This window comes from Panthera onca, chromosome B3, assembly GCF_046562875.1.
Source record: "Panthera onca isolate mPanOnc1 chromosome B3, mPanOnc1 haplotype 2, whole genome shotgun sequence".
NCBI classification, from domain to species: Eukaryota; Metazoa; Chordata; class Mammalia; order Carnivora; family Felidae; genus Panthera; species Panthera onca.
Genome location: NC_138344.1, coordinates 103,887,322 through 103,959,410, shown reverse-complemented (window position 1 = coordinate 103,959,410; position 72,089 = coordinate 103,887,322). Strand labels below are relative to the sequence as shown.

General features: G+C 37.7%; 1 protein-coding gene and 1 long non-coding RNA gene across 3 annotated transcripts; one reads left to right on the top strand and one right to left on the bottom strand.

Annotated features, from left to right (window-relative positions):
* Positions 1-16,030: 16,030 nt before the first annotated feature.
* On the bottom strand, positions 16,031-37,714 carry NAA30 (N-alpha-acetyltransferase 30, NatC catalytic subunit). The gene is made up of 5 exons (XM_060619919.2): positions 37,599-37,714; positions 36,540-37,314; positions 30,732-30,855; positions 28,892-28,947; positions 16,031-19,484 (listed from the first exon to the last, which is right to left on the bottom strand). The coding sequence occupies exons 2-5, from the start codon at positions 37,311-37,313 to the stop codon at positions 19,347-19,349; spliced, it is 1,092 nt and encodes a 363-aa protein (XP_060475902.1). The 5' UTR covers position 37,314; positions 37,599-37,714; the 3' UTR covers positions 16,031-19,346.
* A 1,519-nt stretch (positions 37,715-39,233) lies between these two features.
* On the top strand, positions 39,234-64,903 carry LOC132669905 (uncharacterized). Of its 2 annotated transcripts, none has more exons than XR_009606276.2 (4): positions 39,234-39,371; positions 41,265-41,374; positions 57,175-57,250; positions 64,688-64,903. It is a non-coding gene; the product is annotated as an uncharacterized LOC132669905 (long non-coding RNA). The 2 variants fall into 2 exon arrangements; XR_009606277.2 differs by having other exon boundaries at positions 39,234-39,586.
* The last annotated feature ends 7,186 nt before the right edge of the window (positions 64,904-72,089 follow it).

Below are 72,089 nucleotides of genomic sequence, written 5' to 3'. Positions count from 1 at the left end.
GAAAAATCACTGATTTCTACCATGGCCTGAGACGGAGCATCTGAGCATGGGAGACGATCACCCACAGTCCCACAGTGAGAGAAAGAGAGAGGCAGAGAGAAAAGAACCGTTGGCTCAGTTGTGAGCATGTGACATTAGGCATCACGTGCTACCAGTTTCGCAAGACATTGCTCGCCTATCAAGTTAAAATTTGTTAGAAATGTTTGCTGTCTTCCAGAACACTGGAACACTCACAGAACAAGTTAGTCGCAATCCAAGGCTTTATTGTATACGAAACTTGATAGAAGGAAAGGTGAGAGAAAGACTTTTCTGCGAGGAATAAATAGGTTTCTTTAGGACAAACAAATGGGTGTTTAGAACAATCGAGAGATAAGAAAGTGATAGTGTTTGTCAATACAGGTATGAATGGTTTTTCTGTCTCCCTCAGGGACACAAAACTCCTGGGTGAAGGAATTTGGGTTAGACTTTATTTATGTTTTCCCTTCTGGGAGTAGATCTTCCCAAAAGAAGGAATTTATTTTACAGAAATTGCCGCTTTTAGTTAGATCAGGAAAGCTCCAAAAACGCTTCTTTCTGCATCTCTTTATTCTCAAATCATCTTGATACCAACTCTGAGGTTCTGAGTGGTTACCTACATTAACAATTGGGAAACCTCTTTTTTTTTTTTTTTTTTTTTTTAGAGAGAGAGAAAGCATGCACAAGCAGGGCAGAGAGAGAGAGAAAGAGAGAGAAAGAATCTTAAGCAGTCTCCACACACAATGTGGAGCCTGCTGAGGGGCTTGATCTCACAACCCTGGGATCACAATGTGAGCCAAAATCAAGATTCGGACTCTCCACCAACTAAGCCACCCAGGTGTCCCAACAATTGGGCTATCTTGATGGACGATATGTAGGAGTCCTTTGTGTTATTATTTGAAAATTTGAAATTATTTCAAAATAAGTTTTTAATGTGTACCCTAACCTCATAAATTGGAAATTTAATTTAAAAAAAAAATATATATATATAGTCATCTTGCTTTATTCAAGTGCCAACCCTGAAGGGAAGATTAAATATAAAAGGAAAGATTTTTTTTTTAATTTTTATTTATTTATTTATTTATTTATTTATTTTTAATATATGAAATTTATTGTCAAATTGGTTTCCATACAACACCCAGTGCTCATCCCAAAAGATGCCCTCTTCAATGCCCATCACCTACCCTCCTCTCCCTCCCACCCCCCATCAACCCTCAGTTTGTTCTCAGTTTTTAAGAGTCTCTTATACTTTGACTCTCTCCCACTCTAACCTCTTTGTTTTTTTCATAAAAGGAAAGATTTAATTTCCATAAATAAGTGAGTAGTAAATGTCTACCCTTGAGGAAGAGAGCCCTGTAAGGAACATTAGTAACTCAATCCAGGAGGAACAAGGTATTGTCCAGGATGCTCAGAGCTCTTCAGGAAGAAATGCAGCCCCACCTGTCAGACAACAGATCTCAGGCTGAGTGTAGGATTACCCCTTAGCTGAAGCCTCTGCTGACAGCTTCCTGGTATATAACCCTTTGCAAAGATGACCTGGGTCCACAGTTTGATTCTCTTGCCCAAATTTCCTTCTTAGAAACTTACATAATATACAGATCTTCACGTTAAAATAACAGGTCCTTGCTTTTTTTACTTTGCGGAATGCAAGTCCCGATATTTTCCACTAATAACAATAATAATACAAGCAATTCACATGTATTAAATACTTACTCTGCGTCAGGCCCTCTGCTAAATATGTTACATGCATTGTTTTATTTAATCATGCCCATTTCCCTGTGAAATAAGGACTATCATTATTCTCTTCCTTTTACAGAAGAGGAAACCAGATGCTCTGAGTGATTAAACTCTCCAGGATCACAAAGCTGTTAAGTGGCTGCATCTGGGTTTGAACCCAGACTTTCTAATATCAAAGCAGATACAATTAACCATGATATAAGATGCTGTGCTATGCCTCAACATTCTCGGGTTCCCTCTAGACTCCAGTTTGTAGTAATAACTCAGGGTCAAAATTCTGTGACATATATACCATCTCAGTTAAGAGAAATCCTGAGGTGCCCAGATGGAAGTCATCTCAACACAAACCCAAGAAAGAGGGGAAGTGCTCTGCAAATAAGAGCTACCTTAGGTCAAAGCCGATTCCCATACTGCCAATGCCTTTGGTTGCTTCATTGCCGTGGCAAACTGGTAAGTGTTAGCTATCTTTAGTTCGCATTGGTTAAAGGGCTGACAGAAGAAGTTGTTTATAAAAGATACTGAAGAATACCCATCTCCAATTTTAATTAATTTTCCTTTATATTCTTAATTAGAGACTCTTGACTCAACATCCTTATTTCCTCACCTGAGTATTACATATGGCAAATAGCTACTCCTGAACGGTATCTACTAAAATAAAATGGGAGTATCAAGGGCCAGGACCCAACTAGAAGAAAATCATGATCCCCAACTCCTAGTTCAGTCCTAGGAGTTCTCAAACTTCTTTTCTGCTTCCATACACAATGGATGATAGTTAAAGTGTGACACACGTCCTTATACGTTTTCTGGAGGAATGCTACCCATTTCTCTTTCATTCAAGAAAGGATATCAGAATCATGTGAACTCAAGTGACATCATTACAGGGATGTCATTAACTCTAATTTATGAAGAAGAACACCTTTTGTAAACTTCTATGTGTTAACTATCATCAAGAGTAAGTCACAAGAAGCTAGGGAAATGATATATGTTATTTGTATATATTCTAGATTAAATTTATTGCTTCCTATTAAGCGCTATTGTATTTTTCCCTCTTTTTTTTTTTTTTTTTTTTTTTTTATTTATTTTTGGGACAGAGAGAGACAGAGCATGAACGGGGGAGGGGCAGAGAGAGAGGGAGACACAGAATCGGAAACAGGCTCCAGGCTCCGAGCCATCAGCCCAGAGCCTGACGCGGGGCTCGAACTCACAGACCGCGAGATCGTGAGATCGTGACCTGGCTGAAGTCGGTCGCTTAACCGACTGCGCCACCCAGGCGCCCCTCCCTCTTCTTTTTCATTACTTCATTTTACCTAGATCACCATCATAGCTGATTTGGGGGAAGCACAGTAGAAGCATGAAGTCTGTTAGAAATTTCTCCTGCCCAAGAATTCATACTTATCAAGTCTGGATCTCTTCATCATCATCTGGGAGACAGGGATGGTGAGGACTGGGATATAGAAAGCAAGGCTAAGAATCTCTCTCATTCTCTCTCTCTCTCTCTCTATCTCACACACACACACACACACACACACACACACACACACACACACACAGATTTATTGAAGTATAATTGACAAATAAAAATGATATGTATTTAATGGGGTGCCTGAGTGGCTCAGTCAGTTATGTGTCCAATCTTGATTTCTGTTCAGGTCATGATCTCATAGTTCGTGACATCAGACCTGCATCAGGCTCTGTTCTGACAGGGCGGATCCTGCTTGGGATTCTCTCTCTCCCTCTCTATGCCCCTTCCCTGCTCACACATGCACTCTGTCTTTCTCTCTCCTAAAATAAATATTTTTTAAAAATTGTATGTATAAGCCGTACCACTTGATGTTTTGATATACATATACATTGTGAAATGATCGCTGCAATCAAGATAAATAACATATCCATCACTTCACATAGTTACTATTTCCTGTTTCCCTTTTTCGTATGTGTGCTGAGAACACTTAAGGTCCATGCTCTTAGCAAGTTTCAAGCATACAATACAAGGTTGTTAACTGTCACTTTGCAGTATGTTAGTTCTCCAAAACTCATTCATCTAGCATAAGTGGAACTTTGTACCCCTTGACCAACATCTTCCCATTCCCCATCCTCCACCCCCAGCTTCTGCCAACCACCATTCTACACACTGCTTCTGTGAGTTTGACTATTTCAGTTTCCTCATATAAGTGAGATCATGCAGTATTTGTCTTTCTATGTCATCCCCACATACAGGACTTCTCTGGTTGTAGACCATTATCATCTAGGCCTTGGTGGCCTGACTTTGGTCACATTTGTCTCAAAGGTGACAGGTTACAGATCAAGGTCCAAAAGGATCAGAGGATGGGTTCTTCAGCCCAGGTGGCAGCCACTAATTGTGTTGTCTTATATTTGGATTCTACCCTTATATTCCCAGACTTCAGAGAGCCATGCAGGTTGATGTCACAGGTACTCCAAGCTCTGTCCTTGGTCTGCCTATGTGACATAGGCTCTGAATACTTCATTATTAAATGATGATGATGTTGATGATGACAAATTTGAGTACATCATGTCATAGCTATTGGTAATGTTTAATCATTGCCACAAATATATGAAGTAATTTTTATTATTTCTATTTTCCAGATGAGAAAAATGAGGTTTGAAGTGTTTAACTCATCTAAAGTCAAACAGAGACTTTATTTATTTATTTATTTATTTATTTAAATTCAAGTTAGTTGACATACGGTGTAGTATGGGTTTCAGGAGTAGAACCCAGTGATTCATCACTTACATATAACATTCAGTGCTCATCCCAACAAGCTCCCTCCTTAATGCCCTGCACCCATCTAACCCATGCCCCCATCTTCCTCCCCTCCAGCAACCCTCAGTTTGTTCTCTGTATTTAAGAGTCTCTTTATGGTTTGCCTCCCCCTCTGGTTTTGTCTTATTTTTCCTTCCTTACACTATGGTCATCTGTTGTGTTTCTTGAATTCCACATATGAGTGAAATCATACGATATTTGTCTTTCTCTGTCTGACTTATTTCACTTAGCATGACACCCTCCTGTTCTATCCACATTTTGCAAATGGCAAGATTTCATTCTTTTTTTATTGCCAAGTAGTATTCCCTTGTATCTATATACAACCTCATCTTTATCCATTCATCAGTTGATGGACATTTGGGCTCTTTCCATAATTTGACTATTGTTGATAACACTGTTATAAACATTGGGGTGCATGTGCTCCTTCAAATCAGCATTTTTATATCTTTTGGATAAATACCTAGTAGTGCAGTTGCTGGGTCATAGGGTAGTTATATTTTTAATTTTTTGAGGAAGCTCCATACTGTTTTCCAGAGTGGCTGCACCAGTTTGCATTCCCACAACAGTGCAAAAAGGTTCCTCTTTCTCCACATCCTTGCTAACATCTGTCGTTGCCTGAGTTGTTAATTTTAGCCATTCTGACAGGTGTGGGGTGGTATCTCATTGTGGTTCTGATTTGTATTTCCCTGATGATGAATGATGAGTATTTTTTCATGTGTCTGTTAACCATCTGGGTGTCTCCTTTGGAAAAGTGTCTATTTATGTATTCCTTCCATTATTCACTGGATTATTTGCTTTTTGGGTGTTGAGTTTGATCATTTCTTTACAGATTTTGGATACTAACCCTTTATCTGATATGTCATTTGCAAGTATCTTCTCCCATTCTGTTGGTTGCCTTTTAGTTTTGCTGATTGTTTCCTTCACTGTGCAGAAGCTTTTTATTTTGATGAGGTCCCAGTAGTTCATCTTTGCTTTTGTTTCCCTTGCCTCGAGAGACATGTGTAGTGAGAAGTTGCTGTGGCCGAGGTCAAAGAGGTTGTTGCCTGTTTTGTCCTCTAGAATTTTTGTGGTTTCCTATCACATGTTTAGGTCTTTCATCCTAAAGACCTTTCATCCATTTTGAGTTTATTTTTGTTTATGGTGTAAGAACATGGACCAGTTTCATTCTTCTGCTTGTCACTGTTCAGTTTTCCCAGCACCACTTGCTGAAGAGACAGTCTTTATTCCATTGGATATTCTTTCCTGTTTTGTCAAAGATTAGTTGGCCATATATTTGTGGGTCCATTTCTGGGTTCTCTATTCTGCTCCACTTATCTATTTGCCTGTTTTGTGCCAGTACTGTACCGTCTTGATGATTACAGGTTTATAATACAGCCTGAAGTCCAGAATTGTGATGCCTCCAGCTTTGGTTTTCTTTTTCAAGATTGCTTTGGCTATTCAGGGTCCTTTCTGGTTCCATACAAATTTTAGGATTGTTTGTTCTAGCTCTGTGAAGAATGCTGGTGTTATTTTGATAGGGATTGCATTGAGTATGTAGATTGCTTTGGGTAGTATCGACATTTTATACTACAGTCTATACATTTTATAGACATTTTAACAATATTTGTTCTTCCAATCCATGAGCATGGAATGTTTTTCCATTTCTTTGTAACACACACATGATTTGAACCCAAATCTCATTGACTCCCAAGCAGTGCTTTTCACCCTGACTTGATTTTGACTGGGTTGATTTTGCCCTTTCAATATCCTTCCCCTAAACCTAGACCCTGGCAGCAGCTCTGGTTTTCCTGCCACAGTCCTCCAATATTCCATCATCCTTGACAGGCAGAAACACAAAGATGGTCAGTCTTGACGCCATTTTCTAAAAGGGCCTCAGTCTCTCCACAAGTCTCTTGAGTCCTCCAAGCATGCCTATGTTGCAAACGGGCTTCCTGGAAAAGCAGACCGTGGGATGGAGGTCAGCATCCTGAAGTTTGTCAGGAAGTACTCTTAGGGAGCAGGATTGAGCAGAGACGGCTGGGCTGGCATGCAGCCCCCATCAAGTCTCAGCCAATCGAAGGGGCGTTCTGGTGCTGGGATGGCTGTTGAGCACAGGGCCACCGGCCTTTCCTGCCCGCATTACTCAGGCTTTGGATATGCGCTGCCCTAGGAAGGCACGGAACATTGAGCACAGCAGATCTCTTTGGCTGAGATAGTTCCTGAGGGAGGCTGACAGCTGAGGATTGTGCGGGCAGCACTCCCAGTAGCAGGGAAGATTAAGGGGGTATTTCCAAGGGAGCTTTGTAGATGACACCTCCTCCAACACACACACACACACACACACACACACACACACATCCACGATACTCACAAATGCCTTTGGAATTTTGTCTTTCAGAGGAAGGACAAAGAGAGGCTCCAAGATGCTGGTTATGACCCGAAAAGAGAAAATTGGGCTGCTGAACAGATCCAGCCAAGTTGCACTACTCGTGTCGCCCAGTTTTCAACTGCTTACAAGTGAGAGGACTTCTCCCTTGTTTCCTAATGACTCTTTCAAAATTTGCCTTCTGGAGCTCTGACTCACCACACATCTGAAAGCTTATTTAAGTGTTCCAAGCTTCCCGTTCGAATATAGGGAGTCTACTGGGAGAATACAAATAACTCTAGGACCCCCTGGCCTTCAGTTAGCCCCTTCTCCTCCCTTCTCTAGACTTCTGCCATCTTGGACCTCATAGACTATGTGATGTGAAAGGAGTGGAGATTTTTCTCTACAGTGCTAGATGCCATGACTGGTACATAGTGGGTGCTCAGTACAGGTCAGCTGCCCAAATGATGTGTTCTAGCTGGGAATTTAAACACCTCTTCTATTTTGGGATGAGCACTGGGTGTTGTATGGAAACCAATTTGACAATCAATTTCATATATTAAAAAAATAAAAAAATAAAATAAAACAAAACAAAATAAAATAAAAACCACACACACACACACACACACACACACACACACACACACACAAAACACCTCTTCTAATCCTTGCAACAATCCACCACTCAGTCCCTCAGTCTTTGTGCTGAATGGTTGCCCACTGTCTGCCCAGTGCAGATTCATTTTCCAGGCTTGGACTTGGTACCAAAAGGATTGAAATTACTTCCCAGGTGTCCCTCTACCTAGGTATCCAAACACATAAGCTAGCTGGTAATTAATTTAGTTAAATCCTTGAGGCCTAAAAAAAATTAAAAAAAATAAAAACCGAGCTCACACATAGCATTCCAAAGAGAATTCAGTACTTCCCAACCAAGTCAAAAATACGGTTGACTCACATACAACACACAGAAAAGTCAATCAGTTTCCCCTTAGTGAAGGCAAACTAAGCAAAAAAGCTACCTATCTTTAGAGGTAGATGCAATGATTTTTGCTAACACTGTATTTTGGAAAGATAATATCCTTACAAGATTTTTAAATGTCTTTTTGTAAGAAATAAAATCATTCTGTGTTAAGACTCAGAACCCTCTCTATATCAATTCACAAAAATCTCTAATATTCTTTCCCTTTCTTCTATTTAAATGACAAGACTCTTGGCCCTTTTGCTTCCATCAATTTTTGTTTTTTGGCCTTCTCCTTGCTGTCAAGAGGCTGATGTGACTGAAAAGATGTGTCCTGTTCTTGGCTCTGCCAGCAGATGGGCTGTATAGCTGATTTGACAAGTTTCTTTGGGTGGGGGAGACAGAAGTGACATATCAGGTGGCCAAGGAATGGGAAAATTTAGGTTATGGGTTAGAAAAACTTGAAAATGTATACTGTAAGTTTTAAAAGCACCATCAGGTTTTTTTTTTTTTTAAGTTTATTTATTTTTGAGAGAGAGAGAAAAAGAGAGAGCAAGCAAGGGAGAGGCAGAGAGAGAGGGAGACAGAATCTGAGGCAGGGTCCACGCTCTGACCTGTCAGCACCAGAGCCCGATGCGTTACTCGAACCCACGAACACAAGATCATGGCCTGAGCCCAAGGCGGATGCTTAACTGACTGAACCACCCAGGTGCCCCAAGCACTGTAAGTTTTAAAGCACTAAAGTTATTCCTCATAACTGAAGTTACGTGCAAATAATTTTAAAACAAAATAAGCGTCCAACTGCATTAGGTTTTATGAAAAGTTATTTCATTTGGGACAAAATATATACATCAGATATCTCAATTTCCATCCAACTTTCTTCTTCAAATTTATAGGTCTCATTCACAACTTAGGGTTAATTGTAATGTGTCTGAGGATTTGAATGTTTGACATGATAAAAAGAATCTTTATGGTCATAAATACAGTAGGCTTTTGCTTGTTTCTCTTTTTAAAAGAGCAGGACAAAAATTCAGAAAGAAAAATATCTGGGATCTTACTGATTCTTCAGAGTTTTTGCCTTCTTAACATCTCTGCAATCATAAAACAAAACAGTTTGGCAATTACCTCTGCATTCCACACAGAGCTTCAGGGTGGCCCGTAAGCCTCACAAAAGCCATTTGACTGGCCCTGTCTTCTTTGTGCTTAATGTGATGGCTGGCCCAGAGCAGGTCCCCAGTAACTGTTTAATAGGTAATGGAATAGAGCTGTTGCCTCATGGCAGGAAATAATCTCTCATGACCTGATGATGTAAAGGTAAAGAACATTGGCAGGAGATGCACACATCCATGAAGAATGTTGGAAAAGGAGAGAAAGGGAGGGAGGGAAATACACAGATTGTCTACCAGTTAACACCTTTGATCCTTTTGATGATGTTAAGTCTGAAAACTTCTGTTGTGCACTTTAAAAAGTAATCTGCATCCATTAATACTTTTAGGTAATAAGCATTTATTTTATGCCTAATATGTTCCAGGCACTGTTCTAGGCAGTGAAAAAATACAGCCATGGACAAATTCCCCACTGTCATGGAGTTATACTTCAGTGGAACCTGTATCACCAACCTGAAAGGCCAATAGTGATAACCCCATTTTTATGAGTAGGGAAATGACACAGGTTTTCTTCCATACTATGCCTGACATGCCTGAACTGTCCGGTGTTATCAAGTGGCACCGTTTCTGTATATTAACATCCAAATGTATTTAAAGGCAGCTTTATAGACAAACCCAATCACTTTACACTGTATAACCAGCAACTGATACTCTAATTCAAGCAAGTTTTTACCACCAGGAAAATGGTCTATTTGAAAAATACATACATACACATACACATATAAATACATACACATACACACATATATACACATATATACACAAATATAATCTAATGTTTGCATTAATGTAGGCTTAGCACTACGAAGAGAATATTAATATGCCCCCAATTTTGCATGGTGTTTTGAACTATTTTTACATACTTTAAGTAGACTTCAAACTTGATTAATAATCAAGGTTGCTTTTCTATGAACTCCATCCTTTCCCTTAAACAGAAGTATTTCCATGGGCTTATTTGACTTTTAACAAAGTGAAAGTTTACTGGAAATATGGCAAGAGTTACATGCTAAAGCAAAACATTTGGAAAATTTAAAATTAAACAAATATATAAATGAGTGTTCAACCTTTACAGAATGAGACAATACGCAAGGAAACGTTTTAAAAAAGAAACCAAATTCAGTCCTCTTGAAAGATACTATAGACCTAATGATTAGACAGCAATTAGATATTAAGAACCACTTGATCCTAAATCCTTCAAAGGATTGTACAAATTGGACCTATTGAACAGTTTGAGCATTTAAATTTTATGCTGAATCCAACAGCTGAATTTAAATAATTTAGTAGAATTCTTTAATGTTTTAATTTTATCCACCAGAATGAAACACATTGGATTCTACTGTCTTTCGGTTTCATCAAACACTGAGTGTGGTGGGAAGAAAACCTGATCAAGGAGACTCAGGAGGCCTGGGTTTGGGTCTCATCACTGTGTATGACCTTAGACAGAAGTGTCATTTAAGCACTTGGAGCATCAGTTTTATCTTTCCATCTCAACAGACCTTTTTAAAGATGGAATTAGGGGTGCCTGGGTGGCTCACTCAGTTAAACATCCAACTCTTGATTTCTGCTCAGGTCATGATCTCAAGCTCCATGGGATCAAGCCCTGTGTCAGGCTCTGCTCTTACAGCACGGAGACTGCTTGGGATTCTCTCTCTCCCTCTCGCTGACCTTTCCCCGCTCCTTCCCGTGCACACTCTCTCTCAATATAAATTCAAAAACTTAAAAAAAAAAAAAAGATGGAGTAAAGGTAGGTGAAACTGCTCTGAAAACTGTAAGAAGGCATCTCATCGCATCCAACTTACTACTACTATTACTCTGCTGTTCTCCCAGCATTGAAGAGAGAACACTAATCACAGGTCTCTCCAACTCCGGGCTGAGGGGGTCACACCCCAGCAGCTACAAGTATCCCGTATCAGGCCAGACCACACTGATCCTCTCCTCAGTTGCACAAAGACGTCTAGGTGTTCTTCTGTGTCTCCAGTCAGTTGTTCTTTTAAACAAAATGAAAACTGGACTCACTGATTTGAGAGAACCAAGATTCTGTATGTAATTCACACTCTATATGCATTTAGTGTAAGCTACACTACCAAAACCTTCACCAAACCTCCTGATTTGGTACATTCCTAGCAACTCTAGCCACGTAGTTTAGGATTTCCTTAGAAGTTCTGATAATTGATCGATGGATGAATGGATAAAGAAAATGTGGTATATATATACAATGGAGTATTACTCGGCAATCAAAAAGAATGAAATCTTGCCATTTGCAACTACGTGGATGGAACTGGAGGGTATTATGCTAAGTGAAATTAGTCAGTCAGAGAAAGACAAAAATCATGACTTCATTCATATGAGGACTTTAAGAGACAAAACAGATGAACATAAGGGAAGGGAAACAAAAATAATATAAAAACAGGGAGGGGGACAAAACAGAAGAGACTCTTAAATATGGAGAACAAACTGAGGGTTGCTGGAGGGGTTGTGGGAGAGGGGATGGGCTAAATGGGTAAGGGGCATTAAGGAATCTACTCCTGAAATCATTGTTGCACTATATGCTAATTTGGATGTAAATTTTTAAAAATAAAAAATAAAGTTAAAAAAAAATGAGTGGGTAGACAAACTGTGGTATTTCCATACAGTGGAACTTTTCAGCAATATAAAGGAATAAACTATTGACTCAAAAAAAAAAAAAAGTTCTGATAATTGCTGTAACAAATTTGTCCTTATTTCTCTGTTGATCCCTTTTTGACCACAGTATTGAGGTGTTTGGATATAGGGTGATCCTTATCCTTTCCCCACCATGTTTTCTTCCAAAAGAAAAACAAAAAACAACAACAAAAAACCCTGCATTCACTTGCGCGTTCATCCCCATTAAAATTTTGTGCCTATTTTACCAACCATATCCTTTCCTGCTCACCCAAGTGCCTTTTCTGCCATGGTTTGTTGATATTTCAAAAGCCCAAGCCCTTCTCTTAATAGTCATTCCTTTGTCACTGTTGGCAATTTTGCCAGATTTATCAATTCCATTTCTTCCCCAATGTTTCTCCATGTTTTCCCACAGGAAAACACTAAGTACTTGGGGTACTAGGTACAGCCCCTGCTTTCACCCTTACTCTGCCTCCCCACTTACTCTTTCCCTTTGTCATGTGTCTGTACCTCCAAATCTACTGTCCTCGTAACAGAAATCTTTCATCCTCTTTGAAAAAAGTAGCCTCCACTCTTAAGTACTGAGAACTAAGGATTGATGGGTATGTGGGGGAGAGGGGAAAGTGGGCAATGGGCATTGGGGAGGGCACCTGTTGGGATGAGCACCGGCTGTTGTATGGAAAGCAATTTGACAATAAAGTATATTCAAAAAAGAAAAGAAAAAAGTAGCCTCCTCTGTTTTCATTTTATTTATCCTCCACTTCTTATACATCTCAATGCTGCCATGAAAAACAATTTCCTAGAAATTGGAGCATTAATACTGGTTGTATGATGACTAAGGATTACTATGTGTAATGGTATTGTGGTTTTGCTTTAAAAATGAGACCTTACCATTTGAGATAAGTACTGAAATGTTTATAGGTAAGATATAATCTCTGGGATTTGTTTTGAAAAGATACGAGAAGGGGTGGTGGGGAATGATAGGGCCAGACTGGCCATGCTGTTGGACCTAGCTGAGAGAAGTACATGAAGAGATCACTATACTCTTCTATTTTAATATTCTCTATAATAAAATGGCAGAAAGTTTTTTCCTCTTCACCTGCTATAGTTTGGGCTACTCTCATAAGATCTAACATAATATTTGGATGACTTTTGCCATTTAAATGTTACTACAAAACCCAATGCCCAAAATACAAAATTACTACATCCTATGGTATATATACTAACATTATGTATACCAATATTAAATACCAATAATACAAATTACCATTTATTCTTTACTATGCACTAAGCTACTAGGCATTGTTAACGTGATTTACATAAATTATCTCAATTTATTCTTCACAATATGCCTATCAGGTAGTAATCACTAAAGGCTCAGAGGAGGTTAAGAAACTTGCCCCATATCATAAGGATGGAAATAAACACTTTAAATAAATGTTCATTACCAGTCCCAAATATGAAGAATATAATTATTCCCACAATAACTCAAACACAATGCTCACATTCATATTGATGTACTTCATTTCCAAATTATCATAAGCTATCAAGTAGACTTGGCCAAAGACAAGGTTGAAATCAATTTACATTTACCTAGTTAATACTTGGTGGACTTAACAAATTTTATTTGCATTCACAATAAAATCAAGTATAACGCTAGCTGACTGTGCAGTCACTGTTTACAACCACAGTTGGAGGGAGGGAGGTAGCAAAGTTTAAAGGCAGCAGGTTTAGCCCCCTTAAAACAATCAATAGCTGTGTGCAACCATGGGAAATCTGGCCCTAAAGATGGTGGTGACCAATCCCCTACATGTTAGGCCACTGAATCCTGAGTAGTTCACATACATACACAAAATTTAGTGATTATATCTTAGATCAGCTTTAAAAAGGTTCATGCAATTGTGGATTTTAATGCAGCACAGTTCCTTAACATTGTCATTACGTCCTTAATGGAACTAATGCATTCCTAAACATATATTTTCACAAATTATTTCTACTGGCTTTAACTAAAAAACTGAAGATATTTTCATCTGGAAAATATCTAAATCCCAGGAAATAAAACTTAAGAATCCCTGTTTAAGGTACAAAATTGTTTTTTCGGTTTGTGCAACCTGCTGGCTTTTTAAAGAGTGTTTCTTTGGCATGAAAGGAAAACATAGGAGACATACAAATCTTTGTTAAGCTGTAAATTAACAAATCAGGGTACACGCTTCCTGAACACAGATCTCACTAAGAATATGTTTACTAAAAAAACAAAAACAAAAACAAAAACAAAAACCCTCAATGGGACCAGAAAAGGCTATAAAACGTTTTTTTAAGAAATTTCAAATCGATTCACTGTTGTAACAAATCCAGTAACAAATGTCTTTATACAATTTCTTTAAAAGCCAGGTCCTTCTCCTAGCATATGGCAAATTCTTTTATTTACAAAAGCGCACATACAGAATCTCAGGAAATTGAGGTATTAGAAAATTGAGATATATTTATACAGCAGAGGTAGTAATGAAAATCCATAACTAAAAATGAGCTTATTTCTTGGCATTATCAAAACCTTACATTATAACCCCTACATTGTTTACATTTTCTTAAGTAGTAGAAGATAGATTTTGGCACTTTGGTGGTCTTTGTTATCCCTAGGTCTTTTAATTTGACGATCAAACACTGATTGCTCACAAACATATGCTTTGAGCTCTTTCTCCAGCAGTGTTAACAAGCTGTACCAAGCCCAGCACTCCCTTTGGCCAGGTGTTTTCCACCCCCCACTCCTGCCCTTTTGATGAATTAAATGAACTAGATGACCGACTAGAATCAAAGGTAACACACAACGTGGCCAGAGAACACAGCAAAATTAATCTTGTTCTCTCAGAACCAAAAAACACTTGCCTTTCCATCAGCATGAATGATCTTCCAGAATTAAAATTTAACTATAAATATGATATACTTTCATATTCGTTTGACCACTGGTAAAATGAGAAATGCCCAACCTCATTTAGGGATGAAATGACCTCAAATTCATATAAACTGAGAAATTATTAGGCTTAACTATGTAAAGTATCTTAACACTGAAAAGACAGGACAGTCTCATCAAAAGCTCATTTTTGGCACTTGAATTTGTGCATCTCTGCAACTCAGAAGACTTCCAAATAAAAACTGAGAGGGCTCTCAGAAGGGCTACATCACAATGGGGGCAGGGAGAGAGGTGGTGTCAAATACCGTATTGATGCAATAGACAGTCAATAGAAACAGTGCAGCTATACTCTTGCTTAGAGATCACTTTTAATCATGACCCTTCCATTTCATAGTTCAATAAATTAGTAGCCTTAAAAGTCCTATTGAAAAAATTCTTTCCTTAGTTACTCTCACTTAAATATTACCTAAAGCTATGCTGTCCAATAGCCACTAACCGCATGCGACTTTAAATTTCAATTAATTAAAATCAAAAATTCTCTTCTTCAATCATAGTTGCTTCTCTTCAAGGGCTCACTAGCGACATGTGACTAGTGGCTACCATACTGGAGAGCACAAAGAACATTTTTATTATTGTAAAAAGTGCTATTGGATAGCACTGATCTGAAGAAAGTGCAGTGTGCTATATGCTCATGAGATTTTTCACTCTTTTTGAAAGCTGTTTAAAAGTATCACTATATCTCTGGGCTACAGATCAACAGTGATCTCTGCTCATAGCTGTCACAGGACGGTGTCAACTTTCCGACCATCACTCAGACAATTTATGAGGTACTCAGGAGTTTCATGTAAGTAAGACTCAAGTAAAACATGAACTCAAGATATTTTCACTATCTGACTATAAAAGAACAAAGTGAAGATTGCATGGATGATGAAAGTAATTCAGCACTCGTATTTAAAACAGATCTCTTTCTTCTACTAATATCCATAAATCTTCAAATATAAAAGCATGCATAACTACCATTTAAAGCTTCTCATGAGAATGGGGCAAATAGCCCAGATATTGCTCTATTTTACTTTGGTGTCTTAGCAAGGGGGCGGAGCTGGGGGGGGGGGGGGGGACATTACTTAAGTACAAACAACAACAACAACAAAATAGTAAATTAAAATAAAAACAGTCTTAGGAATTGCTACCAAACAAGGACAAAAAACCAAGTTTCGGTTTTAGGCATGCAAAAATGCTCTCATTTGTATTGATATCTGATATCTGAGTGGACTAACTTTGAATACTTTTAGGAAAATCAAGTTCATGTTATTTTCAAATTTACTTTGTCAGAACACAAAGTAGATAATAATTATATATCACTTCTTCCAAATAATTCTTGTATGGGAGGCATGAAGTGGGGAGCTGAATAGATTGCTTTTTTTTTTTCTTAGTAGGTAAAAGCAGAACAACTCAATCATAAAATGCACACAGCTGTATCTAAAAGAAAAATGCAAACACAACTTAACCAACTTTATTTGACTGCATCTTATTTAGACAGCTTGCACATTTCAAATCCCATTAAATCTCTCTCTCCAAAAGGATATGGGACAATAGAAGAAAATTATGCAGCAATATCCAGTCATCAAACAGCAGTCCAATATTTTGAAATACACGTGATATTTTATAGATACTCAACTCATATCTGACGTCAATATAATTTATGGTTATGTTTTTACAAACCTGAAAGCCCTGTAACATTATAGCACTCATTTTAGTGATGTCATGGTGCACTGAAAAGTAACTCTGATGCACTACCAATTTGCTTTTATCTATGCTCCTGGAAAGTGATGAACTTCATGATTTTTAGACACCATAATAAATATACACATCCAGTCTTATACATGTCAGCCAATACCATAACACAGGGCAAGGTAAAGTTAAAACATGTGACAAACAAACTCCTTTACACAGATTTGTCAAGCAAGTAGGGAGGGTAATTGACTCAGTAAGTAGGGAGGGTAAAAAAACCAATTTTTTAATAATTTTACTTTTTTAATTTTGTTGGCTTCAACTTCAAAAACTACTGTCTGGTTTCTGATCTGTGGACTCCCCTAGAATAGTTTCATCCTAATGTAAGGGAAATTACAATCAGTCCACACATCAAAAAATGGTAGCATACCCGTTAGCTTCTTCAATACTAACATATATAGCTTCATGGTAGCATGTATAAAATGTTCAGCAGTACGAACTGCCAAACCAGTGTCAGTGGATAGTACAGTCAGTCTTTAAGAGGCAGCACCCCGTTAAAAGAAAGTTGCACCAATCTTGCTCAGTTTTAGCCAAGTGAACTCACGCTATCAATTTTAAATGAGATTGTTTTAAGATTATATAAGAAAGATGAAAGCCCAATATCAAAAAGTAAATGAATGTTTGATGCTGCTTCAACTGGAATGGAGACTTAGTTTTGATGCTGGGTTATCATGCTAGACATTAAAATTTTAGTCTACTTAAGTAAACAATTATTGTATACCCAATTAAAGACATAAGGTAGACATTTCTGTTCAACATACACCAGGCTGAACAATACGGCAACCATCTGACTTTTTAGCCACATGGTTAAGGTCACGTTTACAAACACCCAGTCAGTTCAGCGAAACCTGGTCAATTCTGGGAGAAAAGGTCAGTAGAGATGGTTTCATTGACAACCCACCAAAACATAATGGCTGAAATGAAAATCTAGCATGTATCTATCTACTTTAGAACTGTCCCCATTAGGGAGTCAAGCAAATGTATGTTCATCAGCAATCATTACTAATGAATCAGCAAGTCAAATATAAAGTGGTGAGATAAAATTTGATAACCCTTTTAGTTCAGTTCCCTCCATATCAACAGATATGGCATCACTATGATTGGCATTCCTCTAAATGCTAGAGCCCAAATGACATTTGATCAAAGACATACTCAAAACAGTCAGCTGGAAAGCTGAGTATTGAGTGATCGTTATATTTTAACGCCATCAGTACTCTACCCATTAAACTTTCAAGAGCAATATAAAATGAAAGAAAAAGTTGACTTTAAAAATGAGGAACTATAAATGATCCCACCAGCAGGAAGATTTTATTTTCACCAAATCTGTGTATCTTTATTTTTAAAATACTTGTTACCATGTTCACTTTCAAGACACTGCACTGAGCAAGGAGCAGCTTTCCTTTAAAAAAAAAAAAAAAAGGCAACAAACTTTCCTGAAAGGGGGCTTTTACCAACTGTTAATGGAGGTAGGGTTTTTAAAAATACAGTAATTATAGCCATAAAATAAAATTCAAACCAAATCCTAGAACAGAAGTAAAGCATATCCAAATTAAAGAAAAAACAACATAGATTCCTATAAAACATTTTTCACAGAGAATCAATCTTTTTTTTTTTTATGGGTACCTAGGTTTTCCAGTTAAATTATCCATCACAGGTTTCCTGACTCAGTTGAAAGCAATTAACTTATAAATTTGTTACACTGCACAGATTGACCAAAATACAATGTAACTGAACATGGTGATAACTATTAAGAAAACCCATAAAACTCACTCCAAAAAAATACTCCAATTTTCCCTTTTGTTTTTCTGGAAACTAAGCAAAGCTTCCCCAAGAATTTGCTTAAGTAAGTGAAAAGAAAATAAAATCAGTTTAAAATGGATACAATGAACCTTCAAATTTATTTCCAAGACCAAGAACCAAAAGTGAAACATTTTAAGAAATGGAAGCAATGTGAATCCAAATCAAGTGGGAAAAAAGTTCCAGCTACTTTGTAAAAGCTGTTCTTCACAGCTTAGCAATAATTTTGATTAAATAAAATCATACCGATTTACATTAATTTTCTATTCTTTTCCAAAAATTCCCTCACTCTAAAAAAAAAAAAAAAAAAAAAAAAAAAAAAGTGCATCCAAAACCCAGCAATTCCCGGCTCCATCAACTTTTCTCATCCCTTTTGAGTCATTTCTCAAAGATTTTCCAAGTAGATTCAACTTCTTACTGTAAGGAAAGAAGGGACTTTACAGTAAACCACTCTGTCACTCACCTGGAAAAAAGTATCCAAATTATAAAAATCTGAAATAATTTATTATCAAATTTAGAATTTAAATAAAAACAAAAGTTTGCTTGCAAAGGCCTGAAAGAAAAGGAAAAGAGAGCATGCATTCAAAAACTAGAGATGAAGACAAATATACTTATCTACACAGGCACTGGCAGACGCAATTTAATTGTTATCTTTACTCATTGTAAGACACACCCAACCCTACATAACATTTTTTTTCATTCACTAATCACTGAGGTACCAATATCCAAGAATGGAAAATTTAATATTGAAAAAATAAAACCTAAAATTGAAGCTTTTCCCCCACCCCCTTCAGAAAACTATGGCAGGTTTCATGTGAAATGTTAGTATACTTAGAGATTTTTACAATCTACATTGGCTTTTTTAGGAACAAAAATCATGTTCCACTTACTGGTTCTGTGACAAAATGATCACTGTGTAAATAACATTGTCAGCAGACTTTGCAAATGAACAAACAAATCTTGGCTATCAACTGGCACATCTTGCTGGTACCAAAAGAACTCTTTAAGTTTAAAACAATCTCTTTTAATTCAGAACAAATGCGCCATGCCAAAGTGCAACAAATATTGTGCGACACTCAATGAGACACTGACAGGTAAGAGCTGCATGGAAATTACTAAATCCACCTGCAAAGCAATTCTGTACAAATTGCATTGCATGCAAAGGTCGATTCTGCGTGGTTGGAAAGTTGTTCCTTGGTATCAGTTTCTCAACGCAGCCACAATTTAAGTCGCAGTGCATCAACTCCATTTAAATAGTATCTGAACAGCCTCTTATCTCGAACAAAACCAAGATTTTCATAAAGTTTCAAAGCAGACTTATTCGTTATTTCTGTTTCCAAAACAACCTTCAAAAAAAATATGAGAAAACTAAGTTATAATTTTATATATTTGAAATTAGCTTATAATTTTCTTAAGTCGACAAATCACAAAGTAAACATCAAATATTTAAGAAAAACATTCCATATCGGTTTTAAGATTGATGGTGAAAACAACAAATGTTAATGATGTAAAGAAAGAACCCAGAAAATGGTCATCGTAATAGTAATTTTCTCTTGGGGCAAGAGGAGGTAGGAATGTGGACATTTTCTGTTCTATTGATTTTTGTGATGTTTGGAATTTTTAGCAATGAGAATATACATTTTATACTAAACCAAAGATGAATTATTTCCCCGTGGAGAAAAGTAGTGTGACAAAAAGATGAAGAAAAGAAAAAAAATCAACAATACAAACTTTAAGAAAATACAATTTGACCTCCAACTCCTTACTCCTATATTTTCATTAATGTGTCGTCATTTATCCTGACAACAACTACCCTATTTGTCTAGAATCTAGACCAGAATCTGCAAATTACGGCCCTGGAGCCAAATGTGTCTATTGCTTGTTTCTGTCAATAAAGCTTTATTGGAACACAACCATGGCCATTTGTTTACATGATGTCCATGACTCCTTTTTCAACACAAGGCAGAGTTGAACAGTTGCAACAGAGATCTATAGTCTGCAAAGTCTATAATATTTACCCATTAGGCTCTTTGCAGAGAAAGTTTGCCAATCCTAGACCAAAGATACCCAAACATTAGTTAACTGGATTGCAGACACCCTCCTCTGGAGTTTCTGAGTAGATTTGGGGTGGGGCCCAAGAATTTATATTTAAAAAAAATTGCCAATTGATGCTGATGATGCTAGTTGGAAAACAACAGTCTGAAACCATTGACTATACATTATGGACATCAACACCGAACAGAAGAACACATAAAATATTAACTTCTGAGTTGTTTTTAGTATTACTGAACAATGGCCCTGACAATGAAGAACTGACACTTTTTGAACATTGTGTGATTTTCTTTTGTTATTATTATTAATTTATTTCTACCTTCCTCTACCCAAACATCCTCTATCCCATCCTCCTACCTTTTATATACACAGCTCTATTTGCCTTTCTATTGATTCTCAACCTACCTCATTGAGAATTGTCAACAAAGTGAGCCACAGTTACTGTTGGGATGTCATAACCCTCAGGTGTTTGAAATGAGGGCAAAGTATTTGAAAAAGGGCAAAGTATAATTAAACAAGGGTCCAAGTGAAGCCTATGAGTCACTTTCTATCACAAGCTACCAAAACATTTGACAACTATTCAAGTAGATGTAAATAATAGAGAAGAAAATGTACTTCATCATATCCAAAACTGAACTCATGATCAACTCCTCCTCAATTCCACATATCAGTAACAATGCCTCAAACCTGAAAACCTAGGAGTCACTATTGAGCTTCTTTCCTCTCTACCCACCCCCCCCCATATACATCCAACCACTATTTCTCTTCTCTCTTAAATTTCTCAAATAACCTCTTTTCCTTCTATCCCTACTCATACCACTGTAGTCCAAGCTGGCATCAACTTTCACTGTAATTACAAGATACTCCTAACTCAAAAAGTCTCCCATTTTCTTTAAGTAGAATGATGTTCTTGTTAACCTCTGTTTAGAACCACTTACTGACTCCCTTTTGTCCTCAAGATAAAGTTCACAAATTGTAGATAATCTAGGGGCACCTGGATAGCTCAGTCAGTTAAGCATCCGACTCTTGATTTCAGCTCAAGTCATTATCTCATGGTTTGTGAGACAGAGCCCCGCATCAGGCTCCACACTGACAGCCATGATCAGGCATGTCAGTCATTGACAGTCATGATCATGTGAAATTGTGATTTCACAATTCATGAGACTGAACCCACATCAGGCTCTGTGCTGAGCCTGCTTGGGATTCTTTCTCTCCCCCCCTCTCTTTGCCCCTCCCACACTCTTTCTCTCTTTCAAAATAAATAAACTTAAAAAAAAGTTCAAAAAATAAATAAAGATAATCTAAACAAACTTAAAAGGCCCTCAAATTATGGCATCTACCTACCTCACCAACTTTGCTTTAGGTCTACCCCCTGGTTCTCCATGATCAAGACTAAACTTTCAGTTTCTGGAACCCACCTTGATCTTTCCCACCTTAGATCTTTCACATAAATTGTTTTCTGTCTGGAGGGATGCTCTTCCTGTCCTCTTTGCTTTTGGCCTTAGCTTGTTACTTCCAGACTGGATGGATTATCCCTTTCTTTTTATACTACCCCGCTGACCTCATTCAACATTTGATGAACATGTCATCTCTCCTAGCTGATGAGCCCAACAAGGGCAGGATCATGTATACCTCCTTCACAGCCATTTCCTGTATACCTAACACTGCCTGACAAATAGAAGGCTCTCAGATATGTTAATTATATGCATCCTTAGCACCTTTCATTATATTACACACATTACTTAAATATTAAACAAAAGTATCATTAAACTTTTAAATGACCAAAGGACTTAAAGAGAAAGCATCATCTTAAAGCAACTGAGCAAATCACATGCTAAATCTTGAATTTTAAAAGATCTAAAAACAGGTAATTAATAATTCAGGATAAAGAGAAAATGTTTCTAGGAAGGAACATTTGTCTTATTTCTTTTTAAGTTTATTCTGAAAGAGAGACAGACAGACAGACAGTTCTGTGCACTGTCACCACAGAACCCAATGCAGGGTTGATCTCACAAATTTTGAGATCATGACCTAAGCCAAAATCAAGAGTCAGATGCTTAGCTGACTGAGCCACCTAGGCACCCCCCTAGGAAGAACATTTAAAGAAATGTTGTACAGCAAACAAGCTGGTTTAAGATAAGAATAAACGTCAACAATTTTTCTCTACTCTTAAAAATATGGAAATTTATTTTTTAGTAATGTATACCATCTTCCAGTCTGGGACAGTCCAGTCTGATCAATACAGGTTTTCAATTTTGAACAAATCTCTTGGGTAACTCCTAGAACTCTGTTTTAGGCCACCACCTAATTACAGCTAAAATGTTACATCAAAACAATATGTGAAGCAATAAAAGTACAACTCAAAACTTGGAACTTGATTTCACAGAAAAAGGAGTGACAGGTTTGTTTGTTTGTTTTAAGCTAATATTTACTGATGGCTTACTAAATGCTATGTAAAGCATTTATATGCATTGTCATTTTATATCCATTTGTGATGTTATTTTCATAAATATCCTATGAAATAGATACGATTTTTCTCCAATTAACAAATGAATGAAACTCAAGGCCACCAGTAGTGCAAAAACAGACCAGACTCCATATCTGAACTAGACCTCATAATATCCACTCTTCTGTGCCTCCCCCTGATTGTTTTCCCAGAGTAAACCAAAGTGGCAATGGAGATCTAACCTACTTACGACACAATGAAGGGGACCTAAGTCCATGTTCATTAGTATTTGGCAACTGAAAATATTAAGACACATCTGAGGCTAACTATGGCTACATAAATACACACTTGAGGTGTGGTAAAGAGTTGAATTCGCCTTTGTTGGCATCCTAGCAGATGAGTGAAATACAGCCCAATTACACAGACATGGAATTATACAAAGGGCTGACCTTATTTAAAACCAAAGGATAGTCTCGGTACACTCACATTCTGTCAATAAAGAGATCATCTGACAAAATAGGAAATGTCAGAAAAAAGTAACTTTTTAATACTTAATCACTTAAATTCTCTTAAATTAAAAGAGAATCTGGGTTTACAATGAAAACTCAGGATGAAACTATTCGTTTAGTCCACATCATGGGAGTATTACATAGGAAGCCAAAGGATAATGAGGTTATTTTGGTCCCAAAGAAACTTGGCAAAGTTGAATTCTACTTAACAGAAAAAAAAGATTACAGTGAAGTTCCACGGATTCTCTTAGCAACAAACCACTGTCAGGATAAGCCAAACTATTACAGTTTAGAAAGCCTTTTTTAATATTTTAGGCTGGAACTGCTGGAGGGAGGGCAAGCTGTTCACTGTTAGAACCTAAACACTAGCTTATCATCTGGCACTTCATAGACCTTATACTGACACTGCTGAATAAACTTTATTGTTCTTCATAACATTCCTTTAAGATCAGAATTACTACCACATTGCATACACAAAGAGAAAGACTATAAAAAGTTAAATGACTTGCCTACAATCACACAACTACTAAGTGACAGAAGATGAATCTAGAACCCAGGATTCTCATACCCAGTTCTTTAATTAGGACAGACTACTCGATCAAAAAATCCTTATAGTTTAAATAACTCCATTTTACTCTGTTCTTTACCTAGCAGCCTCTGTTTGATAGCCAAAATAGGTTTCCAGCGAAACTAAAAATGTTCAACATATAATTGTTAAACATAGAAAGCTTAGAAGTCACCTTCGTACATTATCAAAAAATAATAAAAATACCTTATATTTATACATAACTAAATACCATATGTATTTTGTTACTATGTAACAGATTACTGGTTATGCTAAATTAGACCACTGTTGGTAGGAATGTAAATTGGTACAGCCATCATGGAAAACAGTACGGAGGTTCCTCAAAAAATTAAAAATAGAACTACTGTGTGATCCAGCAATCCCACTTCTGGGTATATATCCAAAGGAATCAAAATCAGGACCTCAAATAGGTACTTAGTATCAAATATATACTCCCATGTTTATCACAGCATTATCACAACAGCTAAAATATGGAAATAACCTATATGTCCAATATCTGTCAACAAATGAATGGATAAAGAAAAGGAGCATATACAAACAATGGAATATTTTTCAGCCTTAAAGAAATCCTACCATTGTGGCAACATGGATGAACCTGGAGGACATAATGCTAAGTGAAACATATCAGACATAGACAAATACTGCAGGATATCACTTATATGTAGAAACTAAAATAAACTCATAAAAGCAGAAAGTAGAATGGTGGATCCCAGAAGAAATGGGAAGATGCTGGTCAACTAAAAATGTTTAAAGGTCACATAGAGCACATTTAAACTCAAGAAATGTGGTGTATTCTCATCATATAGGAGTTAATTCTGAGTATTGACATCACAGCAATCATACTTTAAATCTAAAAAAAATTTCTGAAATTTAAATTCCCAGAGATGAAGACTTCAAAAGGACATCTATAGATTAAAGGTAAAGCACTGTTCATCATGCTGACCAATCACCCCATTCTAATTTATTTCAGGAAAAAAGCACATAAAAGTAAACAGTCACTGTGTGGGTTATTTTAGATATACGAATCCTACTTTAAAAATAACATTCTAGGGGTGCCTGAGCGGCTCAGTCGGTTAAGCATCTGTCTGACTGATTTCAGCTCAGGCCACGATCTCAGTGGTGAGAAGGAACCCCACATTGAGGTCTATGCTGGATATGGAGCCTGCTTAGGATTCTCTCTCCCCCTATCCTTCTGCCTCTCCATGCGTGCATGCACTTGCTCTCTAAATAAATAAATAAATAAATAAATAAATAAATAAATAAATAAATAAGACATCCTAGAAAACTCATTCATGCTATTTGTGTGTATTTTTCTTACTATTTCCCCTAATGTAATACACAAAGCCAAGATGCTTGTCCTAGTAGCCACCAGTATGGCAGCAAGAGCATGTGTGGGTGTAACCAAATTCAAGCCAGATCAGTAATATGGGTAATGCATTTCTCATTCATGAAGCAACAAATCCCTTTCTTTTTTTAATGCTATAATTTTTTAGACAGCTCCAAATATACAGAAAATGAAAAACATCTTTTAGTTATGCTGTTTTAACATGTCTAATTCTGACATAAAAAGTTAGGAAAGTCATAGTAAGGCAAAATGAAAATATCTATTAGATCAGGAGAGTCTTTCATTATTATTTGAACAAAAACATGATCTACATTTCAACTCTGTGATTACTAACTTTGGTTTAATACGCTGTGAAATTATTTTAAAAATGACAAGAGCAACCAAGAGCAATATAAACTCAGCTCAAGGTCACAAATTCTACAAATAGAAGAGAAAGTAAAAATTGACTGGATGTGCATGGTAAGGCTTCACAGAGATTTCCAAATATTACTCTCTTTACAAGTGCATAGATTTAAACATTTCTATCTTTATAAGAATAATAATAAAAAAAAAACAGTACAAACTAAGTAGTAGAAAATGTAATTTAAACCCCTTTTCAAATGTATTTCTGATAATTTGTCAAAACTCCTTAACACTTGTAAAGAAAGGAAGGTTGGCCTAACTTAATAAAAGTAAAATTACATGTTGGTTACTTCAAAATTGGTCACTGTATCCTTAGAGAATTAAAATTTCAGTTTTCCTCAGAACAATGAATTATATATGACTGTTTTTATGTGCAATTTTTTTTTTTACCAAAAGGTACTTTAACTGATTAATAATGCTGTAGATACTTTTTTAAAAAATTTTTAATGTTTATTTATTTTTGAGAGAGAGAGAGAAACAGAGTGTGAGTGGGTAAGGGGCAGAGAAAGAGGGAGACACAGAATCCGAAGCAGGCTCGAGGCACTGAGCTGTCAGCACAGAGCCCAATGCGGGGCTTGAACTCATGAACTGTGAGATCATGACCTGAGCCGAAGCCAAACACCAAACTGACTGAGCCACCCAGGCACCCCTCCCTGTAGACACTTCAAAAAATTTTACTATGTACAAAAATAAGATAACTGCTCTTCCCAGAAAGCTTATAGAAAGCTCAAAGAGAAAGACAAGTTAACAATTACGCAAGTCGAAATTCACAAGTACATTAAAAAAAAAAAAAAGAGGTACAGATAAGATGCTGGTGGCACAGAACTAATTGATCAACCATCATATCGCAAATGCCACGCTAAGTACTAAGAATACAGCAGTAAACAAGAAAAGGCATCTCTGCTCTCCACAGTGGCTAAGGCAGACTCTGAACAAGTAAATTTCAGTGAAGTAAATTTTACAAAAAGAAACGTTAAGAAAACCACAGAAACTACACAATTGATTCTGTCCAGAAGGATTAAGGAAAACTTTAAAAAATTGTTATTGTATTGGGTCTTAAACACTCAGAAGTAGTTTAACAAGTAGGAGGGCCAAAAAGCTACTAGGCCTAGCAAACACATCAGTGAGAAAGTAGTTACAATGGATTGGAAGGGGAAGAAACCAAACCAAATGGGTTGAAATTGTAATAAAAGGAAGTGGAACCAACAAACACAAATTAACTACCAAGAATTAGAAGAGAGAGGGGGATAGAATTGTTGCTTATATAGTTTAAAACTCAATGAAAGGGAGATTGAAAGCCTTATAAGAAGTAAACAAAATTCTAACCCTGCATAGAGCAAATCCTTTATCTGAACAATATGGAACACACTAAATTTTGTTTAAAACATGGAAGAGTTAAAAACAAAACAAAACAAAAAACATAGAAGAGTTCTTTAATTCAAAGGCAGAGTAATTCAAACTGCAAAAACGTAAGTTCATGGAACTATCCCCGTTTCAGATTAATATTAAGTAAAACTCATTGCTTCAAAGGAAATTCAGAACAAGATCTTTAGGCCCACAATGAAAAGAGTATTTCTACCATAAAACGTATCACTAATTTAGGACCTTAACTTTGAGACTAAAACAATATAACCCAAATCTCCGTATCATTCCCCAGAACTTTCAAAGAAAAACCAATACCATTTAAACATTTGCTCAGTTAAGGTAAGGCACACACCCTGTCTCGCAGGTAGTGACTAGGATAACTCACAAAACGCATAGCTATAAGGAACATAATACTCCTTGTTCATAACATCCCTGCTCACTGGAAACCACTCTATTCAGGAGCAGTAAAGGATCAAAACATGGTCTTATCAACCCAAAGATTTCTCCAAATTCTTCAGCAACTTTTATGAAGCTTGACTTCTCTTCCTGATGAGCTACACCAGTGTGACTATGGTCCAAACAGATCAACATATGCAGTCCAATCCTCTTCTGCAAATTTTAGTTACATTAAAATGGTCAGGGTCACTGCATCTTTTACTTCTTGGTATTAATAGCTGTGAATTATATGAGATCCTCCACTGTATGTGAATCATCTTATTTGAAATAACACTGAATGCCCTGATATCTTAGGATGACTTCCTCCGTGCTACCCAATGTATCTGTAGGCCTACTCATACAACCATTCTTTAGTGTGGCCTGTCAGAATACAAACTAACGTGAACAAGGAGCATGAGAATAGTCTAGGGTAAATCTCTGTATTCTGACATGGAAACACGTTCACGAGACACTGTTAAATGAAAAAAGTAATTATTGCAGAATAATAATTATGGTTTCGTTTGTATAAAGAAAAACTATTACACAGCTAAGATGTGTGCTTAGAATGTGAGGATACATATTTAAAGATTAACAGTAGCTATAAGTGGAAAGAAGAACAAAGCATTGAAGAGTGTGAGGACAGTGAAAGAAGGGACTTTGCACCCCCAAATATACACATACATATAATGGTTAATGAGTGTGTATAAATTTTGAACAGAAAAAAACCCACCTTAAAAAATTATCAAAACAAGTTACAAACTTTTGAGGAAAAATTACCTAATTTCAAGTATTTTGAGAACTCTCTAAGGCATATTTGCCCTCTAATAACAAAGACAACTGTCCCTTGTAACGTTCATAAAGTTACTAGCATCATACAACTTTGTTCCTTCATAGTCACCATTGCTATATTAAAAACATCTACACTTCTCTAGTTTATACTTATTCTCTTCCACCTGAAGCAGTAAATTGTAACATTCCCAACCATCACCATTAGTTATGGAGCACTCACCATGTGTATGGCACAGTGCTGTAGGATACCAAAAAATTTATACCTGTGGTTAGGCTGTACAAACAAGCTAAACAGAAAAGATGCTCTTAGGTTAAAACATAGACAGGTCTAATTTTAAAAGTGGTTGTCTTTTTTTCTCCTTAGCCTTATCATTAGCTAATGCTGATTTTTTTTTTTCAAACATGAAATGCCTTTCATATGAACTGACAGTTGGCCCATAGATTAAACAAAAAAAAAGTTATTTAGAGACAAACTAAGGCCGATATGTAAGGAAATTACAGTAAGATATGTAATAAGAGACACCTTAAATGACTTAACTGATAACAAATCCTCTGAATACCAATTCCTCTGAATACCAATTATTTACTGAAAATGTCTAAGATTTCACCTTTATGTTTTGACAAAGAACAAATTTTAGCTCCCATTATCATCTTAGAATTTGTTCTAGGTCAAAACTCAAGTGCTTTTCACCACAAGCTACAATGTTATAATAATAGTTTGCAATGAAATTTGCAATACAATTTATTGTGGGATATTTATTTAAAAACCAAACTGATAAAATACAGACTAGGAAAAAAGGTTTTAAACATTTAGAAAGACTTACCTCATCACAGTCTCCTTCAACCATGGCATATATAGCTTTCTTAACCAAGTTAGTACCTAGAATATAGATCTGAGTATTAATGAAGGAAAATTTAGTTGCTTAAGGATACCTAAATTATCGTATTTATAAGCACAGAAATATCAAATGCTGGGTTCTACCTTGAACGCAGACAACAGACTATCTTAAGTGAGAAAAAATTCAGATTCAAACTGAGTGCCCAACAAACCTACATATAGTAATATAAGTTCCCTCTTAAAAGACATAGCTCCTTAGGCATCTCTTTTTCTCAGGTGTAATTATTTGCTCCAAGCAGGAGTTTGTGCTCTTCTGTTTGAAAGTAAGAGAAAAGGGAATAAAGAAAAAGGCAAGATATGGTACGGCCAGAACAGCCCAGGAAATTCTTGAACTAGTCAGAAGCTACAAGACCCTTGGGCCAATCTTGCCAAAGATCACACCAGAAACTGCTGTGGCCCAGAGTGGACCCAAGACACTGGGTTGGTTCCTACAAACCTTCCAGTGAGTCCGGGCATTCCCAAATGATGCCAGTGGTGTCTCTGTAAATGTCTAGCTAAATGTATCCTGGTTTAGGGTCAGATACATGTGGTACATTAAAGGGAAAAAACTGACAAACCTGATTCTCAGAAAACCAAATTGTTAGGAAATCTCTTCATTTTCAAACCATGTACATGAGCAAGAACACATTACATGGGCCAAACAAAATGTCTGAAGGTCAGGATGCAATCCTCAAGCCACCAGTTTCTGCCCTCTGAACTAGACAGATAATTGCCAGTCATTTGCCATGAGCTCTTATCAGCTCTTTTCAATGCATCAATATAACAGGTCCAATTCATTAAAAACCCTAGCAGTAAACTCTAACACTGTAAAAAATAAGTTGGTTAAATCTAATGTATTAAGTCAGCATACTCACAATGATTTCTCATGACCTCTCAGACTGTATGAAACTCTTAAATTGGACAATAATACTCGTATTTGAAACAACAACCACAAACTACAAGTGACAAACTGCTAGTAATTAAATACCGGAATAGGCATCAATTCTTCTTTCACAAATACTTACTTAGCTTCACTAGATCCCAGGATTTGACATGCTCTGACAAGTGCTCAATCCCCCATCCCGAACAAAGAGCCAGTAGGTCCTAGACACTAGGACAGTAGTTCTTAACCAGGCTTATATCACAGTCAGCTGGGGACACTTCAGTCCTACTTCTAACAGGACACACAACATTCTCAGGAAGAGAGACCGAAACATTTGTTTTTAAACCACCCACATGATTCTAATGACCATTATAAATCATAAGTAGAAGATTGACTGAAAATGCCAGGAAAAGTAGACCCAAGAAAGAGATGAATTTGGGAATAGTAAGAAACAATTCTCCTGGTCCTCCCTGAATTGCTAATATAATGTTTGAGGACTAGAACTAAATAATGGTAACAATTTCTCCTTAATTTTGCTTTGAGCTCCACTTAACCCAAGTATAGACAGCTCCTAGAGGGCTGTGATCAAGTGCCCCAAAATGCTATTAAGAGCTGCAGTACGTAGTACAATGCAAAGCATTTTGAATGGGATCAAAAAAATGTCTGGAAGTAAAAACTGATTCACCTGTTACTTATTAGAAAGATAATTTCTCAAACAAAACATTAATTAAGAAAACAATTCATTTTAGGAACATTTTGAAAATATTTTGAAATAAAAATAACCTTAATTTTCTCCCCTTAGCTTCTTTCTCATTTCTATACATTTACATTTAAGTCTTTTGCTTCAAAAAACAAAAATGAAAATAACTTATGCATTCTTTTAGTGACATAATATTTTCCTTACCAATGCCATTTCTCCTGTACTTGGAATCCACGGCTAACATGGCTATATAACCTCTGCGGAACATCTTTTTGTGCATATCCAACTTGCAAACGATGGCACCTACACACTCCTCCCCTACCATGGCCTTAAAAATAAACAAACAGTTATGAAGAATACATTGCCGTCAGGTACCGCACAATTACCCAGGGAAACAGCAACCAACCACTGGTCAGCATTTTTGAGGAAAGAAGAGAGAAGAATTCTAGTAACAGAGCAATCACAGAAGTTTCAGAAATCTAAATCCCAGAACTCCTTCAGAAGTTCCAGTTTTAAAATCTTTCAACACTGTTTAGGGCATAAATGTCTTATGCTCATTATCAAAGCCTGGGGGGAAAAAGCAAGATTTCCACAAAGTTAATGCTCAAGTACTTTATAAGAGGTGCTTATAATTATTTGCAATAAAGACCTACATATTTAAGATTTGGGGAGAAATACGTGAAAGTAATTTTTTTAAGAAAATGTCTCTTCAAAAGAAAGAAAGAAAATGTCTCTTCATTAGGGTATAAAATACTGTGAAACTTATCAAAGTACTATAAACTTAAATGTAATTCTAACAAAGTTTTAGTGAAGGACAGAACACCTAATATTTATACTACCTGACAGTAGAGTTCGATTTTGAGCAGGAAAAAAAACAAAAACAAAGACAAAAAAATGCAAACGACTTTCACAAAAAAAGATGGTTATTAAGGTATTCCTTGGATCCTCCCCAAGGGTTTTTGTTAGTGAAGGACTACAAAGACTAGATATTCAATGGTCTAGTCACTCCCGACAATGTCATTATCACAAAGCTCAAAGAATATCTAGAACTTAAAACCAGAGCTTCATATTAAAGTGAAAGCTTTAATTTTACGGAGCTACTTTAATAAAAATTTATGTCTTTCCAGAATATTAAAGGTTAAATGCTGAACAAATGCTAATAATCCCCCATTTTTATTAAGATTTCCAGTGTTACCATTGAAAATAAGTTTTTCAAAAGTTCTGTCACTGATGAAAAGTTCTAGTAATACTGTATTCTGGTAAATATCAATAGGGCAATAGCTTTAATTGTTTAATAATGTGTCAGCTAGTTAGAAATATTTGTTTGCTCTAAAGAGCACTCATTTAAAAAATATGAAAACTTCAAATTATCTCTTAATAAAATAAAATTCCCACAAGAAACTATTTCAACAGCAAAAACCAGGAATTGGTTTAAAAAATTTAAAAGCCCATTTTACACTTAATTTTAACTTAATTTTGATGTGACATTTAATTCATCATTCTGTAAAATGATTAAAAAGACTTTTTTAAACTGTGAGAAAAATCTTTTAGATAATTCCAATCCATTTCACACAAACCTGAACTAGGTCAGAAAAATCCTTTTGAAGGGATATTAAATTGAATAATCCACTTAATTCATTTCTGTTTTATCACACAATCCAAAACTATCTTGAACAATAAACCTCTAAAACTGTTATTTCCATTTTCATTCACAATAAATCAATCTGGTTCTGTAAAAGCTGTTTTCAAAAACTAAAATTTCTGGGGCACCTCGGTGGCTTAGTCAGTAAAGCATCTGATTCTTGATTTTGGCTCACGTCATGTTCTCACAGTTTGTGAGTTTGAGCCCAGCGTCGGGCTCTGCACTCAGAGTGCAGAGCCTGCTTGGGATTCTCTCTCTTTCTCTCTCTCTCTCTCTCTCTCTCGCCCTACCCAGCTCTCACTCACACTCTACTCTCTCTCAAAATAAATAAATAAATAAATAAATAAAAACTTAAAATTTCTTTATGAAATAATAGCTGAAATACACACAAAAGTGGCCTGGTTGAACAACTCTGACAGCATTTTCTGATTTTAAAATAACTCATCTCAAATATATGTGGTTGTGTATACATGTATGTACATACACGTTAGGCCCAAAAGTACATTTTAAAACTTTTTTAAGTAGGCTTCACGCACAGCATGGAGCCCAACGTGGGGCCCAAACTCACGACCCTGAGATCAAGAGTAGGACATTTAAATGACAGAGCCATACCCAGGCACCCCACATTAAAAAACTTTGTGACCTAAGGTTGTAAATTAGGGAAAACGGAAATCTATATAAATCTATGATATAAAACTGTAGGACAGCTACATTTCACAATTAATAAACCATCTCAAAGAAGAAAGAATCAAAACCACTAGACACAATACATTTGGACAATACTTCCAAATTGGATAGGAATTTCAAACAAATCTTCTTTTGACCAAGGTAGTAAAAGGCGAACAAAGTATTTTATCAGTTCACGCTTGGACTAGATTGACTCTTCCTAATTAAGAATATGTAGGAGCAAAAATCAAGTGGTACTCATCGTTAAAAAATAAAAGCCCAATGTGGCACCTGGGTGGCTCAGTCAGTTAAGCGTCCAACTTCCACTCGGGTCATGATCTCATGGCTCATGGGTTCGGGCCCCACGTCAGGCTCTGTGCTGACAGCTCAGAGTCTGGAGCATGCTTCAGATTCTCTGTCTTCCTCTCTCTCTGCCCTTCCCCCATTCATGCTCTGTCTCTCAAAAACAAGTAAAAAATGTTAAAAAAATTTTTTTAAAAATTACAAAAAAATAAAAGCCCAATATATAATGTACTCTTACTAATAAGATATTCATAGTGAGGAAGGCCTACCCTGCTATTTTTTCCTGAGAAACTGCTGATGAATATGTAAGAATTACTAAACTGCTTATCAATTTTTCCAAATAAAAGCTTCTCCACATATATTTGGAAGTCATACTATTAAATGTGTTCCTTTTTCAAGGATGGGAACTGAAAAAATCTTGGCAAGATTAAGACTTAACTCTACAAGGCCAATTGCTTGTCAATCTACAAAACTTGAAAACTACAAGTTGTATGAAATAGAAATTCCCAAATTCCAGAATGCTATACATAGGAAAACAGAGGAAGCCAGAAAGTTAAATTTAGAATAAACAGAAATACTATAGTACATCACTGGTAATAAGTTTAAGAAGTTCAAAAAGGCACTAAAAGATAAAAATACCATGAACTCAAAAATGGCAAAGATAAATTAGTTAAGAACAGAAAAATTGACAGGGTCTCCCATTTGTATAGTACTCTACTATCACATCTGTTACAATTATTAGAAGAGCCATAAGAAACTGTCATTTTTGTTAGTCAGGTTTGGTCAAGTGCTGGCAATTTTCTACGGAAGGTTCAACCTCATACATTCCATTTGATCCGTTACAGGTTATATATAGAAACCAAAAACATTTTGGAGGTTTTTAATCTCTTGAGATTATTGATGTTTGCCAGGACAATTTAACTTGGGGACACAATGATCTTCCCTGAAGATCAAGGGTATGTCATTTTTCAGATTCTTACTTATTTCCATAATGAGAGGTCAGGTAAAGTTCTAACTTTACCTCTCTGCCACTAAATATCTGAAGCTTTTTTTTTTTTAAGACTTTATTTTTAGGTAATCCCTATATCCAATTTGGGGCTCAAACTCACTACCCTGAGGTCAACAGCAGCATGCTATGGGGCACCTGGGTGGCTTAGTTGGTTAAGCATTCGACTCTTGATTTCAGCTCAGGTCTTGATCTCATGAATTGTAAATTAGAGCCCCATATCAGGCTCTGTGTTGACAGCATGGAGCCTGCTTGGGATTCTCTGTCTCCTTCTCTCTGCCCCTCCCTGCTGGCTCGCTCGCACTTTCTTTCTCTCCCTCAAAAATCAACATTAAAAAACAAAAAAAGAGTCGCATGCTCCATGGACTGAGCCAGCCAGGCACCCCTAAATATCTGAAGATTTAAACATTTTTTAAGTCACTCGGGTCCTTAATTTTTTTTCATTAAAAAAAAAAATGAAGTTGAGCTAGACTATATTTAAGACCCGTTAGAGTTCTAAAATGATATGATTTAAAATAAACATACACACTTATATTTATTTTAAATTGTTCTTAGAGGAAATTCAAATTTTTTAAACGCCAACATAAAGGCCCCAATTCTAAGTGGCCTCTGATTAACTATTGTTTTCTGTTCCATATCTCCAGATACATACTTGCGCTAATAAATCTTAGATGTCAACCACTTGTACATATCTCAATTTCCAGATACTCAGAATTTAATATTAAACAAACTATTAAGAACTAAAGTACAAATTAGCTGGCGAACTGGAAGGAGTCTACGTAAAATCAAAACTAAAGTTTAATATTAGGTTTATCAGAGTCGAAAATGGAAGACAAGTTGAGAGAGGTCCAGGTAATATCAGAACCCAAAGCTGACTAAATATTATATATACAACTATTTTCTGTAATTAATAGAAATACATATTTCAATTTAAGGTTTGACTCAGTCATATACTTTTGTGGGTAAATTTACAATTAAATCAATCTACAATTTTTAGCAATTACAGTGGCATTTAACGACACATATATAGTGCTATAAAATCATCCCCATATTCACCGACATAGGCATGTCTTAGAACTTCTATGTTGATACAATGGTTAGAATCCTGTAAGAGCAGTTTTGTAGAATATAAGATAGTTCCTACAGTTTAAACAAATATACTAAATTGAAGTTTAGCAAAGTGAACATAGAAAACAGCAGAACTACCATTATCTACAATTCTGAGGTTATATTTTTAGATTACCACCAACATACAGAATCAGAATCAGAAAGATGGATTTCTAAAGAACTGTCATAACATCTTGGGGGGATGTGCAACGAAGTGCTAAGTGCAATTACGTCAATGCTAAAACATAAATAGTAGTAGCTTCTCCCTTTACATAGCAAAAAATATGTCTTAAAAGCATGTTGCCTTTCTTCGGTGAAATTCAAGAAATAAAATGCTTGTGAGGACACGATACAAAACATACCTTCAGTTAATATTTAAGTGAAAGGTTTCAGAATAAAATTGGACAATATTTTTGGGAAGAAACTATTGGTACGGCCAGTACTACATAAATTAAAAAAAAAAACAAGAAAACTATTTAGCTTGTTTCATAGTCAAATCTTTTTCACTTACATGGAAATCAAAAAATTCTGTCAACTGTGCTTTACACAGCCTGTGTCACTATTAATATGTACGTATATGATCAGTTTCTTAAAGGAAAAAATGAGATTAGTAACAGTTTCACACTTAAGTTTCCTACATTCCACAAAACGGTATTTTGTTCGAGCTTCAGGGTCTTTCAGCCACCAGAAGTGTTAGTAGTGCCTTCTACAATCTAGCACCAGAAAGCAGGCTGGCTACAACTGCTAATTGTCCTGAATTGTCCTGTCGAAGTAAAAGGAAACAATCTCCATAATTACAGAAAACGCTTGTAAGATTTAATTCCCCAATGTGGCCACAGCAAGTTTACTGACAATCATGTTCACCAAAACATGTTTATGCATACACTCTTCCCTGATTACGGCTGTAATTGAGAGATTAATAAAGCCTGTATCCGAACAGAACCATGTTCAAATTAAATGATTGCAAAGTGCTTTGAGGATGAGGGAGGGTAATTAAAGACGGTTAAACATGATTATAAGCTAATATAAACAGAATCGAAGACCCCCAACATGCATCATACAGGCTTGTTGCATTTACATAAGTACCAAGTTAAGCCAGATCAAGAAGTCTTACCTTCAAAACAGTTTCATTAAAAAACTAGGAGTGTGGACACGCACTTTACATCATGTAACGTACTATGAAACGCAGAAGTATACATCCACTGCCACTCTCAGCCCTCACACTCCCTGCCCTGCACGGCCTGGATCTCTCTGCTGCGTTCACCCTCTTTGCATTCCATCCACTTACCAAGAAGCACAGCTGTGGCCAGTTGTGGATAAAATATCTATAGGTATAAATGGAGTAGGGTTCAGACAGATCTTTGGTGATCAGTCTCATGATATCGGGCATTTGTAGCTCGGATTCATATCGGACATAACGTATCGTCCGATCCTCCCCAGGCTCAACCTCCCGGCCTGAGGGGCTTCTTAAACTGCAGCCGGCGGTCAGGGATGAAGACAGCAGCCGCACCTGCTCATCTTCCTCCTCCTCCTGCTCGGTGCCCTCCGCCAGTCCATTGCGGGCCGCCGCAGGATCGCTCGCCGCCACTGCCTCCGCCGGGCTGGGGAGCGCAGTTCTTCCATTATTGGGGAGGCAGTGAGGGGGGCTCTCGCCCGAGTGTACCCCAGCTCCTTTTGTTGCAGTCGCTCTGGGCCCCCCGTCGGGGGTGGCCGTGGTCGTGGCCGCCTCGGCCGCGCTCAAAACCTTGCTCTTGAGAGAGGCGGCCGCCCGGAGGTGCCGCAGTTCGGGGCTGATCAATCCGTTGAGCTGCTGCTGCTCCTGCGGCGGCTGAGGGCAGCGGAGGCACGGACGCCCCTTGGCCGCCGCCGTCGCCTCGCCGCCCGCCGGGCTCCTGCCGCCGCCGCCGCCGCCGCCTTCGTGCTCCTCGTCGTCCTCCTCGTCCTCGCTGCAGCAGGCGAGGGCGGCCCCCGCCGGGAAGGGACAGCGGGGCTCGGCCGCCGCCGAGGCCGGAGGTGCTGGTGGTGGGAGGAGGCTGCTAGGCCCAGGCGGTACCTCCGCCATCCTAGAGGCGACACAGACCGAGAGGGGAGGCCATGAGACCCCGCGGACGAGCGCGGAGCAGAGAGGGCTTCGGGCGGGGGGGGTGGAGGGGGGGCGGCGAAGGTGGAGGGGGGGGAAACAAAGGCAGAAACCGTCCCTCACGGAGCAGCCCCCCCAATTCCGCGCCCCCCCCCCCCGCTCTTCAGCGCCGCCCAGCTGTTCAGCCGGCCACCGTCCCCGTCCGCCCGCACCCATCCGCTGGCCCTGTCACCCCCGGCCCCTCCCTGTCCCCTCCGCGAGGCTCACCCCGCACAGGTCCCCGCCGCCACTGCCGCCACTCCTCTTCCTCCTCAGCCGCCGCCGCCGCCGCCTCCGCCGCCGCGGCCGCCTCCACCGCCGCCAAGGTTCACACTCAGCCGCCGTCGCCGTAAAGCGCCTCGGCTGTTACCCCGGGTAAAGTTTCCTAGGCCTGGCTTTACGACACTTCCCTGCCTGCCGGCTGCCGGGGCCAAGGGAAAGGGGCGTGGAGGGAGGTGACCTGTGGAGGGGCGGGGACGAAGGTGTCTCCTGTGGGCTCTGGGGGAGGCTGCGTGCTAATGGGTGGGGCTGTGGGGCGGGGAAGTCGCTGAGGGCTTTGGAGTCTCCGGCGCCTAGTCCACTGTCCTCGGCGTTGGGACTCCTCAGCCCGCGGAGCTTGCGACGCAGGACCGGGGAGAGATAGGCGGGACGGGTGCTCCCTCTCCCAACCCCGTCGCCCCCACGGAGCTGTCGCGAAGCCCGCCCGCTTGTGGCTTGTTGACCACGCCACTCTCCTAAAAATGCTCTTCCTCAGCAGTGCTACCTTTGCCCTGACCCGAGGAGCGGCGGGGGAGGAAGGCAGAGAAAGGAGGGCGGTTACCCGAGTCCCTTAAAAATGGAGCAAAACGGGAGAAAATCGAAAGAGACAGGAAGTTAAAAGCTGTTGAAAACTGGTTTGTTTGCAGTGTGAATTAAGTTTAACTACTCTGCCCCTTTGAGACCAGAGACGGTGGACAGATAGTCCTCTTCCTCTCTCCTTGTCCCAGGAATTTAGAGGTAAATGTGATTTAAAGTGCTAGACAGATGCAAGCACGCCTGGGGAAGAGTTAGAGATGGTGGAAGAAAGTGACAACGTCTGGTAAAGCACACTCCTAAACTTGTGACACAAATTGTCACCGGGAAAGACACGTCCTGAACCTTCTCCCCAGTCACTCCACCAAGTGGTCTGCCCAGGCGGATGCAGATAGAACAGCCGCACGCACTTGAACATGTGGCTGCGCTCTTTCCCCTGTAGTCCGCAACCGGTGATTTCCAGCAGTTCTGTTCTTGTAACTCACCAGCCCACGGAGCAAACGCAAGTTTTTTGAAAACTGATTTGTAGAGCTAGTCATGTCAGCAGCAGATGGATGTTTTCAGGGACATAATCTGTGACTGATTGTGTTTACAACTTTCTGCCTTGATCTAAACTCTAGAAAGCGGCCTCTACTGTAGCATAGCAGTTAGGTACAATTGTTAGGATCCTTGTCACTAAAGACAGCAAGGAAAAGCTATCACGTTCCATCTAGAAGTTCAATCTGTAGTGATAAAAATAATGTGTTACTCTGTGCTAGCACTGCTGTAAGTATCTTGCATGTATTTATTAACTCATTTCTAGGTTTTTACAAAAACTAATTTATAGGTTTTTGTAGAAATACTGGCATTTGTGTACAAAGAGATGTAAATGTTTATTTCAGCCTTGTCTATAATAGGAAAAAATAAGTCCAAACCACCTAAGTGTCTATCAATACAGGATGATTAAGCTTAAGATACCAAAATACTATGGTTAATTATGTTATTTTTGAAATATAGTTAATTATGTTAATTTTGAAATTATAGTTAATTATGTTATGTTTGAAAGATTGAATATGATAGAATATATTGAATTATTAATAATAAAATATATTGGTACACTTCCAGGTACTATGGCTGCATTGCAAATTACGCCCACAAGGTAGTGGTAAAAAAACAACCATTTATTATGCTGACGGATTCTGTGCGTCAGGAATTGAGATAGCACAGCAGGTATGACTTTTTTTCTGCTCCCTTATGCATAGGGCCTCAACTGTAAGGCTGAAGATGGGAATCCTCTGAAAAGTTTTCACTTTCATGTTGGTGATTGATACTGGCTGGAGGCTGCAGGCTGGAGACCTCAGCTCAACTCCCTGTAGACCTCTGCAGGTGGTCTCTTAATGTGGACTTGGTTGGGCTCCTCACAGCATGAGGGTTAGGTTCTAAGGGTGAGTATCCTAAGAGAGTGAGAGCCAGGTAGAAGCATATTATGGTTTATCTGCCTTAGAAGTCATGCAGTGTCAATTCTGCTGCGTTCTCTTTACCCAGGCCCTTATAAAGCCTCATCCAGGTTCAGAGGCAGGGGAGATAGATTCTACTTCTTGATAGAGAGAAGCAAAGTTTGTAGAGAACATGTGGGACCAGAAATACTGCTGTGGCCATTTTTAGAAAACACACATTGTCTTAAGTGAATAAGACCTCCTAAACACCCTAAGGAGGTAAAATAAACTAATAAGTACAATGGGATCCCATTGATGGTTTTTAAAAAGTACAAAATAAAACCATATTTTCAAATGTACATGCATTGTTTAACAATACATATTTTTCAAATGACATGGTTTCTAAGTTTAACCTGGGGGGCCAGCCAAAGAAACAATGATCTGTTCAAGTAGTGCAGGGGAAAAAATGGCCAAAGTGTCTGCACACAATTCCCCAAGACATGTTTAATTTTTACCTAGCAAAATGCTTCTCCGTATCTGTGGAATAACCCTGTCCTAAGAAAGATACGACTCCACTGTAATGAATGAGCGGCACCAAATCTTACTGTTCTTTCCATATTGTCACGAGCTTTCCCACACCCAGGGGCTCACTTAATGTTGTCCCACAGTTATTTTCAGAGAGATGAGAATTATAAAGACCTACTTGAGGTCAGTGACTGAGTCTTCTTCACTTAGTATTCACATATTTAATATATAAAAGGGGACCTATTGGGTTTTCTTTTCTTTTTTTTTTTTTTTAACTACATTATGCTATTCTCTCAGCAGTGCAGGATGTTTCCAATTACAAAGTAAATTCTGGCCTCCTTCCTAGTTAATAAGCTAATAGGATCTCTGACATCTAAGCTCCAGTGACTGTTTTACATCCCAGTACTAAGATCCCAATGATGATCCATCGACATCAGAAGACTTCCCTAAGAAATCTGTCCTTATATTTGTAAAGTATTTTCAAACTCATGTTTGTGAGTAATATGCTGATATGGTGATAGCATTATTTTAGGTATAGAAATAGGATTAATTCACTTCAGCGCTTTGGGCATGTTTGCCTATTTTGAGGCGTTGAAAAGGCAACTATCTCCGTGAGCAATGACTTCATGGGAAGGAGGAAGAAATGGTCTTGGAGCAGGGAAGTGTAACAAGGGACAGTCTTTTATCTGGATAATTAGTATTTTCATTGCTTGGCAATATCTTATGATACAATAGTCACTTAGTTACTATTGTCTTTGTTCTCTTTTGAATAATGAAAGGACACACCTTAAGTTTTTTTTTTTAGAAGAAAAAACTCCTCATTAAATCAACTAAAATAACCAACGTCAATTTTGAAACCATATCCTCAAGCAGCTTCCTTAAGTTAGCTTGAAAGGAGAAAAGTTCCTTCCTAATTCTAACAACAGACATTTTTCTCTTATTGGCCAGTTTTCATAAAGGTAACTGGGAATGAAGATGTTAATAACAGAGAGATGTTTTAAGTTATCTTGACTCAGCAGGATGTCATGTTATGTGCCATGGGCACATATACTGAATAATTTAAATATTTGTATAGTTTTATGTGCCATGTGGCTCTTAATCCTACTAATCCTATCTATTATACATAAAGCCTTGAATATGAGTGTTCTTTGTTTTATCCTAGATGAAAGAAAGGGGATACATCGAATTTGAGGTCTATAGAATTTAATCAAAGGATGAATATAAGGATGTTGTTTTACCACCTGCAATCCTGGAACATTACGAGATTCCCAGGTAAAGTGCTTTAATTAACAACTTGATTTTTCCCTTTGAATTTGAGGAAGTGACGTTCTGTTCTTTTAATGCTCTGTCCCTTTGAGAGCAGTGTTTGGCAGTCCCAATTGTAGGCACAGATTTCGTTTGTATAACTGAGGCCTCGGGGGAGTATGAGGAACCGGAGAGGACTATGGGCAAATGGTCACTATTTCTGTTACTTTCAACCTCGTACTTTCATAACCTGCCAAGGGCAGGGACAGGCTGATTCTCCTATCTCCACCTGGGTAAGTGAGAGGTGCTGGGCAGAATCATATATTCCTATATATTAAAGCCATTGAAAAATTTGGTCTCCAATTTAGCTATGCTCTCAGCTGTTGGTACTCTAGAGTTGTTTTTACCAGTTTTCGAGGCTAGCTTCATCTTTGACCACTACTTGTTTCACACTCTCCTTCTCAGCAGATGCCCCTGCCTCCACGTCGCTAGGAAAAAGGAACTCTTCCAGAGACGCACTTGCGCCACTCCCACCCCCCCATGTCAATAAATGCATCTATATCTGCACTTACCCTTATATCCTTCCCCCTCAGTTTTAGAGGGTAGATGACTCAATTCTTCAAGACTAATACCTCTCTCTAGTCTCCCTTTTTTTTTTAATATATATATATATATATATATATATATATATATATAACTTTATTTTTTAGAGCAGTTTTAGGGTAAAAAGTAGAATGATACACTGTTTACAGTTTCTTTCAAGTCTCCTTTGGGACCTGTCCCATCATCGTTCTCTCTCCTGAATTTTCAGTGGTACGTTTGCTGGCTGTTGCCTCAAAGCTTATAAATGCACCCCATCTGGAGACTCCTCCTACCATCCTTTCTCTGCTTTCCATCACAGTGAAACTGCTAATCTGTAGTAGGGAGCCACAGTCTGCACTCAGGCGCAAGTCTCTTGTTAGCCAATCAGTTGGCTTCCACCTCAACCCTTCCACGGTCACCTCTCCGGCAAAAGTCACTTGTATGTCCCAAAGGCTAGTCCTATTAGTCTCTTGAACTCTCACGTCACTTTATTTTCCCATGGCATTTGATCCTGCTATGCCCTTCCGAAACTCCTTCCCTTGGCTTCTGTCCTACCACACCTATGCCCTCCTCCTCTGAACACTCCTCAGTTTTTCTTTTTTCTTTTTAATTCTTTTTTAATGTTTTTATTTTATTTTTGAGACAGAGAGAGACAGAGAATGAGCAGGGGAGGGGCAGAGAGAGAGGGAGACACAGAATCCGAAGCAGGCTCCAGGCTCTGAGCTGTCAGCACAGAGCCCGACATGGGGCTCGAACTCACAGACCGTGAGATCATGACCTGAGCGGAAGTCGGACGCTTAACCCACTGAGCCACCCAGGCGCCCCTCCTCAGTTTTTCTTGATATAGTAGACAAAATCATCACAGCAGTAGCTAGCATTTATTATGGGCCTACCATATGTTAAGTATCTTATAAGCAATAACCCATTTTAGTTCTCACAATAGCCCTATGAAATAAGCAGTATAAATTGGTGGTTAGAAGCCAGACCAGAATTGGGTGACTGGCCTATTCCTGAGTCGGTCACCGGAAACCCAGTTATTGGGTATACTCTTACATCAATGAGGCATATTTGAGGCTGAGAGTAAGATGAGCTTTTCCTGATATATATGGCTGGGGACCAGGGGAGGTGAAGAAATATCTATAATAAAATTGGGGTTCAAATCCTGGCTCTGCCACTTACTAGCTATGTGATCTTAGACAACTTAATGTCTCTGAGTTTCAGATTGTTCTTATCAAATATGGGTAATACTGCATGCCTCATAGAGTTTTGGAAGGTTAAGTGAATTAATATATATAAAGTGTTCAGACTAATTTAAGCACATGGCGTGCCCTCGGTAGATGTTAGCCATTCTCCCATCCCACCCATCTATCCTCAACATTTCTGCCACTGTCGTCCTCATAAAATGCAAACCAGGGGTGCCTGGGTGGATTAGTGGGTTAAGTGTCATTGACAGTGTTACTTCAGCTCAGGTCATGATTTCACAGTTCATAAGTTTGAATCCGCATCGGGCTCTCTACTCTCAGCACGGAGCCTGCTTCAGATCCTCTGTCCCCTGCTTTTACTGCCTCACCTGCTCTCTCTCAAAAATAAATAAACATTTTAAAAATGTAAACCGATTATTTCAGTCTTTTGCTTAAACTTCTTCAGTGACTCCCCATTGCCTAATAATCAAATCTAATTGGGGTGCTTTGGTCACAAATAACAGAAAAACCAACTCAATCTAGCTTTTAAGAAAATAAGGGAGTGAACTAGATCATGTAAAAGACTATCAATGACAAGGTGACCTTTAGGGTTAATTGGTTCAATGATATTATTTGAGAACCCAGGTTTCTTTCTCTCTCCTGCCTTTCATGAAGTCAGCTCCATCCTAAAGCTGCTTTCCTTCCTACTTGTAATACGGTTGCCATAAGTGTTTGGGGTTATGTGTTTCTTGATTCATGCCCAGTGAAAGGAAGGGACAGGCTTTCGGTAACTCACAGAGTTATTTTCCCAGGAGCCTCTAGCGAACCTCTCTTGGTGTCCCCTTGATTATAATTGGTCATGTGCTATTCCAGAGTCAGCCAGTGGAAAGAGACTAGGTTTACCCCACTTATTAAATATGGATAATACTAGGCTACCTGGGACTAAGAGTGGGTGAGCTTCTTTGGAGGCATGCATGTTGGGGGAGAAAGGTGTATACTAACAAAACTGAAGTTCTGTTAGAAAGAAGAATGGGGAATGGATGTTAGGAAGGCCATGTTTTGTGTTCACTGCGTAGACCAGACGCTCTTGATCATCTTATTTTGAAGCACAAGTTATTTCTTGCCGTTCACAATTTCAACTGAAAGCATTCATTTAATAATTGTTGTATATATGAATGAGTGAACTTTGAACCAAACTACTACTTGTAATACCCAAAATGTGTAAGATGATTTTCTGGCCTGTGTATCTGTGTTCATCCTGCTCCTGGTTTTTAAAATCATTACCTCCACCATTCCTAATCTCTCTCTCTCTCTCTCTCTCTCTCTCTCTCTCTCTCTCTCTCTCACACACACACACACACACACACACACACACACACACACACACGCCTACCTTCTCACCACTTGCAAAACTGACTTCTCCCTACTCTGAGTTCTTCCGATTTCTGTGACCAAACTTACTCATGGCTTCTTTGCTCTTCTGTGGCTTCTTTTAGAAGACTTTTTTTTTGTTAATGTTTGTTTATTTATTTTTGAGAGACAGAGAGACAGCACATAAGTGAGAGGCAGAGAGAGAGGGAAACAGAGAATGCCTCTGTTTGAGTGAGGCTCAAATTGACAAACTGTGAGATCATGACCTAAGCCAAAATCAAGAGTTGGATGCCCAACCAACTGAGCCACCTAGGCACTCCTAGAATAGAAGACTTTTAAGGATGGGAATTGTGTCTTACTTCTCTTTTTACTGGTAGATGCATAATACATAATTCTGAATGCATGAATCAAAGATTGATCTTGCTCTACACCTTTTCAGATTGTAAATGTCTCTGAGTATAAATGTCTTTAAACACGTTTATTTATACAGGACTTCTCATCACTAGAAGTGGTAAGAAAAGTATCTTCAAAGGTCCTAAGAATCTAGTAGTATCTTCTAGGGTCTTTCACTTCAGATTCTTTTTATTAAAATAAACACTTACAGGATTGGCTAGGGGTGCATACTTGTCTTTCTCGCATTGGTCTGAAGTTGGAAGCAGGGACGAAAACTGGAGAAGCTGTCAGTCATCAATCAAGTCCTGGTCATTGGGGTCAGTTGTTACAAAAGTTGGTTTGGATTCCCACATTGTTAGCAGAGGTAGCACTCTGGCTTCCTCCAGGTCCAAATCAGAGCAGCCTGGCTTCCTGGGTTGTTCACTGTAGATGGGGGTTGGTGGGCAGGTTGCTCCGGGTTGTGGGTCAGAGCTCTGTTTTTATGTGTGTCTGGCCATTGTTGGCTACTATAGTCGGTATCAGAAGTCAGGAATGTGGAGGAGGGTCAGAGAGAGTTTTGAGGTGCTGGAAATATTCTATAATCTGTTGTTGTTTTTTTTTTAATCTGAATGCTGGTGATTTCAGGAGTGTATACTTTTTATAGACATTTATTGAAGTGTAAACTTATGATTTATGTATATATGTGATATTTCAATACAGAATTTAATTTTTTAATAATTTCGTTAAAAGTAAAAAAAAAATCACTTAGAGATGCAGTTCTTATTGTTAAAATGAACCACTTTGAGACGACGTGTTCAATGACAACACAACAGTCTGCACGCACATGACTGACTGAATTGTTTGGGCTGCGGGTCACCCCAGCTTGCATGAAATGCTTTAGGGAAGAGACACTTTCATCACTAGGAACCTGAGTCTGGAAACCAATCCAGGAAAAGTAAGTGATTTTGTAGATTTTGTTTGAATATTGCATTAAAACACAAACTATGTGAAGCAAAGTAGTTGTTTCATTACTTTCTTTCTGAATGGGAAAATATAGAAACAAGACATTAAGAAGCTAGGTTTAGAAAGCAAAAAGAGAGCACAGTGCTAAGAATAGTGTTGTGTTCATTGGGAATGTGTAGGTCTCTAGTCTTAATATATTTTGATTTGTTGTTCATTTTCATATGTGTACAAAACTGTAAAATCTAAAATGCAACCCTAGTAAAGAAATAAAAAGAATATGATAGCCAAGGTATTTGTTATATTTATACACTGTAATGGAAGTCCCTAAGTAATCTATAAACTCACAGCTGCTTCTCAGAGTTCTTACAGGAGAAACCTTTGAAGTTCAGGGAGTGGTTAATGGCTCCTTTGATCTTCTTAGTCCTTTTGCACTTCTGGGAGCTTTGGAGGAGGGCAACTTTGCTTATCACTGAACCTATTGTTAAGCTAAAAAAAAAAAAAAAAAAAAAAAAAACGAAAAAAAAGCAACTTCCTAGATCTATTGAGATAGGTGGTGCAGGTGAGGGACTTTCCCAGACTAGCTGTAGAAACTGCTCCTTCTGGCCTGTTTCAAAGAGGCAGTTCTGCCCAAATTACCTCTCCCCTAATCAACTTACAGTACCTGTATGGTTGGTTAATTGCCTCCACCCATCCTTTTTTAAAAATGTCCATCTTATTTGTGTTTGGCATATTAATATGTGCATTAATTTACTTTCCAAAACTTTTCATGAAATATTCTTTAATAGAATTGTTTTCCCTTGAGAAATATGAAAAACTGACCATGAGGATATTTGAGAAGTCAGATTCAAGATGATTATAGTTCTTGGGGTGCCTGGGTGGCTCAGTCGGTTAAGCAACCGACTTCGACTCAGGTCATGATCTCGCGGTTTCATGGGTTCGAGCCCTGTGACGGGCTCTGTGCTGACAGCTCAGAGCCTGGAGCCTACTTCAGATTCTGTCTCCGTCTCCCTGTACCTCTCCCCGCTCATGCTGTCTCTCTCAAATATAAATAAACATTAAAAAAATGTAAAAAACATAAAGATGATTAAGTTCTGTAGTGTCTTCTAGTAGCATCTACATTAAAGGTCATTGTATCATTGAATCTATTAAGTATAAAATATTTGCATTTTTACATCTATTCAGTAAAATATTTTTATTTAAAAAATTTTTTTAATGTTTATTTATTTTTGAGAGAGAGAGAGAGAGAAAGCGTGAGTGGAGGAGGAGCAGAAAGAGAGGGAGACACAGAATCTGCAACAGGCTCCAGGCTCTGAGTGGTCAGCACAGAGCCCGTGGCAGTACTTGAATTCACTAACTGTGAGATCATGACCTGAGCCGAAATCGGATAGTTAACTGGCTGAGCCACCCAGCCACCCCCAGTAAAATATTTTTAAATATATATGTGTGCTCTATGAAAAATGTTCATGCCTAGACTTTTGTCTTAAAACAATATTTGAAACAACTGCCTGCCCATAAACGAATTTGTCTTTATATTATAAAGTTTTTTAAGATAACTTCTGGTGTTTTAAACAAGGTAATACATGCTCATTCTGAAGAGAAATGCTGAGAAGTGTAAGGAAGAAAAGTGCCCTTTTTTTAATGTTTATTTTTGAAGGAGAGAGAGCAGGGGTGGGCGAGAGAAAGGGGGACAGAGGATCCAAAGCAGGCTCTGTGCTGACAGCAGTAAGCCAGATGTGGGGCTTGAACTCTCGGACCATGAGAATCATGACCTGAGCCAAAGTCGGCTGCTCAATTGACTGAGCCACCCGGGTGCCCCAAGAACAGTATTTTACATGTGATGATGCTCAGAAGGAATCACAGTATATGATGCATTTTCTTCCAACCTTTTTATTATGTAAATATATAATATGTACTTTTATGTATGGGAGTGATTAGCTTATTTTGTATATGTAGTTTGTATGCTTTTATAAAAGGTATTGTATTATTTTCTTATGTCTTTAAAAATTATAATTATTTTATGAATTATAATATATTTACTCCCCTATTTTTGGATGAAAATATCTTTTTGTAAGGATTAGAAACAATTGGTTAATGTATCAGAGTATCTCTTTTTTCCCCATAAGGGGCATGAAAATTAATTTGAAAAATCTCTTGAAATATATACACACATGCACATGTATCTGTTAAGTGAGAATAGGATTCAGGACTACAGTGCTGAATGAAGAACTCAAAGCATCCCCAGGACCACCACCATCACAATGTGTATCATCTTGATATTAATATGCATTTTCATCAGTGAGAGTGAGTCTTTAGAGAAAGTTTTGGAGAAGCTGGATATAATCAAACAGTCTCACTTATTCATCCATTTATTCAGTAAACATCTGTTGCTCCGCTGTTAGGCATTGTAGGTATCAAGGTGAAGGGCAGACTTAGCCCTTGCCCTCACAGACCCTATAGTCCTGATAAGGACAATCAAACCAGAGAATTTAGTAACATACAGAAAGGGCTATGACAAGGAAAGCAGTGATTATGGTAGGTGCTTATTGTAAGGGCAGCTGTATTTTCCCAGTGAAGGCAACATTTAACCAGAGACTTGAAAAACAAGCAGGAGTTAGCTAAACAAAAGAGACTGGATGGTCAAAGCCTGGGGAAGATCAGAATGCCTGGAAGGTGGAGTGAGGAAGCAGAAGAGGAAGCTGGAGATATAAGCCAAAGCCAGATCTTAAAGGGTGTTGTCAGCCACCATAAATTTAGATTTTATCTCGAGAGGTACTGGGAATCTGTTGAAGGTTTGTTCTTTGAAAAGATCACTCTCTCTGCAGTCTTGAAGATGGATGGGAATGGGAGGTAAGGGAGACAAGGATTATTGCCGAATTACAGGTGGGAAGACCAGCTCTTTAGCTATAATCTGACCGCAGGGTCCTTCCTATGTGATGGCTGGAAGTGAAATTCTGTAACCATCCTTTTCATTCACCCATTCATCACATTTAGCTTTTCACCCTTTCAAACCAACCTAGCACATATTAAGCACTAACTAAATGGTTGTTGCTTTTTTGTTCCTTTATGTGTTTGGAAAAGGAATCCATCACCTAACTCTACTTTTGCTCTTCTTCTAAAGAATGAAGTGTTAGAAGAGAAAGTATCCATCCTAAGGGACTTACCCACTTTTTTTTCCTAATTGAGGGACTTCTCCACTTTCCTACAATGGCTCAACTATCCTGAGCCTATTGCCAAAGTCTTCATTTCCTTTATAAAAGCTTTCTGAGCTTGTACAGAAAGCCCATAAAATTCCTGATTTGTATAGAGGACAGTGCCTCGATTCTGCTCGATTTTGCAGTAACATGCAGGCTTCCCCCCCATTGTAACAGTAATACATGTTCAACATAAAAACATGGAAAACACAGAGAAGTGGAAAGAAAAAAAGCCACACATAGTGCCACCCTCAAATGATAACCATTATTAATATTTTGAGGCATTTTATTTTAGTCTTTGTCTATAGTTCAGGAAGAATTGCTTTTAGATCATTGTGATACATACACACACACGTATATTTATATTCTGAATTTTTTAAACTTAACATCATAGAAAAAGTTCATGTTATTTTAAATATTACACTAAAATGTTAATTGTTGCAAAAATTTCACTGTATATATTCCAATCAAATTCAACACACATCCATCTTTAGGTTGTTACCAATGTTTGCACTATAAATAATGCTATGATGAGTAGTTTCAGCATAAATTTTTGGGGTATTTAGGATTGCGCATTTGAGATAAATTCTTAGAAGCAAACCTAATAATCCTTTTTTAAGGCTTTTAGTATATACTGTCAATTTGATTTACAAAAGGGAGTGTACCAAATTTACTTTTCAACATATGAAAGTACTTGTTCTATTATTATTATTATTATTATTATTATTATTATTATTATTCAGAGAAACATAGAGCATGAGCTGGGAGAGGGACAGAGGGAGAGAGAGAATCTTAAACAGGCTCCACTCTCAGTGCAGAGCCTGACGCAGGGCTTGATCCCACAACCCTGGGATCATGACCCGAGCTGAAATCAAGAGTTGGACGTTCAAACGACTGAGCCACCTGGGCACTCCAAGAGTACTTGTTCTAATTAGACAATATTAAAAAGAAAATTTTGCTAATTTAATAGGCAAGGAAAAATGTTTTCAAAATAATTTAAAATTTTAGCAGTGTATTTATATAATAATAACTAAGTAAGCTAAAGGGAGAAACTGACTGCAAGGATATTAAGCCAGACTTATCCTAACAGACAAATTGGCTGCATCTTCCATAACATGGTAAAATGAGCACTAAGCGTCAGGGTTTTAGTATTCCTTGACATAATGCTAGATTTTTCTTTATGTATTTACTTCTGCTTGACTCTGCTTCTCTTAACTTTTGATCACAATATTTTATAAATTAACTCAGAGATTTAAAGGAATAGGTATACCATAAACCATAACACTAACATTAACTACTGATCATGATGTTTTTTGTTTTTTAATTTAAATATTATTTAGTTAACATACAGTGCAAAATTGCCTTCAGGAGTAGAGTTCAGTGATAAATCACTTAATACAACACCGTTATTGTATGTGCCCTCCTTAATACCCATCACCCATCTAGCCCATCTCCCACCCACCTCCATCCATCAACTCTCAGTTTGTTTTCTATCATTGAGTCTCCTGTAGTTTGTTTCCCTCTCTTCTCTTTCCCTCCTCCTTCCCATATGTTCATCTGTTTTGTTTCTTAAACATATGAGTGAATTGCTGATATTCCACATATGAGTGAAATCTATGGTATTGTCTTTCTCTGGTTGACTTATTTCACTTAGCATAGTACATTCTAGTTCTATCCATGTCGTTGCAAATGGCAAGATTTCATTCTTTTTGATGGCTGAGTAATATTCCATTGTATATGTATGTATGTATATATATATATATATATATATATATATATATATATATATATATCTCACATCATTATGCATTTATCAGTCAATGGATATTTGGGCTTTCTCCATAGTTTGGCTGTTGTTGATAATGTGCTATCAACATTGGGGTGCATGTACCCCTTCAAATCTTTATTTTTGTATTCTTTGGATAAATACCCTAATAGTGCAATTGCTGACTCATAGAGTAGCTCTATTTTCAGTTTTTTGAGGAAGCTCCATAGTGTTTTCCAGAGTGGCTGCACCGGTTTGCATTCCCACCAGCAGTGCAAGAGGGTTTTCCTTTCTCTGCATCCTTGTCAACACCTGTTGTTTCTTGTGTTGTTCATTTTAGCCATTCTGACAGGTGTGAAGTAGTATCTCATTGTGGTTTTGATTTGTATTTCCTTGATGATGAATGATGTTGAACATCTTTTCATGTGTCTCTTAGCCATCTGAACGTCCCCTTTGGAAAAGGGTCTTCTGCCCATTTCTTAACTGGGTTATTATTTCCTTTTTGGGTATTGAGTTTGAGGGTGGTTTTGAATATAAGGCTTTGAAGTTCATTTAGCAGTGATTTTATTTTTTTATTAATTTATTTGTTAATGTTTCAAGTTTTTATTTAAATTCTAGTTAGTTAACATAATATTAGTTTCAGGAGTAGAATTTAGTAATTCACCACGTATATACAGCATCCAGTGCTCACCCCAAGTGCCTTCCTTAATACTCATCGATCATTTAGCCCATTACCCCATCTGCCTCCCCTCCAGCAACCCTCAGTTTGTTCTCTATAGTTTTCTTTCCCCTATGTTCATCTGTTTTGTTTCTTAAATTCCACGTATGAGTGAAATCATATGGTATTTGTCTTTCTCTGAATGACTTATTTTGCTTTGAATAATACTCTCTAGACCCACCATGTCATTGAGTGAGTTAATTTTAGATGGAAAAGTTAAAAGCTGAATACTAAATTGATAAAAATAATAATGACTTAACTAGAGAAAACACAAGAGGGCAATATTGCACAACAATAAATATGTTTGTATCAGATAAAAAATAATTCAGTATTTTTAATCAACTGTAATTTTTTCAATAGACGTTTAAAATCTTGTCAATATGTGTTATCTTTTTATTAACAGTGATAGAAGAGTGACTTTGCAAGAAAATTTAGTGCCAACATCAATACAATGAATTTTGCATGTGTTTGAGTTATGTTTTTTAATCCTCAAAAGAAGTGAATCTACTTTCCATTGACCACTACATATTGCCTGGTTTCAGTTTATATAAAAGCAAGGAAGTTGATCCACTATAGAAGTGACACCAAAAATAAAATATTTTTTTTCTCCTGGAATATATATTTCAAAATGGAAATCATTTCATTTTTTTCTGACTAGGAATATGTGATCCATTAAATCTCCATGAAAGAGATTTTTCTTTAAAAAAAATTTTTTTAATAAAAAAATTAATGAAATGCTAAAGGAAGAGCATGTTCTAATGATTAGATAAGCAAACATGTATGTTTTTTTACATACTTTAATTTCCTGACACTTGAATAAGACTATAATCTTGATTAACCGACTAGGCCCTAAAAATTAAGAGCATGAGAAAATGAAATGTTTAAGACAATTACATGCACCTTTGTATGTGCAAATTCTCACAGATCTTGATTTCATCTACAAAGCAAGCACAGAGATAGTGTCTGTGTGGTCATACTTCCCATACCCTTAAACTAATTTGGAGTTTAGAGTGCCAAACAGGAGAGAGAGAGAGAGAGAGAGAGAGAGAGGGAGGGAGGGAGAAATAGGTGTTTTTCTGAGCATACTGGTGGGAGCAAGCCCAGAGAATTCTGTGATCAAGTACCTGGTACTTAGACAAGCAACATAACATAGTAGTTAATCACATGGAGAATGAATCCTCAGTTTCTGCCACATACTAGCTGTGTGACTTTGGGCAAATTCTTAACCTCTCTGTGCCTTATTTTCCTTATATGTATAGTGCAGTTATAATCATTCACATCTCATGAAGTTTATTTTGTATATTAAATGAATATATAAATACTTGGAGCAATGTCTGGTGCAAAGTAAGCTTTATTTAATAATTTCTATTATGCGAGGGAGCCTAGGAAAATCTCTAATGGAAATAAGAACCCAGATATTAAAAAATGAAACAGGCAGGAACCCTATTTGATATACTGAACCAACAAGAAAAAAAAACTTGAGATTATAGCAAGTTTTCTTTTTGTTTTTGAGTTTAATTATTTATTTTTGGAGAGAGAGAGAGAGAGAGAGAGCACAAACTGGGGAAAGGCAGAAAGAGACGGTGAGAGAGACAGAGAGAGCTTGACATGAGGCTCGAACTCATGAACCATGAGATCATGACCTGAGCTGAAATCAAGAGTCAGATCTTAACCAACTGAGCCAGCCAGGCACCCCAGTTATGACCATTTTTCAAGGTAAGTTTGGCTAAGGGTTTTCTATAGTTCCTAGGGAGAAAGACTCAGAAATTAACAATAGCAATGTACTAAATGCTGTAAAAGTTTTGTTCACATTAGCCATGTAGAAACCATATCTGCTTCTTCCTCCACTGTGAGGAATGGTTAGTTATTCTAAAGTCATTTGATTAATGCCCATAAAACTCTTTATTAAAGAGACCGTTAAGGTCCAGTGCTCTTACTCACAGAATCCGAACTAATGAGTATGCTTCAAATGGTGGAGTTAGGATACAGGTTTCCTGAGAAGGCAAATGAGACAAGCAACACCTTCTAGAAGGAAATAAGCAGAGGCTTATTTCTGTCATATACAACATGACTTGTGATACAAGATGGTTCGGTCAGGTCACTTTCATATTCAGAAACTAGTTTCTCTTCAGGCAACCCTGAAATTGGAAACCCAAGATATATGAGTTCTATTCTTGTCACTGCCATTGCTATGTTCTGAGCACAGGCAAAGGATTCTCTGTGATTCTTTTTGTTCTTTGAGTGAATTTTTCATGTCCTTTATCATGGTTTCTAAGTTGTTTGAAATATAGAGTAGATAGTTAAATGAGTCATTTAAAAAATTATTAACAATGCTGTACTTTTGCTTTGTAGTATTCCATCTATATTTTAGTTTCCACTTTGGATAGAGTGGTTAAACTCTGGCAATATCTTGCTAGGAAGAAATAATCACAGTAATTTAAGTGCTTGTGCACATTTCTACAGAGGTCATTTTGAAATATCAATGAAAATTTCTATCGTATCCCTGTGGTGCTTGACCAATTCTGAGTGCTATTGTAGTTTGAGAGGGTGCCCAGTGGGCTGGGAAGATTTCTTTAGGGAAAATTGCCTGGCTGACTTTATTATAAGTTTATCTTGGTGAATTACTTAAAGTTATAGCTTTAACTTTTCAAGTTCTGGCATTTAATTTCCAAATTCTGGGCTGAGCAGATTAGACCAACCAAGATTGTAAGAGACTGATTATAAATGCAGCTAGCACTGTGCAAAAGATAAACACAATCCCCATCCTCATTGAGCTTAAGGGAGAGAAAGAGTAAACAAGTAATTGCACAACTAATTATCAAGTTAAAAACTCTGAGTAAAAAGTCCTGGGAGCTATAGAGCATGTGACAGGGTATGATCATCAAGTAGATTATGAGAAAAGACTTTTTGTTTTTTATGGTATACATTGGTATTTTTGTTTATTTAGTTAAATATGTTATCATACTGAAATAAATAGCTGCATCTGTCTCCACAATAAATGTATCTATTCCACAGACTTATAATTTACAGTTTGCTTATCAGGGTTCTCCAGCTTCAAATTGCATCTTCACCTTCTGCCTTTTCTACACCTTTATATAAGCCATTTCCAATTGTTGATACATTCTTTCTTCAAATATGCTAATATCACAGATCAAGTTATATGAAAGGAAGAAATTCTTTTAGCTTCAGAGTCTTGTCTTTCACTGTTTGTTGACGTCATTTGTCAAAATCTGGGGTGTTTGGGTGGCTCAGTTGGTTGAGGGTCTGACCCTTGGTTTTGGCTTAGGTCATGATCCCAGGGTCGTTGGATCAAGCCCTGCGTCCAGCTCCACACTTAGTGTGGAGCCTGGTTGGGATTCTCTCCTGTCTCCCTCTGCCACTTTCCCTGTTCATGCTCTCTCTCTCAATAATTAATAATAATAATAATAAAATAATGATAATGATAAAATAAATCTGAATTTGTGGGTTCCTTAGTGCCCCACTACACTCATGGCAAAAACAAAAACCATTCAGAAGTTAATGTATGCTCTGATCAAAGTCCTGTGCCTTCAGAATGAAGTAGCAGGAAACAGCCACCTAGCCAAGTGGTATAAAAATTTATAGCAGTGTTTTTCACAATAGCCAAAAGGTAGAAACAAGCCTAATGTCCATTAACGGGTGAATGGATAAACAAAGTGTCATATGCAATGAACTATTATTCAGCATTGAAAAAGAATAAGGTTCTAATACATGCTACAATATGAATGAATCTTAAAAAAAATCATGCTAAGTGAAATATGCCAGACACAAAAGGACGAATATTACATAATTCCACCTATACATGAGATACTTAAAACAGCCAAATTCATAGGGATGGAAAGTAGATTAGAAGTTACCACAGGCTGTTGGGAAGGGAGACTGGGGAATTCTTGTTTAACGAGTATAGTTTCTTTTTTTATTTAAAACAAATTTTTTTTAATGTTTATTCATTTTTGAGAGAGAGAGAGAGCACATGAGCAGGTGAGTGGCAGTGAGAGAAGGAGACACAGAATCCAAAGCACGCTCCAGGCTCTGAGCTGTCAGCACAGAGCTGGACGCCAGGCTCGAACCCACGAACTGTGAGATCATGACCTGAGCTGAAGTTGGATGCTTAACCGACCGAGCCACCCAGATACCACCTGAATTATACACTTTATGGCAAATTTTATGTAACATATATCTTACCATAATAAAAAGATACAAAAACAAAACAAAAACAAAAGACTATCTGAAAAGTTGGGAGAATGAGGGGAATACAGTCACCTGTCCAGAAGCTGTCACTATGGGATGCCCAGTGCCTTGTATGTCAGTATTGTTTCTGTTATAAAGCGAAAACATTTTTTTAATTTTTGTGTTTTTCTTTCTACACTGAATATTTTCAACATTTTTAGCTACCTTGTAGTTGTTTTATTGTCCATCCAAAGTATTTTTGCATGCAAGGAATACTGTAGTATTATCATCATCATCATTATTATAAAATCTTGGATTGCTTTCATTGTTCCAGTATCCTATTTATTTATTTATTTATTTATTTATTTTTAACGTTTTTATTTATTTTTGAGACAGAGAGAGACAGAGCTTGAATGGGGGAGGGTCAGAGAGAGGGAGACACAGAATCTGAAACAGGCTCCGGGCTCTGAGCTGTCAGCACAGGGGCCCGATGCGGGGCTCGAACTCACGGAGCGCGAGATCGTGACCTGAGCCGAAGTCGGCGCTCAACCAACTGAGCCACCCAGGCGCCCCTCCAGTATCCTATTTATATTGAGGGTTTAGCCTGTAACAACATGGATTACAAGGAGAGTGTGGTAGGAAGGACAGTGCTGTAATATTTTGTGTGATTCTATTGAGCTTTTGTTCTTAGCATGTCCTTTCTGTCAGATGGAATTGCAATTTTTTCACCTAGTTGTATGCCTTTTGGAGATGACATAGGCTCGTGTTGATCTCAAGAGGATGCCTGGATTAGGACAAGGTCTACAAAGAAAGTGTAGGACTAAATATGGTCCTTCCAGTATGAGAAAACTCTTTTTACAGAATTAATAAAAATACATGCAAACCCTTTTACTTCTAACACCTACTTGGTCCTGTAGAAATATTTTAATCACCACATGTTGGGAGCAGGGCAGACTTGTTTTGATTTAGAAGAAAAAAAAAAACACTCAAATTCATAAGTTTTGGAATTAGCTAAACCTCTTTAAAAACTTGCTTTATGATATAAAAGGATCATAAGAAAATATACCATTATTCTTAAAATTATGGAAATTATTTAGAGATATCTTTTATTATTTAAAATTATCAAATAATATATTTTCACTTAAAAAGCCAACAACAATGGCAGATAAAGAATAAATATGACAGTTTCCCACTTCACCCATCGCAGACAATACTGGTCTTCTGAAATAACCAATGTTAACAGGTCTATCTTTTGTCTACCTAGTATATATAAATAAAGTAAATAATAATAAATAACATAACAATAAATAAAATAATATATGTTATGAATATAATAACAAAACACATTGTTCTGTAACTTGGTGTTTCCTACATTTATTTGTTAAAATATTTAGGAAAGAAAAAATAGATTATTGTAAATATTGCCTCATTTCTTTGTTTTTTTGTTTCTCATTTCTTTTTGTTTGTTTGTTTCTCATTTCTTATGTTTTGCCCAGTGGGGAGCCCAATGCAGAGCTTGAACTCACAACCTTGAGGTCAAGAGTCGGAAGCTTAACTGACTGAGCCACCCAGGTGCCCCACCTCTTGTTTCTTTATCCATGAAATAAGTATAAACAATAGAAAAACCTCAAAGTGGAAAAAAAAAATTGTTTATGTCTCTTCCCCTGTTTTATTGCAAGCTCTTTCAGGTCAGGGACAATTGGGATTGTCTGCCCAATCTTTGTAGCCTCAGAACCTAACACAGTGCTTGGCACAAGATAAATGCTCATTAAACATTTGTTAAGTATTGTTGACTCAATGGGCAGTATTTATCATCTTGTATTGGTAGAGTGTGGTCCTACAATGTGTGCTTCGGGGTACAATATATTGCTAATGCAGTGATGTGCTCATATAGTATGTGAACCTGGGCTGTTTAAGATACCACTACATATCACATGGTGAAGGCCACAGGCTACTACCTGCCTTGAGAATTCAGGAATCCAAAGATATGAATCACGCACAGATGGTTTTCTTCTCTCAGAGCCCGGTAGAGGTGACATTCCTCTCTGTCAGATTTCTAAAATGCACACCATGAGCTTCAGGGAATCTCCGAATCCTAGATGGCTTTAATAAACAAAGAGTTTGGAAGGGCCTTTTAGTTTTTTGTGTAACAGTGTTAATCTGCTAAACATTTGTAAAGTCTTAATCTGCAGAATATCAAGTAGAGGAGCAGTTGTGTTCTCAGGACAGGGTGCCACAGCAGCAGTGAAATTGCCACACTGTATAAATATGGATTAAACACAAAGAATAAATAGAAATTTAGGTACACTTAATTATTACGTACTTTTGCCCCTAACTTCATTTATCCCTTTAATTTCAGTGTTTAAAAATTACTATTGTGAAGCATAGTCCATAAAATGCTATTTTAAATTTATGACAATATAATATTTTAGCAAGTTCCTAACCTTGAGTCCTGTTGCTGTTGTGTGCCTTTGGTCAGGAAATCACTTGACTCCTTATTATTGGCTTAGATTAGTCAAAAATAATCAGCTTGCATGACTTTAACCTTTAGTCTTTTGGTAGTGGTTTTGTGTAACACTTTGTTGAGGAAGACGAAAGGCTGTGTCTCAACTCTACCAGAATGTGCCATGATCATGATGAGTCAGCATATCTGTCATGGACATGCAAAGGAGGAGGGCAATATATGTATGGTGGTTTGTGCAAGTGCTCTTTTTTGTTTATTCTGTTTTAAATTAATTTTAAGGTTTCTTCCATTCTAAAATATAAACATGGAAATAAATTAATAATATATTATCAGTGAAAAATTATAATTATGTACAAGTCCTTTCTGTGTATACATATTTTAGCATAAAATAAATTCTGGAAAGATACTCATCAGATTATTACTTGATAATCTCTGGATGATGGAAATAAGGATATTTATGTATTTTTGTCTTTATTTTCTAATTATTCTTCAGTGATTATGTTTTGCTTTTGTAATAAAATTGGGAAACTTTTTAAAATGTCTGATTTCCAAAATGTACTTAAGTGAATCTGCAAATTATAAATTTTAACAGGTATAAAATTATATTTAATCAAATCATGTTAGATGAATCATTTATTTATTGCAATAAGCAAAATAAATCTAATAGACATTGATATTATCAAATAATATTTTATGCACATGCTGAATACTAGTATCTAGGAAAACTTTCTTTATTAAATTTTAAATTGAGGGGCACCTGGGTAACTCAGTCAGTTAAGTGTCTGACTCTTGATTTTGGCTCAGGTCATGATCTCATGGTTTCATAATTTCAAGGCCTTCATCAGGCTCTTCACTGAGGGTGTGGAGCCTGCTTGGAATTCTCTCTCTCCCTGTCTCTCTGCCACTCCTGTGCTCTCTCTCTCAAAATAAGAAAATTAATAAACATAAAAAATAAATTTTAAATTGAATAATTATACATCTGACAGCTATAATTATACAATTATATGTTATACATTAAAATCTCCAATAGTACAAAAGAAAGTACAGAGTAAAAAATAATCTTCCTCTTACCTGAGACTTTCTGTCTTCCTTCCAATGACCATCACAATCAGTGGTTTATTGTATATCATTATGAAATCACCATATGATACATAATCATACATATGTATGTATACTTTCTTCTTCCAAACAGAAGCATACCAAATATAGCATTGTATATTTTTTTTTAATTTTTTTAACGTTTTATTTATTTTTGAGATGGAGAGACAGAGCATGAACAGGGGAGGGTCAGAGAGAGGGAGACACAGAATCTGAAACAGGCTCCAGGCTCTGAGCAGTCAGCACAGAGCTCAACTCGGGGCTCGAACTCACGGACCGTGAAATCATGACCTGAGCCGAAGTCGGCCGCTTAACCGACTGAGCCACCCAGGCGACCCAACATCATATATTTTTATTTGCTTTCTCTTGATAATATGTGTTAGAGATCATTTCCTATTAGCTCATGTCGTTCTATTCCATTTTTTCTATGGACTGCAAAATATTCCATTTTAGGATGAATCCTAATTTGTTCAGTTAGTCCTCTGTTCATCAACAGTTTCCAAAATTTGTTTTAACTATTTCAAACAATGCTGCCTTGAATAGAGTTGCTCATTTATATTTGAGCAGTTGTGTGAGCGTTCCAGAGGAGAAATTGCTGGAAGCACAATTGTTAGGTCAAAGACATGTGCATTGAAAACATTGATAGGCATTTTTCAGATTACTCTCTAAAGAAGTTTTACTAATTTACATCTTCACTATCTTGAATGAGAATGCCAGTTTTATTAAATCAATGCCAACAGTTATTTATAGGTGGAAAATGGTAACTTGTTATAATTGCCATTGCTTTAATTATGAGTAATATGATCTCTTTCTGCATTTTTTTTATACCTTACTCTGAGAATTCCCTGTTGCTGTTCATTCCTCATTTTTCATTGCATTTTTTTTTCTAAGAGCTCTTCCAGAAATGGTTAATGAGTTAACAGATGATACTAAAACATTATCTAAAATTAGTTTCTTCTAAGAAGAAGTTGTTTGTCATTGGTGTCTTGAAAAACAGATTCTGTTCCACTTAGTTCAATAAACACTTAAGGGAAGCTTTCCAAATGCAGAGCCGTACCCTCCACGGGGACAAAAAGATTAAATGGATAAAAGCCTAGCTCAGGAAGCTCACAATTTAATACAGAAAATGAAAACAAAAAGCTGTGCTCTTAAAATAATATTATGAGGCTGTAGGAAGTGCAAGAGATTACTTTAAACAGATTGGAGTCAGGGAAGGTTTAATGGAGTAGGTGCCATATGAACTGGGCCTTGAAGGACGAATGTATTAGTCTCCCAGGGCTGCTGTAACAAAGTACCACAAACTGGTGGCTTAAAACAGCAGAAATGTACTATCTCACCGTTCTGGAGGCTAGACATCCAAAGTTAAGGTATTGGTAGGGCCATGCTGCCTCTGAAACCCAGGGTAGAATCCTTCCTTGCTGCTGCCCAGCTTCTGGTGGGGGCCTGCAATCCTTAGCATAGGGTCACCGGTCATATTGGATTAGGACCCACCCTAAATGACCTCATCATAACTGAACCTGATCATCTGCAAAGACCCTATTTCCAAATAAGATTACATTCATGGTACGGGAGTTGGGACTTCAACATGTCTTTGAGAGGGGGAGGGAGGGGATACAGTTTCATCCATAACAATGGGTAATATTCCAACAGAGGAAAAAGGGAGGGCAGTTGGTGAAGGGTAGGTATCCTAGGAGAAGAGAAATGAGTAAAGACTTGTCAGTACAGGGCATGTCCAGAAACTTCAAGTACTTTGTCCAGTTTTTTGAGAGCATGTTGCAACTAAGAAAACTGTGGGAGAGGGTCTTTCCCATATTCTCCAGGGAACGGTCAATGACTGAAGCTTTCAGTCATTGGTGTCTTAGGGAGATTATGCTGTAGTTTTGTGGAAAAGTAATGAGGGAGAGAAACTAATGGAGGCAGGAAAACCAGAGAGGAAATCATTGCAGCTGCCTCAGAGAGGTCAGGCAGCAAACACCAGACTTCCAGAGACAGTGGGTTAGGGTACATGCGCTCACCTTCAGACCCTCTCCACCTGGGGCACAAAAGGCCTGCTTGCTTGTGATTTGAAAATTTCCATAATCCAGAGGCTCTCCCCACCCCACCAGAAGATTGCTTGAAATATACCCATATATTTCTTTATCTGACTGGGTTGCTTTATGAGTTGCAGTATTGCACCTGACAAAGGTCACACATGTTGCTTACTCTAAAAGAGGCCCCAGGGTTGTTTGTGACTCTTTGGAAGGCCTTTCTTTCTGATTTTTCCTTAGCATTTTCAGAACGACTCACCAAAATATCTTAAACCAGGAAGTGAAATTTGAAAAACGTCTTCTCCTTTAAGTTCTTAAGAGGTTTTCTGTACCTTTTGCTCAAAAGAGTATATAAAAGTGGGTTAATGGCTGAATTAAGCAGTGCCAGCCAGGCAGATATTGTCTGTATCTGCAGAGGAAGTGTCCACCCACTGTTTACCATTGTGCTTGCCTGCGATATGCTTACAATTATGTAGGGGATCCAACAACAATAGCAAATAAAAGTCACAAGAAATAGATGAAAGGTACCATTGTATGTTGTGCAGAGGGGTTGCACATTTCAAAATGTCCTGTTTTCTGCCCCAGGGAGAAGAGGAGCTGGGTATGTATAAATTATCAGCCATCCCCCAAGACTAGTAGTATTCCTGTCTGGGGCTGTTTCTCTTACGATCCTCAAATACCTTTAGAATCTTCTTGGCTGTTCTTTACAGAGAAGGCTATACTTGGCTTCATCTTCCTCAGCAATTGACTTTCAATGTCATGTAGCCAATTGGCTTGATCCCCGGCTACTTCTGCTGCTCCAACATAACTGCAGCGTGCCAACACATAGGTAGGAACAAGAAGACCAAACCTTTATAAACCTGAAATGGGTTAGCCTGAGTGCCCCGTGTTGCAAGTAGCTGGCTGATATTCAAAAGACTGCCATCTTATAAGGAAGAAAATTTGAAAAAGCAACTTAAATTCAGATCCAAATTCCAGTGCTAAGGCTTGTTTTAAAGATATTTTATGTGCTGTGCCAGACACCATGCATCTGTCTGTGCACATTGTAGGCAATGTGTACGCTCAAGGTACGTGGCAGCCCAAAAAGCTAATGCCCAGATAGGCAGGACTGAATGCAGTAGGCTGAGCTCTAACTGATAACATAGCATTTATAATCACAAGGTGGTCCTGGTAGTAAAGCTGCATTCAAAACAAAAACTGCACTAAAAATATTTGTTATCAAGATCAGGGACTTTTGATTATCATACATTGTCTTAATGCAACGGTTTTAAATTCTAGTCCCAAAAGTATTCATTGCCCTCTGGAAGAATTGGATGTCAGTTTTGCGGAGTGTAATTTGTGCTTTTTTTTTTTTAAATATAATTTATTGTCAAATTGGCTAACATACATTGTATACAGTGTGCTCTTGGTTGCAGAGTATAATTTGACTTTAAGATAGAAATAGCTTTTGTAGACACGAATCTACAGTTTATTCATTTATCCAACATTTTTTAGCACCTTCCTTTGGTGGGAAATAAAGTACCCCTTAATCTATTCAATTAACTTTTAGAATAAACAAATATATGAACATCTTAACAGTAAATATCAGCATAGGAAAATCTACACAATGCTTTTTTTTTTTTAACCATAACTAAGAAGTAATAACCACACTGCCTATCCTTGCATTCAAGAACATTGTGAAATAAAGATCACTTTAAAAAGCCTTTTCTCCTTAAAATATAATAATAGGAAAGAAAAGCATTCAGGGTCACTATTTCTTAGTATTGTGTGTGCTCAGGTAATAAGAACATTTATTTAAAGAAGTATATATTTTTTGAAGTAATAGCAACAACTATAGCAAGATTTGGAGAGAATTAATTGCTTCATGTTTTCATGTTTACCCCTTTTCCCTTTTTGCTTCTCTTCATTTTTTATCTACTTCTCTCTTTCCTTTTTCTTTCATGTTCTTCCTTGATTTTGGTTCTTTTCCCTTTTACTTCCATTTTCCCTTGTTTAAATTTCCCCCTTTTCTCCCTTCCTTTTTTCTTTTTTCCTCTTGACTCTTCTCCTCTTTTGTCATCACATTTTAAAAATATAGCAGCATATGCAATATAATTATTATTTTATTAAATATTAAACATATATTAAATAGTTGTTAGATATTTTAATACAAAGCTTCCCCAAACCCAACCTGTAACAAATAAAAGGATAAAACTCATCAAGAAATTGGACCTTTTCTGCCTCTTTCTCATTTTACATAATGTTTACAAACAAGTGACTCCACTTTTCCTGTTCAAATGTCAGAAGGTAAAAATAAAAAAAAGTTAATTACTTTAATCAAAATCAGTTACAATGAGCATTTAAAAGAAATCACATAGCTTCTGTGATATTGTTTCTCTTATCTTTATATTACCAAAAACAACACCCTTGGTTAGTAAGAAATATGGACATTATAGAATAAAAATATGTGGTGACAGAAAATACGATTGCAAGAAAGTATCCTGGGAAAAATGGTTCCTAAGATCAAAGCAGAACCTGAGACACTAGCAAGGCATGGTGACTTCAAAGGTTGTTCTCTGCATAGCTGTGAATCTGCTTTAGGTATAAAGCTTGCAAGAACTTGGGCATCCTGAGAACATTCCAGATTAACTTCCCAGTTTGACAGAAAGCAATTATAGGCTCTGAAAAGGAGGATATTTTGAAACTAAAAGCCCAAATATTCATTTCTTTTTTTCTGTCTTTTCTTTTTCTTTTTTTTTTTTTTTAAGTAGGCTTCATGCCCAGCATGGAGCCCAATGCGAGGCTTGAACTCACAGCCCTGAGATCAAGACTTGAGCTGAGATCAAGAGTCTAGCGCTTAACTGACTGAGCCACCTGGGCGCCCCCGAGAAGTTCATTTCTGAAATGTTCCCTCTCATGGGGAATCTTTTCTCTGGTAAAAACATGGCCAGACACTCAATATTTTTTTTGTTCAGGAATTGAGGTTAATAAACTATGACTGTTCAAACAAGCAAGTAAACAAGTAAATAAATAAACTATGACTGTTCAAATGGAGGAAGAATGGCAGCTGCAAGTGAATTCTAATTTGTAAATGCATTATATACCAAAGATTACACCAGCGATACCTGATGTCCTTTCCTTTAAGTTTTGCTGCTTAAACCACTCAACTACCTCTCCATCTCTCTCATTACTTTTGATCAAATTGATTCAAGGATGCTTCATTATGACCCTCCTCCTGCACATGTTCTGAGACTTTCTCACTGTGCTCTAAGGGCAATACCGTTGAAACGAATATACTAGGGTACAGATTTGATATTTCAATACAAACCCAATATACCTTTGTATTGAAGTGAAACAAAGGTCAGTCCCCCTTTGCGCATTTACATCAATTTCTCTTCTTCTCTTCTTTTGTCTTCGGTGATGCCATTATTTCGTCTACAGAACTCAGAAGTTATTGCCCATGTTGTGCCCGGCATGTATCTATGAAGATTTGCATGCTTCTTTTTCTACATGGATCTTCCCTGCCAAAGGTAATTTTGGTTTTACTGTGGATTAGGACTTTCTTCTCCTTTGCTCTCACATTATAATGTCATCTATCAATTGTCCAACAGTAATTTATCAATGAGGTAAATTGTCCTCATGATGGCTTATCCATGAGCACCAGTGACCTATTCCTGCTCCTTGTTTAGGGCTTGTTGCGACCCTCTGTGTCAAGAAAACTAGAGTTGCAGAGCCACATTCTGCCCACAGGGGCGTTAAGGAGGAAGTGAAGCAAGCCATCCCGTAAGCAGGATTCCAGCCTCCTCGGCTCACCCTAGTTGAAAGGATCTACCACCATGTTTAAAATTCTCCACTTCATTTTCAAGTAAATCCAGAGCAGATTACATGTCCTATTTTTGTGCTAATGTTTAATCCTCACAGTACCCAAGGTAGGAGAAGTACAGGTGTAATCACTCAGTATCCTCTTCTGAGGGAGAAATGACTCAGAGGAAGAAGATGAGCTATAAGGTGCTTTCCAGCCTGATAAATCCCGTCTAAAGCACCTATAATGGTGGCTGTGCTTAAAATGTTGTATCAGGGGAAAAAATTATGTATTGAGTCTATAAAACGGTACTTACTTCATAGGGTTGTAATAAGGATCAAATGAGGTAACATCTGCAAATATTGTCCATTAAGCTACATTTTCTCACTATTTAATATACAAATAGCGTAAGGCTAGGCAGTATTGTGTTTAAACTAAACAAGAAGTGATTTTTAAAAAGCATGTATTTTTTCCCCACCCAAATCTATTATTTAATTCATTTTCCCAAACACAGGTATTTGGTAAAGAAAATGGATTGTCACTTTTAGGAACCTAATTTTTTACATTATGTTATTCTCAATAATATACTGTCTTGATCTTGAGACAAAGTATCAGAACAGAACATGAACCAAAAAAAAAAAAAAAAAAAATAATGTTTTGACTTTCTCCTTTTATCTCACTCCCTTAATGTGAAACCATGTAAGTACTGTTCTGTTTTTCCATTCTGATAATACAGAGGAATCTCAGAAATCAATTGAATCTCCAAGAAGGCATTTTGTAATATTTGCATTCACAGCAGGCGACTGAAATATTACTTCCTTTGGACAGGTGTTTTTCTATTAATTACTGTGGCTTAAGACTATATGAGCCTAATATTAAACAATTTTCCCTCATTGTTTTTGTGTTCCTTAGAGCACAAACCAGAAACAGGCAGTCTAATATACTGTGGGTGAGAGTATAAATTGATAAATTTGGAGGTTGACTTAACAATTTTTATTAACATTTTAAATGTGCATACTCTCTAATCCTGCAATTTCACTTCTAGAGATTTCCCCCAAAGCAATTTTTGCACAAGTACCCAAAAACATACATCCTAGGTTGTTCACTGCGGTGCTATTTGTAATGGAATAACACTACCCAACTCAAAAGCCAATTAGTAAAAGGGCTGATTAAGTAAAATATTGGGGCGCCTGGGTGGCTCAGTCGGTTGAGCATCCGACTTCGGCTCAGGTCACAATCTCGCGGTCCGTGAGTTTGAGCCCCGCGTCGGGCTCTGTGCTGACGGCTCAGAGCCTGGAGCCTGTTTCACATTCTGTGTCTCCCTCTCTCTCTGCCCCTCCCCCGTTCATGCTCTGTCTCTCTCTGTCTCAAAAATAAATAAAAACGTTTAAAAAAAAAAATATGATACATTTAGAGAGTAGACTAGTATACAATTGTTAAAAAGACTAAACTAAATATGCATGAAAAAATATTGAGGAATGGACACAAAACCACTAAAAGTGATTATTTCTCTAGCAGAACCATTATGGAGGATCTTTACTTATTCTCTCCATTATATATTTTACTAATGGTTGAATTTTCAAAATAACAATAAATTGTTTTGTTAGCAAAAGTGCACACTCATGTAAGCATATCATAAATACATATAAAAGCTCTAAAGACAGTGCCAGGCAAACCAGAGTGGTTCATTGAGGTGAAGCAGGAATAGCATTCTGCCTCTGGACTTCAAGTCCAGTGTGCTTTTTTTTTTTTTTAACGTTTATTTATTTTTGAGACAGAGAGAGACAGAGCATGAACGGGGGAGGGTCACAGAGAGAGGGAGACACAGAATCTGAAACAGGCTCCAGGCTCTGAGCGGTCAGCACAGAGCCCGACGCGGGGCTCGAACTCACAGACTGCGAGATCATGACCTGAGCCGAAGTCGGACGCTTAACCGACCGAGCCACCCAGGTGCCCCAAGTCCAGTGTGCTTTTTAAAAAATAACACCACTTACATTTTTGTGCAAGCCACATACGGCATCGGTGGGTATACTTATGGAAGGAGGAGGGCCATGAGATCAAGTAAACTCTGTTCTTTATGACCCCAGGACTCCTCCTTCCTCGGCTCCTACTGGCGCTTGCTTAATGAGTCACTCCCTGGCCTCCAGCCTCTGGGCACCCTTGAGCAGCCTATGGTGAATGAGCTTGTTCTCTTGAGGCAGATCCAAATGAAAATTAGTGCTGCCTGTAGGACTGCGCTGAAAAGCATCCAGAGGACAAATCTGGGACATAGCAGCATGATCAAGTAGAAATGCTGGCCATGAGTGAGGGTGATACCGCACTTGGGCCTTGCATTTGCTAATTCAGACCATAAATATCACAACGGGTATCATCCCGAGAACTACCACCACTTCCACAGCTTTTCCCCAGGGTTAATAACTTAGGACATTAAGAAGTTTTTGAGGGGTGCTTGGGTGGCTCAGTCACTTGAGCGTCCAACTTTTACTTTGGCTCAGATCATGATCTCATGGGAGTTCAAGCCCCCCATTGGGCTCTCTGCTGTCGGTACAGAGCTGGCTTCAGGTCCTCTGCTTATCTCTCTCTCTCTCTCTCTCTCTCTCTCTCTCTCTGCCCCTCCCCTGCCCCTCCTGCCTCCAGGCTCTTGTGAGCTCATTCTCTCTCTGAAAAATAGATAAACATTAAAAAAAAAAAAAAAGAAAGATTTGGAAACCTGGCAAAACTGAAAGCAACCCTCCAACACATCGTGTTCTGAGTAGTCATTTGAGTTGTGGCCTATTTGGTTTCTCTGAGTGGCTTTGGAAACTATTGGAGGATTATCAATTGCTCAGAATTGTTCTACTTTCTTTGAATGGTTCATTTTTCCTTGGGTGTTAAGAATTTTTATAAGCTTATTTTCTGTATTATCACAATGTCTTGGAATAATAGAATCATAGATCTATTTCATTCTTTTGTCACCGAGTGTAACTATACTCAGACTGACCCTGTTCTTACTCTTTTATCTTCAGGAGGCTCTATACCTTTAAAATTTGGCATCCTTTCTTTTTATGCTTACTTCTGTCATACGTGGATCTACCAAAGTACTCAGTATTACCTTATTTAAAATTTTTTTTTTCAACGTTTTTAATTTATTTTTGGGACAGAGAGAGACAGAGCATGAACGGGGGAGGGGCAGAGAGAGAGGGAAACACAGAATCGGAAACAGGCTCCAGGCTCCGAGCCATCAGCCCAGAGCCTGACGCGGGGCTCGAACTCACGGACCGCGAGATCGTGACCTGGCTGAAGTCGGACACTTAACCGACTGCGCCACCCAGGCGCCCCAGTATTACCTTATTTTAAAGTCTTATCACACATCTTATTAAAGTTACCTTCCAAATTCAACTTTTGCATATTATATCTTCTCAGTTGAATAAATAAATGTTAAATGGTAATCAATAGGAAAGTATTAACATTCAGTATTACACTGAACCTAACTAATGATAAATACTGTCCTTTTAAAGATTCCTGAAAATGTGAATCTTATTTGCCCAAGTCCTTATAACCAATGGAAATACCTTTGATAATTATGAGTAGATGCAACAAAACCTTTAAAAATAGTGTTGGAGGGAAGGGACCAGGGGTTTATACAGGTAACTACTGAATCTATTTTTTTTCTGTAATTAACATTCTTCTTAGTATATAGCCACTGAGCTTCAAAGAGGACCACAAGTTTATAAAGAAGCATTCCATTTCTCTCTTACTTTTTGTTTTGGATATATGAGAAAGGAAAGAATGGAATATCTCACTTTGGGCTCAGAAGACAAATAATTATATTGATAGTTTATTTCAAATCACATGTATCTCCTGAGACAGCTATACTTCACTGTGGATTTCTTTCTTTCTTTCTTTCTTTTTTTCTTTCTTTCTTTCTTTCTTTCTTTCTTTCTATCTTTCTATCTTTCTTTCTCTCTCTTTGTTTCTTTCTTTTTCTTAAGTAATCTCTATGCCCAACATGGAGCTTGAACTCACAACCCCAAGATCAGGAGTCGCATGCTCTACCAAGCGAGACAGCCAGACACCCCTTTACTTCAAATTTCTTAATAGGAGATGCTTACAAGTCTGTTCTTAAAAGTCTGATTCTTACAGACACTGTTTTGGGCTGGGATCAATAAAAGACAAGACTTACCAATAAGATTTCTGAACTTTCACTTGAACTGGTCCAAGTCCGAAGCAGAAAGCTAGGAATGATTCCAAGGATTCTAGGGCACAAACGCAGGGATGTTTGTGATAACATAAAGTGCGGCCTGTTTGAAGAACTGTTGAATTTACTGGGTCCTAACCAATTATCTCCTAATCTATGTCATTCCCAATTAATGAACCCATGCATTCCAACCCAGTTCCTTACTTCTGGGGACTAGAAAACTTTTTACAAGTCAAAGATTACTTGATATTTACTAATGAAGAAATGTGAAAAGATCACTCCCTTTAAAATTCACTTCACACAGGCCAGATTGTGCATAATGCCAAATTTACTAAGAATTAAGAACATTCATCTTAACATTTTGCCTAAACCTCATTCTAAGTCCAATGGAACTTTAAGAAATTCTAATTCTCTCCATTGCACACACACACAAATACATACACACAAACCGTGTGTGTGTGTGTGTGTGTGTGTGTGTGTGTAAACTGAAGTTGCAAGCTATTTTTCATCTGACTTGAGTAAAATTATTCTTATCAATATTTTTACATGTCTCCGAAGAGAAATCCTTTTTCAAGAAGCTAATCCCATTTATATCTGTGGGAATGGTAGTAAAAACCGTAAAGTACCTACACTGGAGATGTCATAAGTGATATAGCTGCTGTTTCCAAGGAATCCAAGCTCAAACCACAAGGTTGGTACACAATCAAATCCCGGTACATGGGTCCCTTTGTTCAAAACTCCGAACTCCAAGCTTCATTGTGAAATATATCTAAAGTAAACTGAGGCAGCATGAAGTTACATGTGCTATTGCTGTCCTTATTACACTGAGGCCAGTGGTGTTTGATATGTTTTGGGGTGAAAAGGAACAGGAACTGTACTCTTAAGATTTTATCTTAAATCTGTCTAGCTCACTTTTTTTAAATGTTTATTTATTTTTGAAGTAGAGAGAGAGGGAGAGACAGAACTCGAAGCAGGCTCCAGGCTCTGAGCTGTCAGCACAGAGGCCACCATGGGGCTCGAACCCACAAATCATGAGACCATGACCTGAGCTGAAGTCAGTCGCTCAACTGATGGAGCCACTCAGGCATCCCTGTCTAGCTCACTTCAAAAATTTTTTCAAGTGACATAAAATTAACATACCATAAAACTCTCCCTTTAACATATAATATTTAACACACAGTTTGGTAGATTTTTGTATATTCAGAGTTGTGCAACCATTACTGCTGTCTAGTTCTGAAACATTTTAATTCTCGCAAAAGGAAATCCCCTACCCATTGGCCGTCACTATCCCTCTCCTCTGAGTCCCTGGCAACCACTAATCTGTTTTCTGTCTCTATAGATCTGCCCATTCTGGACATCTCGCATAAACGGAATCATAGAATACGTGGTCTGTGGTGTCTGGCTTATTTCACTTCGGAAAATGTTTTCAAGGTTCATCTGTGTTGCTGGAGGTATTAGTACTTCATTCCCTTTTGTAGTTAAATTTGATTGTATAGATATACCATATGTTGTTTATGCATTCATCCATTGATGGACATTTGGATTGTTTCCACCTCTTGGCTCTTGTAAATAGTGCTGCTGTGAATATTCATGTACAAGCATTTATTTGAGCGCTTGTATATACCTACAAGTGGTATGGTAATTCTATGTTTAACGTTTTTCTTTTTGGTTTATTTATTTATTTTTGAGAGAGAGAGACAGAGAGAGTGAGTGGGAGAGGGGCAGAGAGGGAGGGAGAGAGAGAATCCCAAAGAAGGCTCTGCACTGTCAGCATGGAGCCTGACGTGGGGTGCGAACTCACAAACCATGAGATCGTGACCTGTGCCGAAACCAAGAGTTGGACAGTCAACCGACTGAGCCACCCAGGCACCCCTCTATGTTTAACTATTTGAGGAACCTAGTAGACTGTTTTCCACAGGAACTACACCATTTTCCATTCATACTAGCAATGTATGAAGATTTTAAGTTCTCCACGTTCTTGCCAATACTTGTTAATTGTCTGTCTTTTTGGATACTGCTATCCTAATGGGTAAGAATAAGTCATATGTTTTTGTGGTTTTGATTTTCATTTCCCTGATGGCTAATGATGTTGACAATCTGTTCATGTATTTGTTGGCCATTTGTATATCTTTTTAGAGAAATATTTATCCACATCCTTTGCCTTTTGTTTTTTACTTGGGTTGTCTTTTTTATTGTTCTGATTTCTTTTTACGAGTTTGTCAAGAGACAGTCATACAGACATACCCACCATCAATATCTAAGAATAAAGGGAAACTATCAGATTTCAATAGAGAAAAAATCGAAATTTTCATTGCTTCCATCATAGAAAGAGATATGCTTACTAAATTTCCTTTTTAAACATGTAGTAAAAGGATGAAAGTATTAATATTTTTCTGTGGGTTAAAAATATTTGGATAGTACAATTGTATTTGTAATATGTGAATTAACAATATCTACCTTACAGGGTTGTTGTAAGAATTAAATACATATTTAGTTCACCCTTATATCCCTAGGGCTTACTACAGTGCACGGTATATAGTCGAAACTCAATATTTGCTGAATAAATTCATGAAGTACCCAATGGAGTCCCACAAACATATCAATATGTATGAGTTCCCTCCCCATCCTCTTCAGGAGACTTGAAGGAGGGAAGAATAACCATACTAGCAGAACTAGAACCCTCTGAACTGTGTGGCTTATGGTACATTATGAAATACTATAAGATTTATGGAGCCAAATGGTTTACAGGATGTGAGTGCTGGAACTCTACCTGTCTTCAGTGAAAAATGGGAGTTGAATATGTTAGAAAGTGCTTGGTTTTGGAAAGGTGAAAAGACCCCCATAGTGTTCCTAACTTCGTGATA

Bases quoted from the DNA above. Each gene is read 5' to 3' on its own strand.
- NAA30 (XM_060619919.2), bottom strand. From the start codon at position 37,313: ATGGCGGAGGTACCGCCTGGGCCTAGCAGCCTCCTCCCACCACCAGCA. The intron at 30,856-36,539 runs GTAAGTGGATGG...TTTATTTTTAAG, and splicing joins GGCCACAGCTGTGCTTCTTG to GCCATGGTAGGGGAGGAGTG. The intron at 19,485-28,891 runs GTAAGTCTTTCT...TTTTTTTTGAAG, and splicing joins TTGAAGGAGACTGTGATGAG to GTTGTTTTGGAAACAGAAAT.